At 36.3% G+C, this 72089-nt stretch overlaps 4 protein-coding genes and 1 pseudogene across 4 annotated transcripts; 3 read left to right on the top strand and 2 right to left on the bottom strand.

The window, feature by feature from the left end:
* Positions 1-12782: 12782 nt before the first annotated feature.
* On the bottom strand, positions 12783-15362 carry LOC113356679 (protein DETOXIFICATION 16-like). Its single transcript, XM_026599885.1, has 8 exons — positions 15004-15362; positions 14333-14877; positions 14141-14227; positions 13897-13953; positions 13571-13809; positions 13355-13473; positions 13139-13225; positions 12783-13049 (listed from the first exon to the last, which is right to left on the bottom strand). Exons 1-8 carry the CDS (start codon positions 15304-15306, stop codon positions 12990-12992), a joined length of 1497 nt encoding a protein of 498 aa, XP_026455670.1. The 5' UTR covers positions 15307-15362; the 3' UTR covers positions 12783-12989.
* Positions 15363-43314: 27952 nt separating this feature from the next.
* On the bottom strand, positions 43315-44631 carry LOC113359681. The gene is made up of 3 exons (XM_026603274.1): positions 44624-44631; positions 43853-44215; positions 43315-43795 (listed from the first exon to the last, which is right to left on the bottom strand). The coding sequence occupies exons 1-3, from the start codon at positions 44629-44631 to the stop codon at positions 43315-43317; spliced, it is 852 nt and encodes a 283-aa protein (XP_026459059.1).
* A 78-nt stretch (positions 44632-44709) lies between these two features.
* LOC113361415 lies at positions 44710-49443 on the top strand (annotated as a pseudogene).
* A 1437-nt stretch (positions 49444-50880) lies between these two features.
* LOC113356680 (BTB/POZ domain-containing protein At3g49900-like) lies at positions 50881-53357 on the top strand. Its single transcript, XM_026599886.1, has 4 exons — positions 50881-51147; positions 51261-51330; positions 51794-52318; positions 52398-53357. The coding sequence occupies exons 1-4, from the start codon at positions 50975-50977 to the stop codon at positions 53304-53306; spliced, it is 1677 nt and encodes a 558-aa protein (XP_026455671.1). The 5' UTR covers positions 50881-50974; the 3' UTR covers positions 53307-53357.
* Positions 53358-53623: 266 nt separating this feature from the next.
* Positions 53624-54669, top strand: LOC113361416 (ras-related protein RABB1c-like). Its single transcript, XM_026604667.1, has one exon. The coding sequence runs from the start codon at positions 53720-53722 to the stop codon at positions 54362-54364; it is 645 nt and encodes a 214-aa protein (XP_026460452.1). The 5' UTR covers positions 53624-53719; the 3' UTR covers positions 54365-54669.
* The last annotated feature ends 17420 nt before the right edge of the window (positions 54670-72089 follow it).

A 72089-nucleotide genomic window follows, 5' to 3' on the forward strand; every position in this document is an offset into this window, starting at 1 on the left:
TTAACCTAAACCTAAACATAATTAGGTGTTAATTTAACGAAAACATGATTAGAATGGGTTTTACTATTACAAACTCCAATAAGCAGCTAAGGGGTAACTGTTTTTCTAATTAGAGGTCCGGCCGACGGTCAAGGTTCGTCGGTCGACGGTCGTTGACTCGAGTCAAAGTTTGACGCCCAAACTTCCGAGTGTGATATCTTCTTCGTCCAGTATCTTATTTGTGCACTCTTGTAGTCCATTTCGCATAACTTTTCGAGATCTATCCAATGGTACTAATTTCATTTCAAAATTATTATTAGATTATTTTTATTAATTATAGTTCACATTTAATTAATCAAGTTATTAACGGCTAAATCGTCTTTGGACTAGTCTAATAGCGTTGACGTGCTTGAGGGTCGTTATATTCTCCCTACCTTATAACGAAAATCGGTTCATCCTTCTAGTCTTCAAAAATCCCCACCTTATAAAGAAACATTATCTCTCAATTAAATTCAAGTATTGTTCATACTTACTAACGCGCGAAAAGAAAACAACTCATTTTAAATGAGTCAAAACAACAAGGAAATAAGCACAAGTCTATTTGGTTTTCTGTATCAAAAATATACAATTTGTAGCTCTAGGTTCAACTACAGTAATTTGTATTCTAACAGATAAGTATGTCTAAGTTTTCTGCGCTATAATTTATAGTTTAATATTTAGTAATTTATTAATTTGATGTAGTTCTATATTTTTTATACATATAGCTAATCCAAATTTGATTTCACGAAAATCTATAATATCTGATATTTTAATTTACTGTTATACTATATATAAATTTTCTAGATATACAGGTTTGCTATCAACATAATTACTGAAATACAAATACTGGCTATGTTACTATTCTCACCATCTTTATTATAGTAGTTATCGGTTTGCTAATAGTCCCGTTGGTACACTAAGTCTTAATTTTCTAAGTATGACTATAATTGATTTTACCTAATCATCTCGAGTCTGTACACCATATATATCTTATTAAATACTAGCGTCGGTGACTTAGTATTATTCCATTTTGAGTCTGCATAAAATTATAATGTATTCTAATTGTCTTTACTGTAAAGTATCTTATGAATATACAAATTATTTTCTTTCAAGTCTACTAAGCATTCAAATACTATTATTGTTTCTTCATGTATACTTGTTTAATTTCTAATGGTCTATTAAATAAGTTATTGAACTAAAGAAAATTTGGTTTTAAGATTATTAAGAATTTTAGTCTTTTTATTTTATGTCGTATAACCGCACGTTCTTAGGTCTAATCTAACAAGTCTGATATTATCTATCTGGTTTCAATGCACAAGAATGTATTTCTCATTTTATTTAATTTACAAAATCTAACCGTAGATAATTACTAACAATTTTTCGTATCTACTTGATCCTAATTATTGCTTTTATCGTTATATATTACTAATAAGGTCTTAACTAGGTAAAGTTCAATACAATATTATAAGATAAGTGTCCATATTACTTTTGTTATGATTATTAGTAATCCTATTATCATTTATTATTATCAACACTAATGGTCGAACAATTATCTTAATTACCTTTACAATTTAACTTCTTTTCTAATTTAATAGATTAATGGTTCTTATAACGAGAAAAGGTACTCTATCATTTTCTAAGTAAAATTTGGGATCTATCAGTTCACTAATAGAAGCAAGTCTTCCTAATATGAATGGTAATCCAAGCTTGTAGTTGGTCTGTCCAGGTTAGCAAGACCCGACGATGGTTTCCTACGAACAAAGACAACACAAACACACCAGAATTACAAACCTCACTATTCTCCAGTGCTAGATTATTTAAGTGTTAAATCAATTGGAACTAACTAATCTCTAGTTCTCTATTGAAATTTATAAATTATACTGCAATTGGTTTCAACCTACAATTTTTACTTCATAAATATATACACACAAAACAAGAAGTAAGTGTTGATGGTGGATTTTCATTAAAGTCTCAAATTGTAAAGGCCGAAATTATGCGCTAACATCCTGCAAAGGATAAAGCCACTGATAAAATGGTGAATACTTCCTCACTATAAACTTATAGCATTATCAATTAATGCATGACCAGCCTGATATTTTTTGTATTGCTCCACTCTCATTATTGGTGTGGCATGACGACTGAGTGTTGATCTCAGTAGAGCAACACGAGTCTCCAAGCGTTACTAATGAAGCATATACGAAATACCCGTACAGGCTGCAATTCTCAGAGTGTTATACTAATCCGATCGAGCATCTGGACTGTCTACGTCAGTCTTGGAAATAATCACGACCATGCAAGTCGGCCACATAGGTGCAAAGTCACGCCTGAAAAAATAATCACCAAACGCTAGCCCAGAATGAGATATCCAGACTGGCGTGGAGCAGCTTGGAAAAGCTCGTGTGCACAAGACCGCCTACGGCAGTCTCAGATTCATCACGACTGTCCAACTTCACCAGCATGGTTGGACGGCGTGGAGCAGCTGTACACCGGCGGACCTTCTTCCTACCTGGATGACCGACTCTTCCCTAACCTGACCAGATTGCAATATACGATTGTCCGAAGTTGGGTCAGCGTGGAGAATTGAGGGTCGCAGAAAAGTCCACTAAAAACCTAAAATTGATCATGACCATCCAACTTTACCACCATGGTTGGATGGCTTAGATCAAGCCTAAGGTGGTCGGACATATACCACCATGCTCACCACCGACCCATCAAGGGTCCCACACGGTCGGCCTCTCCGGTTGAGGTATGTAGCACATGTTTTTGGTTAGCCAAACATGCATGCACACGACCGGCCAAGAAACCCTAATTAGGGTTTGTGTCGCAAATCGATCACGAGCGTCCATTTTCTCCTGCTCGAATGAAGGGTCCAGGAATAGACTAAGCAGGTCAAGTGAGTATCAACACGATTACTGTGGTCCCACCTATCTCCACACCCGATCGGCCAAGGCATACCATGGTTGGTTTCCTCGATTCGCACGCCCAAACTAGACGTGGTCACACTTCCCAATTATAAACCAATCTCGACCACTCAACTTCGCCGGACAAATTGATTGGATTAGATCACGTTTCTATGGGAAAATAAGGTACAGACGTGTACACCAGACCGCCGTCTGCACGCCTGACTAATCGGCCAAGACCGACCAGACTTGGTCGTCTCGAAACGCGCGCCCTAAGTAGGCACGACGTGCGGCCTTTGCGGCATGAGATTTCTGTCGCAAATCAATCTCAGCCATTCCTCTTTGCCTGACAAATTCAGTGGTCTAGATTGCACCTTCATGAGACAGTAAGGTATAGGCGCCTACACCAGCATGCCGTTTACATGCATGCCCGATCGGCCCTGCCAAATATGTCTCCCATGCTTGGATTCAACCAAGCTAAAGGTTGGTGTTTGAGCACCTCTTAAACCTTAATCTAACGGTAGCAGATGTGGGTCGCAATCCATCTTGTCCTTCCAACTTCACCAGCTTGGACGGACAACCTAAGACAAGAGTTAGACGACCAGTGAGGCATCACCACGATCACCATCCACCACTCTTCCACACAAAGTGATCGGACAAGTCAGGACTTACCTGTACAGCCTCCAAACGATCACTCGAAGATGGCTAGATATGCATCTATTTTAGGACGCTTAATCGTGACTTACTCCGTTAAGCCTTAAAACAGTGATGCTTCACACATGCTGATTATATTCGATGCATTCCCTGCATAGAATACACACGATATTTCACAAATATCGATTTCCTAAATAACTTAGTTATTTAATCTAGTATCACATGATACCTTTTGTGGGTCCCACGATCCGCACACTCGAGACATTAATCATGTCACAAACTGGGGGATACATACTGGGGTATTGGTCTGGCAGTTTACAGCATGCAGCGCACAACGAGCCATCACAAAAATGTGTCAGGAAGACATGGTCGGTTAGTGATGATGGTCGGTTAGTGATGATGGGAGAAGTGGGCAAGACTAAATCGTGTGACACTAACACACGCAACTCCACTACTCCATCATTCCACTTTATCCACTTCCCATGAGAGACGTGGGTAAGGCTCAATGACTTGTATAAATAGGTTTTCCTCCCTATTTCAAAATAACACAAGACAGAAACCAAGTGTTGATACAATGTATCCAAACACCAGAACTGATAGCTTACATTCTGCAAGCCAGTTCAGCTTTCTGATACAAGTCATAAACAGTCAACACCTCCACATTCTCAACACCTTCTTCGCTTCCCTCCCTAAGATCAACCCCATCTCCTACATTTTTAACCGAAGCAAGTCTATAACGGACATTTCTAAGTTTAGGCAAGAGTTGTACAGATTGATTTCTCGAATCAAAAGCACTCCCGTGCAGTGCATTTGTTTAGGGTTTAGATTCATTTCTCATATGCACACCCCAAATTACCATAACCAGCAGAAATAGTTTTCACCCATAAACAATTGGCGACCACAGTGGGAGATTAATCTCTCGATTGCAAAATTAGATTCTCAATATTCATTCCAACCTTCTCAATCTTGGGATAGATCTTGGGTCCGATTCAATCATTAACCTATCCATTTTCGGTTTTTATCTTGGTCTTCATCTCACGATGTATCCTCGCACGCTAGATTCTCCGGAAATCATAGATGATTCAGGTATCATGGGAAGTGTGGCTAGAATGCTGGAGGATGTCCTGGCAAATCAAGCTGGTATCGCTAGAAGGCAGAGCGAAACATTCCGCCTTTTGAATGATATATCATCTCAATTACAAGAAGGTTCAGCAAGAATTTACCCAGACGGTGCAAGAAACGCTAAATCCTTATCTAGAAGTCATGCCTTTACAAGCGGAGATGCAGAGAGAGAGTGTAGCCACAGGGGACCCAAGAGAGACGAACAACATGGTCCAGCTGGCGACAGAGACTCGAGACAACTTCGTAGAAGAAAAGACTTGTCTGGGATGCCACATCTGTCGGATAAAGAAAGGGAGCCTGCAGCTTACGGAGCCTTGCTGGAAGATTTTACCTCAAGACTCTTGTCGAAGCTCAGAAGACTGCCCAATCCACAACGATCTTTCAGCCAAGTGAAGAAATACTCGAGGAGGGAGAAATCAATCAAGGAACACGTGAGTGCAGAGGATGGGAGCGTTCAACTCATTCACCCAGCAATGATATTATGACGCCTTCCGCATTCCGTCATCCAGTCAAGCGAGCCGCGGATATGATGACACACACTGGTTTTCCAACTCCGTCTCCAAAGCGTGCTCCACATCAAAGCCACAAAGAGACGTCACAACGTCCACTAACGCAAGAAAGGATGGACTCAAAGTATCCTCATTTCCCGTTCCCAATAAAGAAGATCCTAGAGTTGTTGGAGGCATGGGTGCGAGACGGAGAGGTACAACTGCCTCCTATATGGCGTCAACCGACTGATCAAGAACTGATAGATCCGAGATATTTCCATTATCATCGATTCCTTCATCACCCTACCAGTGAATCCAACGCCCTGAAGCGCATTGTTCAGGAGAAGCTTAATTCAGAAGAGTAGCTTTCCCTCTCTGAAAATTAGTGCGGACGATTTCCTTGGAGAGGTTGCTCGGGAAGATTCTGTTTCATGCAAATGAGGTTTCAAAGAGCAAGTAAGTTCTATTAAACGATTCTTCAAGAAAGATAGTTTTAGAATTTACTGGGGACTTGACATCCCACACGTGGAGAAAGAAATTCAATGATCAAACAACATACTTGTTTCCCTTCATGTTTCTTTTTTCATACGATATTTGCAATTTCATATGACATATGCAATCATCCATAACCAAGATGAAAACTCCATTTTAGAATAAACTCTTTCGGAAAAACCATTCACAAAACTATCTCAAAAAATAAACCAGTTCAAAATTCAACCACCTATTAGTTCAAAACCTGAAATCAAGTTGTGAAAGGAAATCCTCACAATCACTCAAAAGAATCTAAAGAAAGAACACAAGTAGGTGGCATGAATCCTTCAAGGAAAGTCCTTCAGCAGCAACCCATCCTTCTGAGCAAGAGCAGCTTTCATCCTTTGGAGTGCGGCCTGTTTCAGCTTTAACTCCTTTGACAACTTTTCAACCTCTTCTTCCTGGCGAGCAATACAGTCTGCAAAAGGAACTTCGTCTTGCAATTTCTGAAGCTCCTGGATTTCAGAGAACCCTTTGAAGAACCAAGAAGCGTTGAAGTCATACTGCACAAACACATCCCGATGGCACTTCCAGTCTTCAATGACCTCCTCAAAAACACTGCGACCGGTCGTGACGTTCATCCCGTGAATGGAGAATAAAGCTTCTTGGACGCGATTGACCAATGCAAGGAAACTTTTGAGCTTCGCAGTGGTAGCAATTTGGTCGTTCTTCTTCCACATCACCGTTTATATCTCCTCGAACTAAGCCGGCACACTGAATCCCCAAACCAACACATGACCTGCATGAGGGGTATCAAAGGGAGGATCGAAGATAGCCCCAGGAATAACAGGTTGCCTTTCCAATACTTCATCAGGAACCTTGTCAGCTGCAAGAGGCCTTTCAGAAGAAGTTACCATGACTGCCTTATCAATGGGAACCTGCTCAAGGAGATCTTTAAGGGGAGCATTAGCAGATGTTGCCTCTCCTGCATTCCCCCGGATATCCATCACTCTGAATGCTGATTTCCGTCACGACCTCGTCTACAAGCTCACTAAGGTTACCACTTACGGAGGAACTCCGTTCAGTCGAGCATGCACTATCTTTGTCGTTATCTTGACGAGGATCAGTGTCACCAGACCTCTCCTTAAAAACATCGCCAGACTTCTCATGAAGACCAACATCGCCAGACTTCTCATGAAGACCAGTATCGCCAGACCTCTCGTTATGACTACGAGCCAGTCTTGCGAAAGCATTTTCTTTCGAGATTCCCTGATCTCCAACAAATGATTACCTTTAGTGAAAGTTGCACAGGAAGAACGAAACCAAGGGATCAAACAGAAATAAATTTAAATACCTGCATATTGGAAGAATTGAGGATCACCGAACCACATGCCTGCTTCTTATACTGCACTCCTGCTTGGGGACTGCAGTTGTCAGCTCTGGTTCGTTTACCTGGGAGTGGTTTCAACCGAGGATGCTCCTTCAAGACGTCAGAAGATAGCTCGCCGTGGGAATATGTCACAACCTCCTCCGAGAATTTCTGAAAGGTTAACAATTGCTCCCTCCAAAATTCCTTATACCTGCTAGTTACCGTCGTGTTTCTTCCGATAGGGAGGAAAGGAAGGCTCTGCACTGACGAAAATGTGTCAGCATTAAGAATGTCCGGGAAAATTTCTTTTGGAGCCTTCAACGGATGAAGAAATGGGCCGGACGCGCGGCTTTTGCGGCATGAGATTTCTGTCGCAAATCAATCTCAGCCATTCCGCTTTTCCTGACAAATTCAGTGGTCTAGATTGCACCTTCATGAGACAGTAAGGTATAGGCGCCTACACCAGCATGCCGTCTACACGCATGCCCGATCGGCCCTGCCAAATATGTCTCCCATGCTTGGATTCGACCAAGCTAAAGGTTGGTGTTTGAGAAGCTCCTAAACCCTAATCTAACGGTCGCAGATGTGGGTCGCAATCCATCTTGTCCGTCCAACTTCACCAGCTTGGACGGACAACCTAAGACAGGAGTTAGGCGACCAGTGAGGCATCACCACGATCACCATCCACCACTCTTCCACACAAAGTGATCGGCCAAGTCAGGACTTACCTGTACAGCCTCCAAACGATCACTCGAAGATGGCTAGACATGCATCTATTTTAAGACGCTTAATCGTGACTTACTCCGTTAAGCCTTAAAACAACGATGCTTCACACATGTTGATTATATCGATGCATTACTTGCATAGAATACACACGATATTTCATAAATATCGACTTCCTAAATAACTTAGTTATTTAATCTAGCATCACATGCTATCTTTTGTGGGTCCCACGATCCGCACACTCGAGACATTAATCATGTCACAAACTGGGGGATACATACTGTGGTATTGGTCTGGCGGTTTACAGCGTGCAGCGCACAACGCGCTATCACAAGAACGTGTCAGGAAGACATGGGCGGTTAGTGATGATGGGAGAAGTGGGCAAGACTAAATCGTGTGACACTAACACACGCAACTCCACTACTCCATCACTCCACTTTCTCCACTTCCCATGAGGGACGTGGGTAAGGATCAATGACTTGTATAAATAGGTTCTCCTCCCTATTTCAAAACAACACAAGACAGAAACCATGTGTTGATACAACGTATCCAAACACCAGAACTGATAGCTTATATTCTGCAAGCCAGTTCAGCTTTCTGATACAAGTCATAAACAGTCAACACCTCCACATTCTCAACACCTTCTTCTCTTCCCTCCCTAAGATCAACCCCATCTCCTTCACTTTGTGACCGAAACAAGTCTGTAACGGCCATTTCTTGGTTTAGGCCAGAGTTGTATAGATTGATTTCTCGAATCAAAAGCACTCCCGTGTAGTGCATTTGTTTAGGGTTTAGATTCATTTCTCATCCGCACACCCCAAATCACCAAAACCGGCAGAAATAGTTTTCACCCATAAACAGTAAGCAATCATCAAGCTGAACAAAACAATCAATCAATTCAAAAATATTTTAGTTCTTGATTTTTTTTAGTGATTAAGATTTATCTCACAAACCCAACCCAGTTCTAAACTAATCTCATTTACTAACTGGCACTGGCTATTCCTATTGTCTCCCATGTAAGATCTAATAGTGAGCTCTGATACCAACGTTGTATCACCAAATCATCTACAACTCATCAACTATATTATTCATCAAGAACTCTCAAACTCTCAAATAGAGGGTTAATCTTTGTTTAGAACTTCTTTCTTAGTGTTTTAAATAGAGGATTTAGATCGTTAGTGCCTCATTTTATAGCTAATCTCTTGGATTAGTCAGCTGCTAGCTTAGGGGGTGCTACACTTTTCTTTTTGATTTTTTGATTTCTTATAATTTTTCAATTGAATTTCACAGTTCCAGAAAATCTCTATTATGTTTCGGGTTATATTTCATCAAAGGATACAGGTATGACTCGGTTCAACCTCTTAGGGTTTTATATTCACAATTTATTTACTTCAACCAAAAATTATTGTATAAGTTTTGATTTTTTTATTCCCAAATACATTTACTTTTGCATTTCATGATGAATTAAGTTTATTGACTCCACGTTGCATAAAATATTTATTTTTTGATGAATAATTTTTATTTACTGACTGTTATATATACGAGTTTTGGGTTTTTGGTGTTTTGATGAATTAGGTTAGGACGATACAAAATCTGAATTTTAGCTTGAATCAAGTACCTAAAAGCTTATAACTTAGGAAAATCTGATGTAGTAATTGAGGTTAGTTTAGTTCACTAAATCACATATTTTAGAGAATCACCATTGTTATTTTGGTCAGTTTTCCAATCTCAAAAACTTTATTTTCTTATTTACTATATACAGTTATGGAGTTGAATATTACCTGAGATATTATATTTTGATGACCTTGAACTTGAGCCAAAAAAGCTGAGGGATATTATTGCATACAATGTGAAAAAGTGACCAATAACCATTTCATGTGTTCTATGGGATATAATTATTGATTTTATAACATTAACGGACTCAAAATCATTATTTGAATCAAGTGTATATTGTTACTATTGAAGATTCATAAGATTAAAAACTTGAAGTTCTTTTATGTTTTTGATCTTGACGTGATTATATATATGACTTAACTGTCTACGACATATAAGTTGTTTATATTTGATAAACGCATAGATTGTGGAGATCAACCATATGTTTTTTTTGTAAACTTAACTTGTATCATAAAGATTGATTATTTCGATAATTAACATCTTTATTGATCTTGATTAAGGATCTTCAGTTCTATCATATCTTAGTATCTTATATTTATACGGAAGATCCTTGACTGGGTATCATATAATATCTTTGGTATTTGTGATTGGATTTGAGTGGTTAGGAAATAATTTAAGTCTTTACTATTTTTGGGACTCTTAAAGGAATTGAAATGCATAAGTATTTACAAAGGTAAAACAACACTTTGCAGTAGATTATGTTAGGTGATTCACGTGCATTGACCAAATTAGTTGTAGTCATAGGGAAACTGACAAAACTGAGTAACTAGAGGGTAGTTATTCGATATTAACTACATGAAGTTGTTGGTAGTAAATTTTCATAGCGGTTGAATTCTGAGAGTATTAAAAATTGGACCAGGTCCTGGTATTTTTCGGTCATGTATTTTTCCTCTTTAATACAATCTTGTGTTTACGTTTTACTTATTCCGCATTATAATTGTAACACTCTAAGTTTTGAACCAAATTCACACTTTTTTATTTATCTTGGGTGATTATGGAAATACCTTGGTTTTGGAGCACTCAAAAACTGTCTCACTCGTATGGAATGGGACCCCTCCCAAAAAGCTAGCAACAAGCCCATTATGGGGTGGGTTGGTTCCACTAAGTGTGCCAACGGGTCTAATCGAGTTCGGGTGGTATACTACCCGGAGTTGAAACCGTTTATTTTTTCTCGGTTCCGGGTCTGTTCTTAAATTAGTGGACTAGGAACTGGGACCATTAAAAATATCAAATACTCGTCGGATCCGGGTATCTATTGGGTTTTATAAAATCAACTATTTTTTTTGGAAGCGTGTTTTTATTAATTAATTAGATAGCGATTACACGTGGCTATTTGGTAACCATAAAGTCACTTAAAATAATTTGATTAAGAAAGACTGGGATTGCCTAGTCCCAAATTTGTGTTGAGGGATTTACGGTTTGAACCTCTGCCCGGCGCGTGGTTGGTTAAGCCGTCCACCGCATGATTTCCGTTTTTATAGTTGTGATGGATGACAGAGTATGGAATTTAACGTATTTCTTTTTATTTTATTCATTATTTTTGATATATATCATGTCGGTATAACAGGGGGAGCTAACAAACTGAAGCATATTTTCAGAGTCAGTCTCAAAAAGGACTTTCGCCCATTGCCTTTTTGTTGCAGTTCAGGCCACCAGAAGTAGTGCCCACGTTTCAGCAACTGGCGGATCGTAATTCCTATTGGCTGAGCCATTGCGAGGATAATTCTCGATTCCGCATCCGTGCAAATGAAACCTTCACCTGCAAAATTCGGGTGGCCTATGGCTACTCCATCCGTGTTGGTCTTTATCCAATCCAGGATAGGGGTGGTCCAACCGACTGCGATGGTTGCCGAAGATTTGGTGCCACCGTACAGGTTGCTTGACGGATGATTGCCTGGTAATACTGGAGGAAGGTTTTCTTTTGACCGAGAAAATTCTTAAAGTTTCTTCATGGTCGATGATAAAATTTCTTCCGAAAGTGGTTTGCTTTTGGCGGTAGATCAGATCATTTCGGGCTATCAGTAAAGACCATAGCAGAAAGCAGATTGATGTCAAATCTGAGGTTAGGGTTGAACCTTGCAGGAGGCTAGAGAGGTTATTTGTTGATTTATAACATTTTAAAAGTTACGGTTGGGATCTGCCCTGGTTGAGATGTGTGTGTTCCATCCTGAGACTACTATTGGGAAGTGGAGGAGCAAGTGATCAGTTGTATCCGGATCGGAATTGCACCGTGACATAGATTGGAGTTGGTGATATAGATATGTTATATGATAACGAAGGTCGGGAGTCCTTTGTTAAATGATTTCTACAGGAAAAGCTGAATATTCGGCGGACATAGTGAGGTCCACAAGAATTTGGTCACTAGGAAGGGGTTCTGATGGAGTTGATTCACTTCTTGGGATAGATATTTGTATCATATTTTGGGGATTATCTTGGGAGAGGTGGATGTTTATGATTATTTGGGATGCATTAGGGGGAATGTCGATAAATTTATCATGTATCCAATTATGAGAAAGCGGATCAATGATACCTGTTATCCTTTGTATGGGTAACATTGAGTTGGGTCAAGGTTCGGGCAGTGTGGAATCCAGTTTGCCTGGAAGGAATTGTTAGACCATTTCCAATGCGGTGGACAATGAGATGTTGGAAGGTAGGAATGAGAGAAGTCAATTGTTTTCATTGAGATATGGATGATGATGGGATAGAAACACTGCTTTGTAGATAACTAAGATATTTCTCATTGCAGAGATCACCCCAAATGGTACTAGGTTGATCATGTAAACTCCAAATTCTTTTCATAAGCTGCCTTATTATGCTCGCTACTTTTTCTTATGCCTAACCCTCCTTCTTTTGTTTTGGTTAATTTATTCCATCATAAAGGATGAAGTTCTTAAGCTGAGGAATCATGTAGCCCAGAAAGAATTATTGATTGTGCGGAACTCATAATTTTATTATATTCGTCATATTAGCTTGAAACCGATAATTTTTTATATAAAGCTAATATTAAAAATATATAAACATTCTAATTAAGATTAAATCTAAGAAAATAAATGAAAAATATAAAAATCTAAAGAAAACTAGACACTTTTTGCATTTTAGATAAAATTAACAAACAAAAAAAAACGAACATTCAGGCACTTGATATTTGTGAGGAACCGACAGATCTATCGCTAGGACCCGAAATCTTATTGATCCCTAACGGTTCCACTGTCACGTAGATATATCACTAATGGATCCAATTTTACGATCCGGAACCGAATCGAACTTGTCAGAGTCCGATTCAGTTCGAGGTAATCGTGTACCCATTGGCAACCTTTGTCCCACCCCATGTGGCATACGCTTTTGGAGCAGTACTAGCCACGGTTCACTAAAAAAATTTGTTTTATCTTCTGATCCTTGGATCCCACTTTTCTTTGCACATTTGGTTTTTGCAGATAGAGAATTTATACTATTCTAAGAGTTGTTAGCAGCAAGGTCAAAATTATCCTAATTTTCCCAAAAATAAAATAAAATAGAATCAATCCAATTCTCAACCTAAACCCTTCCTTTGTATCCATAATTTATTTGTATTTATGCCACCAAATTTATGGGAACGGTGGCGCCATAAACTCTATTCGCTGCTTGTTTTGCCTGCAAATGCGAAGTTGAGAGAATAAAACGAAAGCGGTATATCTGACATAAAAACATTGGAAAACTAAAACCAGACAAATATCACTTACTTCATGCTCCCAGTCAGTACGCAAGGTTGCAGTAAGAAGAGATACAACTTGAACCGACAATGCGCATATGATCCCAAGCCAAAGTCCCTATTTTGATTCACAGTTTTATACAATCATATATATCTTCCAAATGTGACAGAATATAGAAAAGAATACAACAGTAAAAAATGATGCGGGTCAAAGAAAATGTTCAACAGAGAAAATTGATTGCCTCACCTTTCCCCCCATATGTAGAACAAAAGCTAGTAATATAGCTGAAGGGATGCCCACAAGGTAATAAGCTCCAAGATTAATAAAAGCACCTATCTTTTGTCGACCGCATCCTCTAATAGTTCCTGCATAATCATGTTAGTAAAAGAGCTCATGTTAAAGTGCTCACGTTTTGGTTCGTTAACAAGCGACCTGTTGTATAAAGCGTATAGAAATACAAACCTGAAAGAACGCCTTGAATTCCATCAAGAAGGCTCGAGAGTGAAATAAATGGCAACATGGTCGCCACATAACTTACCACCTCTTCTTCGTTGCTATAGGCATATCCCCAAAGACCACGTATTAAAATCAGGATTGAGCCTGTTATTATACCTTGTGTAATGGTTATGAGTAACACCAACTGAACTGCTAAGCGTGTTCCTTTCGGGTTACCCGCTCCTAATTCATTCGAAACCCTTGTGCTGTGAGGTTGGAAAATTCCATTAATGTAATTAAACATAGGTATATCAATAAATACTTGCAATAGTACTTAAATGTTATTAGCTGACCTTATAGTTCCACCGAGTCCGGATGCAATCATAAAAAGAACAGTGTTTGTGTTGAGACTGAAAATGATAGCTTATGTGGTTAGTAATATGTTAAACTTGACAACATGACGGAAGAAGCGAGTCATTAATGTGACCATCCCAAGTTTCTTTCACTCACTCCAGTAAATAAAGCAGATGGTTTTGCTAAAACTTTGAAAAGTATTATGAGTAATAAAGAAGCACCGTTATGTTCGAGAAACTTAACCTGATAGATAACACTGAAGTTTCTAGCTTTGGATTTGGAAGGAAACCTGATAGCAGGACCATCATATCGAAAGACCACACTTCTAAGCTGTTTAGGATGACGAAGTAATTCAATTACAAAAGAATCGATAAAATGGGCGCTAAGAATGAGAATTTAGTTAATAATAAGTTATTGTAGGAGAAGTGCAATTACCAGACCATGACAGCCGAAGGAATAGCAAGGCTCATGAAGTTATATATATCCTGAACCGCTTCCTTAGAGAAACCAGTCCAAGTTCTTTTGCAGGTGTCAGAGAACTTGATAAAAAGTGCTAACAGTATTGTATTGATCCAATAAGAAATAGCATTCGCCATTGCAGCACCTCTATAACCAAGATTCGTTTTGAAAACCAGAACCCAACATACAAGTATATGTGAAAAGGCTGTAACTGCAGAGCTTATCATCATTGGTAGGACTATACTTTGGGTTAGCAAGAACCTAACTTCACACTGAAGGAGTCCAAATGCAAAAAGGGAAGGGATCATGTAACGAGCATATACTCCCGCTTCAAATGATATGTCCTGACCTTGTCCTACGGCCGAGAGAATTAAACCTGTGTTGGCCCAAATAAAAGCAAGAGGAACACTAACAAGTAAAAGGACAATTATGGCTCTCTGCATATGTATCCCGAGCATATGATACTGCTTTGCTCCGTATGATTGACCGCATAATGTATCCAATGCACTTCCCATGCCCATCTAATCAACACATGGAGTTCAATAAAACAAAATCAAGAAACATTTTGTGGGTAAAATAACAAATCGCTTAGTTTTAAGTAACGAATTACTGGAAAAACTAATAAGAAATGAGAGGAAGCCACTTACTAACAAGCTGAAACCACTAACTGATGCAAAAGAAGTAGCAATCGAAGCGCTAGAAAGAGAAAGTTCACCAAGATGACCAACAAACATTACTGAAATTAACTGTAATCTAAACTGTAAGACGTTAACTGATATAAGAGGTCCAGCTAACCATAGCTGCTTCTTCATTTCTTCAACAATCTCTGAACTCTCCTTACTAACAAAACTATTTTTCTTTCCGAGCAGCAACCCAAACCCATGTTCCTGTTCTCTGTTTTCTGTTAATAGAGGAACATTGAGATTCGGTCTTTTTGGTTCTCTTGGCATTTTCAATCTGTTTCTGATTTTTTGGGGAAAAATAGGAAAGTGGTGAAGCTGGTATTAGCTAGTTGAAATCCGTCTAGCTTCTCTAGTCTTTGGTGAATTTAAAATGGTGATTACTGCTTGTCTTCCACGCAAATGTCCCACCTTATTCCCTTTTCTCGAATAGTAAACTTTAGTGGATTCAAGGTGATATATTTTATTGGCACTCTCAGAACCCTTTTGGCTGTTTAAAAAATGATAAAATTGTATTCTCAGTTGCCGGTCACGCCAACGACAACTAAGAATAAATTAATGTCGCATCCACTTGTTTGTTGCCGTTTGGTGGAAATATATCAATTAAATGGTTATTTCACTTTAATCTGGACAGTACTCGCCAAGGAATGCCTAATTAATTTTGTGATTAAAACAAAAATCATAGACATTGAAAAAGGTTTCACGTACTTGACAACCATACTTTTTTTATTTGTCACCCACATTAACCGGTGTAAATCGGTGTGTGCCACCACGAGCACAGCCCAATCCAGCACGCTAAAATCTGAGCCCAATCTAACATGTGGTTTAGCCCAGCACGGTCCAACATGTTAGTTTTGCGGGCTGTGCTGGGTTAGCCTAATCGGCACAGTAGCACAGCACAACATGCGGCACAGATAAGCACGTGGCCCAGCTCAGCACAACACGTCAATAAAGCACGTCATAGCACGCTCAAGTACACCATATAACAAGGCACAATACATCACATTTTGTATATATTTCACAAAAAAAAAATCTTTATTCTAGCTAGTTTTTGACATTTTATCATTGTTATGCTCGCTTATTTTTATAATAACACATATAATACCTAAATATTTGGAAAATATATTTCAATACGGTTGTTATAATATCGTTATCTATATTGGACTAGAACATTTACTTTACATGACAATGATCCAATTTTATATTTGATGGGCTATTTTTTTCTATGGAATAAACTTGATAATTTTACTTGAAATAATTTCAAATGATATGTTGCCTATACTCTCCTGATAATGTCTGACATAATGTATACCATTAAGTGATTTCAAATTGTTTATAGCACGTGTGCCGGCACGACATAGCATGACCCGACACGTTTATTTGTGTGTTGTGCCTAGCTTTTGACTAGTAAAGCATAGCACGACACAACACGTTTAAATCGTTGGCACAGCATAGCACGTCACATGGCACGTGAAGCACGCGACTCCGTGTGTCGGGTTGTGCCGAGCCGGCAAGTTTTACACCTATCTCCACTTATATATCATACTACTTATATAATGTTTTACAAATCATAAACACCATTTTTTGATTTTATGTATGTGCCCGGAAAAAAAAAACGCCAACAGCCAAATAATTAAAAAAAAACTATTTTACAAATCAATATTTCTTCACCATATGAGGCTTATGGTCAGGTGAAATTGACTTTTCTAGGGTTTAGTTTTTCATCGTCGTTATCTCGATTTGTTGAAGATTTCCTCTTTGATCTAGGTTTTCAGCAGAGATGATGTGAGATCCAATCAGTTTCTCCTTTTTCTGGTGGTGCTTTTTCCCTTTAAGGTCATTTTCGTAGGTTAATCCATGGCGTTTTCAGTTGATTGAATATACAGCTTCCAAAAAGATGGTTTCTTCTGTGGTATTGAATGCCCTTCCTTCTCCTTATCTAACAGGAGATTTGTCGGTTAACAATATGTATGAGAAGGGTCTAAACATCTGGAAATAGAGTCTCATTGGAAGACTTGATTTAAACAAGATAAAGGTAGAAGATGTTAAGGATCAACTGGTATCTCAATGGAACCCTACTGGGGAAGTGAAGATCATTCCAATTAGAAGGGGATTCTTGTTATTAAGCTAGAAAACAGAAAGGATAAGACTAAGATACGGTCAGGAGATTCATGGAGGGTGATTAATCAAGTTTTGCAAGTTAAAGAATGGGAGCCAAGATTCAACCCAGAAAATCAGCGGACATCGTTGGCTAAGGTTTGGATTAAATTTCCAGGTCTAAGTTTGGAGTATTGGACAGAGGAGAACTTGCTGATAATGGCTAAGGATTTCGGTAAACCTATTCAGCTAGACCACTCTTGTAATGGATTTAGTTGTTTTTTTTTTGCTAGTGTATTAGTAGAAGTTGATTTTTCCATGAAGATTCCAGATCGAGTATGGATAGGTGAAGGTGATGATAACATTGAAAAAAGATTTTGGCAACGCGCGGAGATTCCAAAAGTCCTTAAATTTTGCTCTCATTGAAAAATTTTGGGTCATTTGGTCTTTGAATGTAGAGCAAAGCTGAAAGAAGCTATTATAGTCTAGTCACTGAGGATACTGCTGCTCTAAGTGAGACTATTAAGAAGAAGAAAAAAAGTGGTCCAGAAAAACCAAGGAAACACTTTTTGTTGAGGAGATTCAAGAGGGTATGCATATGGATGTAGTTACGAATGTTCAACCAGTAGTAGAAGGTGCAAGCTCATCATCTAGTGATCCCTCCGCTCCCCCCGGCTTTGAAATCCATAACAGATTTCGTGGAATCCAATAAGAAGAAGAAGAGGAGGAGGAGATAACGACGTCTCAATTAGTCTTGAAAGATCCAAAGATAAGCATTACAAAGCCATCATCTTCCGAGCCAATTTTCGGTTCTAGGAAGCAAGTTCAAAAACCAAAGCAACAGGTATGTTTCAAATGGTTCTCTAACTACAAAAAATAAAAAATAAAATCCAAAATCTGAAGCTCCTGACAAAATCTCAACAGATAAACTAATAGGATTTCGGATCTTCATGGGGGTTAGACTTTCCCTCTTTTAAGAGTCGTCGTGAGGAAATGTTTACAAATCTCGTGAAAAATCACAATGGTTTAGTTGCAATGGATGTTGGCGAGTTAAATGATAATGGGTAATGGTCTCCTTTCTTTTTCGAAAATTACGGTTTGATTTTAAAGTACATCGAGTTGTGTTTGTTTCTGTCGATACTCATTGTGTACTTTGAATTTCTCGTCTTAGCTTTACCATTTTTTTGTTGCTTTTTCTAGAGCTTTTTGCTCTCTTCTAGCTGTATGCATCTACACATGGTTTATGTGCTTTCGAATCTATTCTCTTGATCAATCAAAAATATATATATAAGGTATCTTTTGGTACATGATTATAGAAGGAAAAAAAATCTAAATAAATCATGAGTGAAGGAAGGTGGTGGTCGCTAGGTAGATATGCGGAGCAGGAAAATGACAGGAATTTGATGTGCTTGTCCGGTTTAGGTAAATTTAGAGGGTTCCTAATCGTTCACTTAGGAATGAGTACGAAGTTTCAGAAAACAAAGACATACATAACCGTTTTTTTTTTTGTAGTCATCGGTGACTGAACGGTTGTAGCTTAATGTAGTTATTCGGTTTTAAAGATTTAGTGCATTCCTAATCGTCCAATTGTGACTACAAAGTTTCAAAAACAAAGTTGTTCATTAACTTGTGTGTTGGCGATCGTCGGTGACTGAACAATCCCGTTTTGAATGATTAAGGGCATCCATAATCGTCTGGTAAGGGTCGACTACAAACTTTGAGCTTCAAAACGTATCCCGAAAAGAAAAAAAAATCTTCCATCACCATTCTTATGAAACATAAAATAAAATATTAGCTCAATAAATTCAGGACTTTCGAATATTTTCAGTACTTTGATAAATTCAAAACAGATAACACGAATCGTTAAATTACATCAAACTGTAATAAATGATAAATGGTTTTTCAAGATCTGACTATAATTCAAGGTTAATAGTATTTAATGGGTTTCTAATGAAAATAGAGATTCATGAAAAATAAGAAGATAAATAGAAATGGTGATAGTGAGTTAAATTTAATTTGACTTCAATACGTGGTAAATATGAAAATGTGGAATTAAAAAGTAGAGTTGCTTCCGAAAATTTGAAGGTGGTGGAAAATAGGGAAAGTGTAGGTGGAAAATAGATAAAATCTTGAAAAATGATATCTTTTTTGATTGGTAAACTTTAATTTGGTACTAACGAGTTTCGAAATCGGGTATATCATCACCGAGTAACTGTATCACTGTCACACAGACACAAAAAATGATTTAATTCCCTTTATAATTGGTTAACTTTTAGGGTATATATAATGCTTGGTTAATTCATACCGTGTCTCTAGACTCTCTCACATAGGTGTGCCTCTGGTCTCTCGTGCATAGGAACCAGCTCTGCCCTAAAAAAAAATAGATAGCAACAATTCTATCCGAACAACAAAAAAAACCGGCAGCCACATGGACCCATCACCAAGGATTGGTTGGGGTGGGGTTTTGGGGCCCACCTTGTATCCGTCGGTTTTAAACGTCAATTTTTTTCTTTGTTTATCTATCTATCATTTTGATATAGAATCAACGACCCTATCCAAACAACAACAGAAATCGACTAAATAATCCGATAGACACATGTTCCTGGGACCCACCACCAAGAATTGGTAAGCATTACTAAAAAAACCAAGCAGTGAGGTGATCTTGAAAAAGTACTTACGGTACTAACAAACCAAGCAGGGCTCATGATATGGTTGCTAGCGCTAGCAGACAACCTTCGAGAATCACCAATACAAAACACAAACGCATGCAACTAGGTAAACTAGGTTTGTGCCCATGTTACGCATTGGGAAAGAGCAAAAAGTCCCATTGTATGGGAAATCATTGTATGACCTAAAAAGTCCCAATCCCGTCTCGAAGTGAACACCACGTGGAACTAAAAATCTAGATTTACTCCATCTATAACCCAAAAATTGAAATCTTTTGGTTAGGTGGGCAATAGAGCTGGCTTTACTTTGGTTCAAATATCATGATCTAGAAATTATGTTCTGACACCCTTTCTAGTGTAGTCATAGGAGCATATTCGATGCAAGGGGTGGAGGTCATAAAAAATCATGTCATCTAAAATTTAAGATTTTTTCTATCAAAATTCCATCTCCAATGTAAGGGTTAAGGTCCTTGGAAATTGTGATATAATTATGTGGGGTGGAAGAGAAAGTCTAAATAAGACATTTTCCATGACCTTGGGTCAAAGTCCACATCATCAATTTGTCTCTATGTTAATTTGAAAATTGTTAGATAAAACCTTAAGGATTGGAGATGATTTTTTGGGTTGAAAGGTGTTAACTTTATTTGCTTTGTCCATATGTGAATGACCTTCATAGAAAATGTGATATTTAGACCTCCACATAGGATCACCTCCACCCCTAGCATTGGAGATGCTCTAATGGCGCAAACTCATTCTCTTCTACATAACTAGTTCATTTGTATTTCCTGTGAAAGACAATGATTGAGCTCATGTCTTAATTCCATATGAAAAAAAGATATAATCACAGAAAGGAATTAGAAAATTGAAAATAAACAAGAGACACACACCAGAAAATCCATGCTAAAACTATTGAAAATGCATTCCGTCGGAAGGCCTAGATGGTGTTATGGGTTGTAGAGTTTATGTGGGTCTTGGTGACGCTAGCTTATAACCCATGACTTAACCTTGTATAATTGGTCTGGAGTAACCGTGTGGAAGTATTTAGTATTTCTCACCCCATGTTCGATAGTATTATCTCAAGAGTGTTGCTTAGCTATAGCTTCTTGGGTATTCTAAGAAATGTGTTCTAACTTTCTTATATGACAGTCCCTATCTTTTTTTTTATCGGTAAAAGGCAGTCTCTATCCAGCGGATAGGAATATAACCTGGTATTTCTTAGAAGAAATAAGCAAACAAGTTAAAAATAGGAATATGCTTGGTTAGTGATAGGTGATTTTAGCATGATCTTTGATCAATCTGAAAAGTTAGGAGAACTTTCATAGAACAAAAATGATAGTGAATACTACCATCCTAGAAAAGGCATAACTTTATGATTTTGGTTTCTTAGGTACGAATTTACATGGAATAACCATATAAAAAGAAACTGTAACATTCAGGAAAGACTTAACAGAGCAATGCAAATTGCTGAGTGGAACTTGCGACTTCCTAATCCCTCTCTTACTCATCTAGTGTTATAGGTTCTGACTATTGTCCTATAATGTCTTCTAAACAACCAGAACACTACTACTCTTAATAGAAAAAAGAATAGTAATACGCTAACTGATTTTTCCCACACCCTGAATAGCCACTTCTCTTCATGATTCAATCTATAAGAATATTCCTCCTAGTATTTCTGAAATGGATAATTCTAATATATTAGTCTAATAAATTTCCGGATCATGATGGTTTCCAAGTAATTTTTTCAAGAGCAACTGGAAACAGTTGGAACTCAATTCACTCTCACAGCACTTCTTTATTTTATGCCTTGGCCACTGGCTGTAAAAAAAAAAAAAAAAAACTATTGGACAAAATGCAAGGAGGGGTAAGCCAATCAAAAGGTAAAGTGGTACCGACAGATGGGAGTGACCCTCTCTATAAGAAAATAACCTTTTTTTTTTGCTAAGAAAAATGGATAACATTAAACCAGATAAGTTACAAATGTTGCATCAGGAAAGTTGGGATAATACCTCACAATTCTCCCTGAACTCTAAATTTATTACAGTGCTTAGCTGCTGTATCAGCCATGCTGTTGAGATTTCTTTTAAGAAACTCAAAATGAAAAATAGGATTGAATTAACTTGCAATCATCTAAAATAGTGTTATTGTACCAGAACAACTGGTTATTCTTTGAATTGAAAGAACCTACTACTAATTGAGCATCACTGATGAAGCATATTTTCCTCTTGTTCCTTTCTTTCGCCCACATACAAGCCTCTAGTAAGGCCAAGCATTCAGCTTCTTCAGCATTCCTATCTACTCCTGGAATGGTTTTGCAACCAATGTAGTTCCCTGTTATATCATTCATAATCAAACCAGATCCCGATATATTGATGTGGTACATCTTTCTCTGTATCAACAATGATTGCTGATCCTTTTCTTCTGTATCAACTTTAACAGTTGATCCCATGCTTATGGATCAACTATGACAGTTGATCCCTTACGTCAATTTAAGTTTGTTTTCTTTTCAAGTATTTCCTTTTCTAGTTTACGTTAAATTCTTTCCTTTTATCAGCTCATGTAAGCCTATATAAAGGCTAGGTCTCTTGTTTACAAGAACACATCTCTTTTATTAATATTATTATCTACTTTGATTATCAATATTTTACCTTAAAATCTTGATCCTAGAATCAGGTTTTAATTAAGTTTCTGACAAAACTTAAACTATCCTTTTAAACCCTTATTTGTGCTACACTAGTTGGTATCAGATACATCGTTTTTAGATTTTTATCTAGAAACAGATCCTTTACACAGCTTCCGCAACAACTCAAAACCCTAAATTTTCAAACAACCTACCTTTTCCTTTCATTGGGAGAAAAGTTTACACAAACTGATATTGATGCCCTTGTCAAAGCACTGTTGAAAGCATTATCAACAACCCTCATCATAGAGCTTAAACCAGAAATTGAAGCAAGTATTTCTTCTACCGTAGAAAAGAAACTTGAATCACATGAACATTATCTTATTAAGTTATTGAAACACACGGGTCTAGATGAGGAAGGTATGCCAGGTTTAACTGATGATAAGGATGTCAATACTGAAGAAAAGAAATCAGGAGAAACAAAAGACGATGACGCAACTAAAAGTAAGAAGAATCCTTTTGTTCAAAATAATTGTGTTCCAGAAGAAATTTCCAAGTTTCTTACGTTCACAAAACAATTTGAGAGCTTTCTTAATAGTCCTTATAAGAAACCTGCAATTGTGATAATAAACAGTAATGAAGATGAAGACAAGGCTGAAGCAGAATTAGAAAAAAACTGGGAAGATAAAAGAAGATTGAAATCTAATTCTTATGGGTCTTTACCAGAATATAAATTGAAAGTTGATATACCCAACTTCCATGGTGGTTTAAATATAATTGTTAGATTGGTTTTATGAAGTAGAGTCGTTTTTCAACTTCATGGAGGTACCTGATTCTTCTAAAGTTAAATTGGTTGCATACAAACTGAAAGTTGGCGCTGCAGCTTGGTGGGACAAACTTTGTGATGTTGTACAAAATATCTCAAACCTCCTATACGTACTTGGAAAAGAATGAGAGATCTGTTAAGAGATAAATTTTTACCTAAAGATTATACGCAACAATTGTTTCTCAAACTGCAAAACTGTCGACAAGGAGCTAGGTTGGTTGAAGAATATGTGGCCGAATTTTATAGTTTAGTTACACGTAACCAACTGAATGAGACTGAAGAGCAGTTAGTTGCGCGTTTTATAGATGGTTTGAACAACTTAATTCAACAGGGGATGACACAATTCGTGTATACGATGGTTGAAGCCATACAACAAGCCATTAAAATTGAAAGGCGTGTCCTCAGTACTTCTAGACAAGCAAATCCATGACAAGCTCGTTATCAACATTTTTATAAAGTTGCAAGACCATATACATCTTATGGTTACCAGGGTGATAAGGGATCAACAGTCGTTGTTGATCCATATTCACAAGGATAAACTGTCTTTGTTGATCCACATAACAGAGGCGCCCGCCAACCGCATCAGCAACAACAAACAACATATGTTTCTTCAGAAGCTGCTCCAACGATGAATATCTTATCTGCTAAACTACCTCCAGCTAATCCTCAAAGAGATATTACTCGCAATACTAGAGTAAATCAATATCAACAACAATTTCCACCTTTATATAAACCCTCTAATCCTTATTCAATGTTTCGAGGAGATTGATGTAACAAGTGCAACCAAACTGGCCATACTTCTAGTGATTGTCGCAAGTTTCATGCATACATTAATGAAATTCAAGAAGAAACACAAGCAGAAGAAGAATTAGGAGATGATGAGTTTAATTATTTACAAGAACATGAGACTTATGATGCAGATTTTCTTGGAGTAATTCACGCAGTTTTAATCACTGAACCATGTCCTACTCAAAGACATAGTATTTTCAAATGTCATTGTCTCATTGAAGAGAAGCTTTGCAACATGATCATTGACAGTGGAAGTACAGAAAATTACGTTTCTGCAAAATTGGTTGAAAAACTTGGTTTACCTGTTACTACTCATCCAAATCCGTACTCAGTTGGTTGGATAAACATTTCTTCAACTCAGCAGATCACTCATCAGTGCTTGGTCAAGTTTTCTTTTCCTGGATATGAGGATTATGTCTTATGTAATGTTACTAATATGACTGCAGCAAGCTTACTGTTGGGAAGACCATGGTAATATGATATTCATGTTGTTCATAATTGTTATGACAACACTTACAATTTTGTTCATGAAGGTTTTACTAAAGTTTTATGGCCTTTACAAACTTCTACTTCAGTTAAGGAACCAACAGACAAGAAGATCACTGCCTTGGTTGCTACTATTGTTCATTCTTTACATTACACTCATTCTTTGAGCTCACATGAAGTTGTTAAGCCTATGGTGGAGATTCCATACAAGGTACAACCTTTATTGTCTTCTTTTAGTGACTTATTTCCTGCTGAGTTACCAAATGTTTTACCTCCCCTTAGAGATTTACAACATCAAATAGACTTCATTCTTGGAACTTCTATTCCTAATCAACCTCATTATAGGTTAAGTCCTAAAGAGCATGAGATATTACAAGGTCAGGTTGATGATTTGTTACAAAAAGGGTTGATAAGACTTAGCAAAAGTCCTTGTGCTAGTCCAGCCTTTTTAGTAAACAAAAAGGATGGTGGACATCGTATGTGTATAGACTATAGAGCATTAAATAGAGTTGATATACCTTATAGGTTTCCCATACCAAGAATTGATGACATGATAGATATGCTTTCGGATGCTAAAGTGTTTACAAAGCTTGATTTACGTAGTGGATATCATCAAATACGTATTCGAGAAGGTGATGAATGGAAAACAACTTTCAAGACAAAGGAAGGTTTATATGATTGGTTAGTCATGCGTTTTGGATTATCTAATTCACCTAGTATGTTTATGCGCCTCATGAATCAAGTTCTGCAACCTTTTCTTGGAAAGTTTGTCATAGTACATTTTGATGACATACTAATTTTTAGCAACAATGAAGAAGAGAATATTTCACATTTATCTCAAGTCTTTAAGGCATTGCAGGACAATGTTTTGCATGTGAATCTAAAGAAGTGCACTTTCTTTACAAACAAAGTCACTTTCTTGGGATATATTGTGTCAGATACTGGTATTTATGTGGATGATTCTAAGGTGAAAGCAATTGTAGAATGGTCTACTCCAACATCTATACGAGAAGTACGAAGTTTTCATGGGTTAGCTTCCTTCTATAGAATATTTATGAGAAATTTCAGCACAATTGCAGCTGGTTTGACAGATTGTTTGAAGCATGATACTTTTGCATGGACTGAAGAAGCAGATAAGAGCTTTAATCTTCTCAAAGAAAAGTTGTGTAGCGCACCTGTTCTTTCCATGCCAAATTTTGATAAACCTTTTGAGATTCATTGTGATGCTTCAGTAGTTGGTATTGGTGTTGTGTTATCTCAAGAAGGACATCCAATTGCATCCTATAGTGAAAAGATTTCAGATACAAGGAATAAGTGGTCTACTTATGAGTTTGAATTAATTTCTCTAGTTCAAGCTCTTAAGAATTGGCATCATTATTTGATTCACAGTGAGTTCGTTGTCAACACTGATAATCAAGCTCTCAAGTTTCTGAAAGCTTCAGGAAAGGTCAATAGGATGCATGATATGTGGTTATCTACTATCAATAAATATACCTTTTCCATTAAACATCAGAGTGGAAAAATTAATCAAGTTGCTGGTGCTTTGAGTAGGAGAGCTCATCTTCTAGTTACTCTTAAACATCAGAGTTTAGCCTTTGATTTCCTGAAAGATTTGTATCATGAAGACAAAGAATTTCAGATACTCTGGGAAAAGTATGGTTCTTCAACAGGCAGTGTTGATAATTTTCTCATTCAAGATGGTTTTATTTTTAAGGGGAATCGTTTATGTATACCGCAATGTTCTTTACGTCTTCATTTAATCCAAGAATTACATGGAAGTGGCCTGGGAGGACATTTTGGACGTGATAATAGCTTTGGTTGAAGAACGTTATTTCTGGCCATCTCTTAAAAGGGACGTTCAAAGGTACGTACAAAAATGTATGGTTTGCCAACAGTCCAAAGGGAATATTCAAAACACAGGTTTATATACTCCATTTCTAATTCCAGATGCTCCTTTGGTGGATATTAGCATGGATTCTGTACTTGGATTGCCACATACTGCCATGGGGAATGATTCTATTTTAGTAGTTGTTGATCGTTATTCAAAAATGGCTCACTTCATAGCCTGCAAGAAAACTACAGATGCCTCCAACGTTGCTTACTTATTTTTCAAATAAGTGGTACGTCTGCATGGAATTCCCAAGAAAATTACTTCTGATAGAGACACTAAATTTTTGAGTTATTTTTGGAAGTCTTTATGGATGCGTTTGGGAACTAAACTTCAGTATAGTACAATTTTTGATAATGTGTATCTTCCTCTCTCCAGGAACTAGTGATCCTCAAGAAGGATTGAGGATATAATTGTAATTTAATGAACGAATACTGATTTTTAGGCAGTATTCTTAGATAAGGAATATTCCTAGACAAGGTAATATTCCTAGATAAGAAAATATACCTAGAAACGGAATATTTCCTAGACAAGGTAATATTTCTAGATAAGGAAATATATACTTAGAAAATGAATTATTCCTAGATAAGGAAGAATCCTAGAACAAGGTAATATTCCTAAAAGGAAATATACCTAGAAAAGGAATTACTCCTAGATAAGGAAATAAATTCCTAGAAGGTTTGGAAAACCGTTAAATCTATAGATAGAGATGTTTAGCTCATAGCTAAGACATCTAGAGTGTGGTTTGTGATACAGACACACCTAGATCAGAGAGAGAAGTTTGTGAGGCAATTAATCATTGTAAAAGCAAACTTAAAAAACAGTTTAAGGTTATCCGTTGTTTAGAGAGATTTTGAGCGTAACTATTAGAGCATAGCTCGGTCAACCTCGCATGCATTGTTATCTCAAGCATGTTTGTCAATGTTAGTGATCAAAACTATAAGTCTTGATTTCTACCCTACATAGTTAAGTCTCAGACTATGATAGAAAAGTGTACTTCAGCTCAAGGACTTCATGGCGATTCAACATACAACGACGAAGATCTATACAAGGAACCGTGGAACTTTATTAACAAAAAGGTATCTGGAGACTTGAACTTATCTATCACTCAAAAGTCTATCTCTTCTATCTCATACTTCTTATGAGACAAAAGTAGTATGCTATATAGACTTGATCATACACATTTGACATTTCGAGATGAGCATTCATTGCTTATCTTTTATCTCAAAATCGTGTGTTGGTAAAGCGTTTCGCTTTGATCAAGTTTATCTTCACCTAGTGACGAAAGTCATGAAAAGTTTCAATCACTTTGAGAATTGCTCTGACGTGAATCGGTCTGTGAATAACGGCTACATAGCGTCCTCTGAGAATGTCTCAATGATTGAAATGAGAGTTTAGATTACATAACCATGTATTCCTTGAACCGAAGTTTTCGAACTTTTTTGATCAAGATAAAGCGGGAGGATTGTGGAATTGGCTTGCCAAGTCCGCGAACTGTCGGAAGTTCTCGACTGAGAATTTATGCTGGGATTTTCCAAATACTCGTTTGTGTGCTTAGTCCGGGAACTCAGTCCGCGAACCCAGTCCGCGAACTGGCGGAAGTTCTCATTCCGAGACTTTCTGCTGAGTTTGGAAAACTCAACCGATTAACTTAAGTCTGCGAACTTGTTTGTGAACTTAAGAGGTTATGATCTAAAGATGTGCTCTGGACATGGAACATTAAATTACTAAGGAATGCTTTATGCAAACCGTGGCTATAATGTTCATGAGTCGATTCAATCGAATCGAATCATCTTTGCTTCAATTGTATCCTGTGTAGTTACATAAGATCTCATAACAATTGAACAACTCTGTAACTAGTTCATTTGAGTCAATTGAACTACTTATGGTGAAGAAGAACAAGGTTAATATGAAATGCTCATATGTTTAACCTTTTGGGTTACTATGTTGAACCAACATACACGTACACGTTTGGGCATGGTTTTCACGAACCCAGTAAACGTCTACCCAAGTGTATGTGACAAGCTAAATTTTCAATCTAACGGTTGAGAAATATTAGCTTGAATCTAAATTAGGTTTTCATCTAACGGTGAATATGAATTGCTTTGTAACTAAGGAAAAACCCTGATTTGAAGGCTATATAAAGGAGACATCTAGCATTGTGCAAAACTAATCCCCACACGTCTGCGTGCTACTAGTGGGCCCGCTAGAGTCGATCTCCATTAACCTTTGATTTTCTTCACAAAAATCAAGTTAACGACTTAAAGACTTCATTGGGATTGTGAAGCCAGGCCTGTAGGATCAGAATTTCACGACAACGATACGCTCGCGAGATTCTTAACAACGCATTACAAAAATGTCGCAGAGCACTTTGAGAAATGACATAACAGATGACATCAGCTTAAACGTGAGAAAAGTATGATGATCGTGCGAAATTTAGGATGTTTGCGAAGTTAATATTTGTAAGTTTGTGAAAATACCGCAAGACAGATCCGAAATTAGGGGAAATGTTAGCTGTACCCCACCATATATGAGCTGTCATCCATTATGTAAATACCTATATAAAGAGAAAGGCAAGAGAGAGAAAGGAGAATAATCAAAAAATAAAAAGGGAGACACACTTTGTAGAGAGACACGTTTTGTAGAGAGAGAAAGGGAGGTCAACCTTCTCTTTTGTATTCATCTTCTTCCCCAAAAACTAGATCTAGAGAGCTCCAAATACTCATTAATGGAGTCTCAATTGTAATCCATATGTAATTACGAACAATCATAGTGAAGATCCCTAACCCCGTGGGTGTAGATCATATTGATCGAACCACGTAAATCTTGTGTCTTATTTTCTGTTTTCATTATTTTTATCTTTATTTTCATATCAAATAAGTTTAGATCTAGAAATTATAGTCATGATAATACAAGGGGTGTGTTGTGGGATTTCCTACAACTACATTTTGGCGCTAGAAACATGAAGGAGTAAAGGATTTATCCCTCCTGTAGCTTGTTGGTTCAAGAAATTTCCAAGAAGATTAGCTATTGTTCATATTTTTCTAGATCTACAAAGTTTAGGTTCAAAAATGGAAATTTTATGGAAGAAATCACACTTTCAGGGAGTAAACATCATCAGTAATTCAAAGACATGAAAAGAGTGAGAGAAAAAATTAGTTGTTGTGGTGAAATTTAAGGAAAAATGGAAGTTTCAGTGGAAGATTTTCATGTTGAAGAGAAGACGGCAAATGTGAAAGAAGTTAAGGAAGGACGAAGAAAAGATAAGAGGCAGATGCTGCAATTTCTATCACAAACATAAATTCGCACAGATGGTTCAAGGTTGAGCGAACAATAAATAGGTCACAGGTTCGAATTCACAGAGACATATATTTTTCATTTTATTCTCATTTGCATGGGAGAATAAAAGAATAAGGAAAAACGTTATGCGTTAATTTCGCAGAGAGGTTCTTGCACAATTGGTCCAGAGAGCAGTATGTGCATTCGTGGTCGCAAGTTCGAATTCTCCTGCGAACATAGTTTTCTTCTTTTTTACAGGGAGCGAAAAAATGTATAATTTCGCAATATTGTTTCATTATTTCGCAACCAAGAGGCAACACAATTGGTCATCTGCGAAGTTAATGAGTTCATGGTCGTGCGATCAAGTCCCAACATATGCGTATTTTTTCGCTCAGATATTTCTTTGATTATTTCGCACAGAAGAGAGTTGATGGTAATTTCGCAGAGATATTTTGCAAATAAGAAGCTTGCACAGTTGGTCAGGAGGCATGAATGCAAGCAGCAGGTCGCGGGATAAATTCTTGCTTCTCGCATGTTTATTTTTGTTATGCGAAATTTATACAGAAGTGCCTCTCACACGGTTGGAATTTGATTACTTCGCAAGAAATTTGATTATTTCCCAAGAGAGGCTTAGCACAGTTGGTATGGTGCGAGAAAATCCAAGAAGCAGGTCAAGGGTTCAAGTCTCACTTCTCACACTTCTTTTTGCTGCGCGAAATTCATACATTTCAAGGCATTTATTCACTTCTTTGACAACAACAGCGACTCACATGAAAGATAAGTACCACTTCCTTGAACATTTTACTTTATACTAAGAACGAATAAAAAGATTTTTGATTTGATTTACAAAAAGCGATTCAATCGCACGATTACAAAGATTTCAAGATCTCAAAGATTATAAAGATTACTAAGATTTCAAGATTACAAAGACTTCAAAATTACAAAGATTTCGAGATTTCAAAATTACATAAAACTGAGAAAACTCAATTTATATGTTTCTCTAGAATATTCTTTTGCAGAGAATAAAAAGATTTTTGATTTGATTTACAAAACGCGATACAATCGCAGAATTACAAAGATTTCATAACTACAAAGATTTCAGAATTACAATGTATTAGAATTTCTCTTGAATATTTATTTTGCTTCAAATGATATGATATTATGAGAATGAAAGAATGGATGAAAGAAATGACAGAAATGAAAAGACGAATGAGAGAATAGAGAAACGCGAAAAATTCGCAGAAACAAAAAGAGAAAGGGGCGAACCTTTATGGCGTACACCCTAGTTCGCGAATACAATTTCGCAAGAGGCAAATGTAAGACCTAAAGTACGTCATATAAGGGGGTACCTGTTGCATGGCTCAGGGAAAGGTTACACCGCCCTCGGAACCTGAGTCATGGAGATTTGGGGTCAATAAAACCCATCTGGGAGAGGCACCTTGGATTCTCATCTTAAGCATATGACTTAGGTTGGGCGACTAAGGTAATAAGGACTCTCCCAAGGAGTGCATAATCTGACCAAGGCGCCGAGGTACACGGTTGAGTCAAGAGTGTCAGGGGCGTCTGGAGCGTACCTTGCCATTCTTGACAAGTTTTGGCTTATACTGCACTCGGCCCGAAGAAAACCCCACTTAGGGTGCAGTCTCGTAACCATAAGCCCTATAGGCAAAAGGGATAAGAGGCTGCGAAAACAACTGTTTTTGTTAAGACTGGATGGGATGAGCTAACCTTGTATGGTAGAAGTACGCCTCCTTGAAGGGGCAACCAGGGGGGAGATAAGGACGGCACCCTCCATTAGGGAGATGATAAGTGTCTTAAGACGCAAATGTCATGAGGCTTTTTACTCGCAAGGGTATTAAGGCTTGTCATATTTGTGCAACAATCCTGAAGAGGCAATAATACTAGAGAAAAAGATAAGACGAGATCAATGGGTCATTACATGAAAGTGTAAAGACGTCCTGCGATTTCGTCGCAAGACGGCAATGTCATGGGGCTTTATTTTCGCAAGAATATTTAGGCCTGTCATATTGTCGCAACAATCCTGAAGAGGAAATAATACAAAAGAAAAAGTTAAGGCAAGATCAATGGGTTTTTGCATGAAAGTGCAAAGACGTCCTGCGATTTTGTCGCAATGACAAGAGGTGGCAAAATAAGACCTTTAACTAGGAAGGCAAAATAAGACCACATAAGAAAATGAGTAAGCAAGTAAGATTGCGAGAACGATTATATGTAAGCAAACAAGCTTGCGAATATGTACATGGAAATGAAACTGAGGCAGTGAAAATGCCGCAGACTTGATATTATGATCATACTGTTATGAGATACTAATAGTGCAGGAAAGAGGGAAGGTGAAACACAAGTAAGAACTTGTGAGGAAAAATAACTACACGAAGAGGAATGCATACACTAAAGAAAAAGGCAGAGAAATGAAGAATGGAAGCAATTTAAAGCTACATCAATTTTAGACGACAAAATGAGCTAAGTAACACAAACATTAACTATACATTGCAATAGATAAGCATTCTCATCATACAAGCATCATACTCGCATCATAAAAGCATTGCATAAGCATTTCATGGCATAAACATCGCATACACATTTCATAACATAATCATCACATAAGCATTATATTCGCATAAATACTTTACAAAACTGTACGGAATGATATTGCAGAATTTCGCAATAATATCGCAGAATTTAGCAGAATTATTCAGGATTATTCAGAATTTCACAGGATTATTCAAGAATTTCGCAAGATTATTCAGAACTTCACAGAATGATTCAGAATTTCGCAGAATGATTCAAAATTTCGTAGAATGTGTCAGAATTTCGCAGAATATGATTCTTCCGAATGATGTGATTATCTCGCTCAATTATTTCGCATAATTATAAGCAACTTGAAGAGATTATACTATTGCATGAACACAAAACATGAGACAGAGGCAAAGATAAGAATAAGGAAACAATTCGCACATTCAACATTTTCTCAAGGATTCAACCCTCATAGATAAAGAACAGAGGCAACTATGGATTACCAAGAAAACATTTTATGTTCTTTATCTCCTCGGCAAGAATCATTCCCAAAGTGGACGTTCGCTAATGAACAATAAGAATCCTCACCAAAAATGGAGTAATAATTTCGCTCTAATAGAGGCAATACTTATTATTCAAGGACAAATACTTCTTATACTTCTCAAAGGATACTTCATACTTCTTATATATTTCGAGGATTGAGTACTTCTTATACTTCTTCAAGGATACTTCATACTTCGCATACTTCAAGAGATGATACTTCTTATTTACTTCGCAACGTTCCGGAACTTCACAAAAGAATAGAGGCAAGTACGTACTTTTCAAGTTCAGTATTCTTTCGCTCGTTCCTTCATCAACAAAGATCAAAGACTACTCCAACAACACGTATATCTCTCCAACAACTACAACAATGGATTTTTTCCTGAAGATCGCTCTTCAAGCAATATTCAACAAAAAAGAGGCAGGATGTAGGATCAGAATTTCGCGACAACGATACGCTCGCGAAATTCTTAACAACGCATTACAAAAATGTCGCAGAGCACTTTGAGAAACGACATAATAGGTGATATTAGCTTAAACATAAGAAAAATGTAATAACTTTGCGAAGATTAGAAGATCTGCGAAATTAACATTTGTAAGCTTGCGATCCATATCCGAAATTAGGGGAAATCTTAGCTGTATATGAGCTGTCATCCACTAGGTAGCATCCTATATAAAGAGAAAGGTAGGAGAGAGAAAAGTAACTTGTATTATTATTATCTTCTTATTCTTACCCAAAAACCAGAGAGAGGGAGAGAGCTCCAAATACTCATTAATGGAGTCTCAATGTAATTCATATGTAATTCAATGATCATAGTGAAACCTAACCCCGTGGATGTAGATCAAATTGATCGAACCACGTAAATCTTGTGTCTTATTTTCTATTTTCATTATCTTTATCTTTATTTTCATATCAAATAAGTTTAGATCTAGAAATCATAGTCATGATAATACAAGGGGTGTGTTGTAGGATTTCCTGCAACTACATTTTGGAGTCTCAATGTAATTCATATGTAATTCAATGATCATAGTGAAACCTAACCCCGTGGATGTAGATCAAATTGATCGAACCACGTAAATCTTGTGTCTTATTTTCTATTTTCATTATTTTTATCTTTATTTTCATATCAAATAAGTTTAGATCTAGAAATTATAGTCATGATAATACAAGGGGTGTGTTGTGGGATTTCCTGCAAATACAAGACCGGTACTACTTTATCGTAGTTGTGTGATCTGATCTTGCATCTTCTATCGTACGAGTACAATCGATTGATTGGCTTGAGATCGTGAGAGTTCTCCGATAGGCAAGATAAAGAAGTCACAAACATCTTCGTCTTACTGTTTGTGATTCCTCGACAATGCGCTTGTGTAGTCAGGAAGGATTGTAGAGAGGTGATTGATTAATCTAGGATGTTCTTCGGGAATATAAGTCTGGATTATCAGTTGGTTCATGCTACCTTGATTTTATATATAAAGACGGAACAAAACCTAGGGTTTATCTGTGGGATACAGATTTATCCTTTTATAGACTTTTCTGTGTGAGACATATCTGTTTATTATCAAGTCTGTGATTTTGGGTTACATCAACTCTTGGTTGTGGGTGAGATCAGCTAAGGGAATCAAGTGCGCAGTATCCTGCTGGGATCAGAGGCGTAGGAGTACAACTGTACCTTGTATCAATGGGAGATTGATAGGGGTTCAACTATAGTCCAGTCTGAAGTTAGTTTGCAGTAGGCTAGTGTCTGTAGCGGCTTAATACAGTGTGTATTCAATCTGGACTAGGTCCCGGGGTTTTTCTGCATTTGCGGTTTCCTCGTTAACAAAACTTCTGGTGTCTGTGTTATTTCTTTTCCGCATTATATTTTATATAATTGAAATAATACAGGTTGTGCGTTCGTGATTATTAATTGGAAATCCAACCTTTGGTTGTGGATTGATATTGATTGATCCTTGAACATTGGTCTTTGGTACCGTCCAAGTTATCTCTCTTTGATAAAGACTCGCAGATTTCTATTTGCTTGAGTAAAGATCAAATCAAGAGATTGAGATAATAACTCCTTGAGATAATTTCTATCTAGATTGAGTCTGACTGTCTAGTTAATTATCTAGCAAAGTGTTTCGGAGTTAGTCCATACAAATTGCTAATCGAAATATTGGGTGTTGTTGTTAGGCCCCCACTTTTTGAATTGGTATCAGAGCAGGCAAACACGTTTAAGACCTAACAAGTCCGTGTTTGTAGCGATATGACTCTATGGGAAAGAGTACTATCTCTGATAAACGCGTCACCAGTAATAAAGATTCTCTCTCTTCTAATTCTATTAAAGAGAAAATCTATTCTATCTCGAACATAGAAAAACCTTGTGGTTCGACGAAACAGACAAACAATGGAAGGTGTGTTGTTGATCTCCCTTCGAAAGAGACCTTCTCTTCTAATGAGTGGGATACAACTGAAGAGAGTAATTTGATTCTAAATCTTGTTAGAATTCAAGCTGTCAGATTGGATCAGCTAAAACACCATGTCAATGTTTTTCTTGGTGTTGTAAGAGATTGCAAAGTCCATGGTAATGCTGAAGATCATTTTTCGTGCTTAACTCTTGAGGCCAGCCTCGAAAAGGATGCCTTGGATATTGAACGTCGTTTGAATAAACTCTCCGTTCAAGGTTGTTAAAAGCAATCTAATATACCAAGAACTTCTGATGCTTTACGTTCAGAAGTAAAAACAGGTGTTCCTAATATTTTCACCAAACTTAGGACATTCGGTAAAAAGCACAAATCTTCTGATGATGATATTAACACGACTTCCTCCAATCATTCTTATGATCAAAAGGTATGTCTCGTCTGTGAGACCAAGAGTTCTGTTAGACAAAAGATAAACCCTAAGTTGAATAAAGACTCCTTAGTTCAACTTCAACACACCCTAGATTTGATTCTTGAAGGTGTGACTGGCATACGTATGATTGAGCTAATTGGTTTTCGTACCTATCCTATGAATGCTACCAGGAATGTCAGTACAGTGAGTCCCTTCAATGTTCAAAGGCAGAATGGACGTCTTAATAAACATCATCCTAAGGAAGTTAACTGTTGTGCTTCTGAAAGCAACGTTGATCCTGTTGAGAGAGTCATCCCAGAAGAAAGGAAAATCAATGAGATGAGAAAAGATATTAAAAAGAGAGTTGGAATATATAAAGAGCTTGTCGACAGATTATCATATTCCTCATGTCAAGACACTTCTGGTAAGAACTTTAACTATGTCTCTTATTTTGATGACAGTAATTTTTATGATAATTTCTCATGTCAAACAAGATCCCTCTCTAAATCTAAGAGGAAAAACAAACTTAACCAAAGATATAAACCTCGTAATGATCCTGTGGCTCGTACTTGTGCTAATTAATCACAAGGTTCGAGAACTTACTCATATAAAATCCTGTTGAGTAAGTAGTGTTAAAAACAGGTATACTTGTTGCTTGCATCTGTTAAGTTAAGCTATTTTCTTATCGTCCATAGCTAAACTTGTGTTGACATATTCGCTAAGATCAAGTATTGGTTAAGTTAAAAGAAGTTGTTGCATACTGTCTTAAATTTTGTTATTAGGTCTTGTTTTCAAAATATTTGAAGGACTTTATTTCTTGGGTATTTGTTGTACTCGAACGGATTCCGTTCTGGCCCGAGTCAACAGTTTTTTTTAAAACCCTAAATTGTTGTCCCCAAAGATAAAATATCCAACTTATTAGGGTTACAAGTCATGTACGTATATTCCTGGTGGTTTTTGGATTTTCAAGAATGTCTTCCTCCTCTTCTTGCTATGGTGGTTTTGCAAAAGGATTTCTTGACAAAGGTGTTGAGGTTGAATCTAAGAGGAAGAGAACACTTGTAGATGAAGATCATCCCAATGCCTCATTCTTCTTTGCTTATACTCATGAATATGCTGAAAAGGATGATATGATCTCTGCTGAAGTTGTTCATGACTTTCTTAAGTACTTTGGGGAAGCAAAACAACAGCTTGTTGATACTCTTAAAGGTCTTGATATGGCGAAAACTGAGTTGGAAAAGGTTGTGTCTGACCTTGGTCTCATAAAATCTCAAATCAAGGATCTTCGAAAAGAGAATCATCTCTCCGTTGATGCTGAGAAGGCTGTCGATCACAAGCTCATAGACTCCATGTCTTATATGTATTTTGTACCTCATGTGTCCCTGTTCGCTGTTGAGGATACACAGGGATCCATTTCCCTTTAAGCTTGTCATATGTTTTTGTTGAGTTTATATGCCTAGTATGTCTTCTTTTTGGATTAGTTGGAAGAATAACTAGTGCTTTGAATAGCGATGATTGTGACTACACAAGCTATTTTTGTTTTCATCTTCTTATGTAATTTTTTAGGTTTTGGTTATTAAATTCTAAAAATATTTGGAGGATGATGTTTATTGCAGTATTTTAATGGTTTGTGATATTGCAATATTTTTATGGGATATGTATTGTTTTCGTCCGTGAACTTGAAGGTCGCATATTTTGTCAAAAGTAAAGTCGTTCATGAATCAGTATTCCTATTGATGAAAGGACGAATGAACTTTTGACATATACAAAATTTAAGCCTATGTAATCATGTATTTGATGGAAAATAGGATAAAATCTTTTGTTCTACAAGGATAAAGTCTATTATGTTGTTATGATGGAAAATAGAATAGATCCTTGTATGTTATCCACGGTATTGATCCATTTTATTATGTTTTACCGTGAAGGCTCCATTGTGTGTCTTATGTTGATCACCTTACAACTAAGTCGATTTACCTTGGCTTTGTTGGTTGTTCCATAAGATGCTATATGTCGAGCATTAGGAACTAAATTAATCAACTAGTTTGGTTATTTAGTTAGTACTCCATAAGTCTTCTTTCTTATGTCGAGTACATGTACGGTTAAGGTTGTCATATTCTATGATGAACTTAGTCGGGGTTCCATAAGTTCTCTTATGTTGAGCCCAAAATAATTAAATTGATTACTTCGGTGATCAGTTTGGTTGTTTGTATTCCAATTATATTAATTATAGGTTCTCTTGTAATTAATCTAGTTGAGTTTTCATATATTCCACAAGTTCTTGTGTTGAGTATATGAAAGGCTACACTATCATGTTCTTTGGTTAATGTATTCATATATTCCGTAAGGTTTTCCTTATGTTGAGTATTTGAACGGTTAAGTTAGTCATCTCCGTGTGATTGACTTAGTCGTAGCTCCGTGAGTTTACTTATGTTGAGCACTTTCAATTAAATTGATCACTTTTGTGATTTGCTTTAGTTGCGCATTCCAATTGAATTAATCATGGGTTTACTTGTGATTAATTTGGTTGAGCTTTGGATATAGAAAATCATTCCTATGGTTTTTGGTGTCCAATAAAAAAATCATTTTTTTCTTTCTAAATTAAGGTCGCTCTTGTTGTTCTCTCGGGAATGACATCAAATGGGGGAGACTTTTGAACTTATGATTAATGGTAATATCTTGTGGGGAGTGCGGCTGTGGAATTTTATAGGGGTTATCTTGTATCTTAAAACTCCTTGATGAATGTTGTTAGCTTCGGCTATTAGATTGCATCTAAATTAAGTTGGTATGTATTTTTTCTTTTGGTCATGAAATGTCTCTTGTGGAAATTTCATTATGATCCCATTCTTGTACCTTTGCCAATTTTATTGACAAAAAGGGGGAGAAATATTGTAGTTCACACTACAAATACATATGGTTTTCGGATCATTGTGTAAGGGGGAGTGGTTTCCATGATCGAGATGGGGTATTGACTAAGGGGGAGTGATACATATCACCGTAGTATTATTGTTAAAGTCGTGATACAATTGGACTTTGATGTTATATAATAATACTATGACACTGTATAATAATGATCGAGAATCTCAATTTCTATCATTGTTATAGCTACGGATCTTCAACAACGATGGTTCTAAACTTACAACCTTTGGGATCATTGGAGTACTTGGAAGGACGAAGATTTCAAGGAACGTTGAAGATTAGACTATGGAATAGGAGCCACTAAAGTTTATCTTTTTTGTATTCCATATGTATTAATAGTTTTCTCACTAAAATTGACAAAGGGGGAGATTGTTAGAGCATAGCTCGGTCAACCTCGCATGTGTTGCTATCTCAAGCATGTTTGTCAATGTTAGTGATCAAAACTATAAGTCTTGATTTCTAGCCTACATAGCTAAGTCTCGGACTAGGACAGAAAAGTGTACTTCAGCTCAAGGACTTCATGGCGGTTCAACATACAACGACGAAGATATATACAAGGAACCGTGGAACTTCATCAACAAAAAGGTATGTGGAGACTTGAACTTATCTATCACTCAAAAGTCCATCTCTTATATCTCCTACTTCTTATGAGACAAAAGTCGTATGCTATATAGACTAGATCATACACATTTGATATTTCGAGTCGGGTATATCTCGCATATCTATATCTCGAAATCATGTGTTGGTAAAGCGTTTCGCTTTGATCAAGTTTATCTTCACCTAGTGACGAAAGTCATGAAAAGTTTCAATCACTTTGAGAATTGATCTGACGTGAATCGGTCTGTGAATAACGGCTACATAGCGTCCTCTGAGAATGTCTCAATGATTGAAATGAGAGTTTAGATTACATAACCATGTATTCCTTGAACCGAAGTTTTCGAACTTTGCTGATTAAGAGAAATCGGGAGGATTGTGGAATTGGCTTGCCAAGTCCGCGAACTGTCGGAAGTTCTCGACCGAGAGTTTTTGCTAGGATTTTCCAAATACTCGTTTGTGTGCTTAGTCCGCGAACTGGTGGAAGTTCTCATCCCGAGAATTTTTGCTGAGTTTGGAAAACTCAACCGATTAACTTAAATCCGCAAACTTGTTTGTGAACTTAAGAGGTTATGATCTAAAGATGTGCTCTGAACATGAAACATTAAATTACTAAGGAATGCTTTATGCAAACCGTGGCTATAATGTTCATGAGCCGATTCAATCGAATCGAATCATCTTTGCTTCAATTGTGTCTTGTGTAGTTACATAAGATCTCATAGCAATTGAACAACTCTGTAACTAGTTCATTTGAATTAATTGAACTAGTTATGGTGAAGAAGAACAAGGTTAATATGAAATGCTCATATGGTTAACCTTTTGGGTTACTATGTTGAACCAACATACACGTACACATTTGGGCATGGTTTTCACGAACCCAGTAAACGTCTACCCAAGTGTGTGTGACAAGCTAAGTTTTCAATCTAACGGTTGAGAAATATTAGCTTGAATCTAAATCAGGTTTTCATCTAACGATGAATATGGATTGTTTTTTTACTAAGGAAAAACCCTGATTTGAAGGTTATATAAAGGAGACATCTAGCATTGTGCAAAACTAATCCACACATGTCTGTGTGCTACTAGTGCTCCCGCTAGAGTCGATCTCCATTTACCTTTGATTTTCTTCTCTAAAATCAGGTTAACGACTTAAAGACTTCATTTGGATTGTGAAGCCATACCGATACTACTTTATCGTAGTTGTGTGATCTGATCTTGCATCATCTATCGTACGAGTACAATCGATTGATTGGCTTGAGATCGTGAGAGTTCTCCGATAGGCAAGATAAAGAAGTCACAAACATCTTCGTCTTACTGTTTGTAATTCCTCGACAATCCGCTTGTGTAGTCAGGAAGGATTGTAGAGAGGTGATTGATTAATCTAGGCTGTTCTTCGGGAATATAAGACCGGATTATCAGTTGGTTAATGTTACCTTGATTTTATATCTAAAGACAGAACAAAACCTAGGGTTTATTTGTGGGAGACAGATTTATCCTTTTATAGACTTTTCTGTGTGAGACAGATCTGTTTATCAAGTCTGTGATTTTAGGTTACAACAACTTTTGGTTGTGGGTGAGATCAGCTAAGGGAATCAAGTGCGCAGTATCCTGCTGGGATCAGAGGCGTAGGAGTACAACTGTACCTTGTATCAGTGGGAGATTGATAGGGGTTCAACTATAGTCCAGTCCGAAGTTAGTTTGCAGTAGGCTAGTGTCTGTAGCGGCTTAATACAGTGTGTATTCAATCTGGACTAGGTCCCGGGGTTCTTCTGCATTTACGGTTTCCTCGTTAACAAAACTTCTGGTGTTTGTGTTATTTCTTTTTCGCATTATATTTTATATAATTGAAATAATACAGGTTGTGCGTTCGTGATCATCAATTGGAAATCCAACCTTTGGTTGTTGATTGATATTGATTGATCCTTGGACATTGGTCTTTGGTACCGTCCAAGTTATCTCTGTTTGATAAAGACTCGCAGATTTCTATTTGCTTGAGTAAAGATCAAATCGAGAGATTGAGAGGTCTATTATTATTCTGAATTCCGCCTCTACAATAATAGTCACCAAGGTACAAAGATCAATACGTATCAAGTTGGTATCAGAGCAAAGTTCGTTTCTTTAGGGAAGATTTTTGTGGTATATGGTCTTCACTAGATCTCTCTACAAACAACTTGGTGAGTTACTCGAAAATTGGAATACATTCGAAGAACAAGATGACCATGGTATGGTTGAAGTTAGATAAAGAACGATCAAATGGAAAAAGAATGTTCTTGGTTGTTAATGTCGACCACTTGAAGTTGTTTGATCCACCGCTACAAGATGATGGTGAGGATGACAAGATGATTTTTCCACGTGTAGGAGACTTGTGGTTTGATCGAGAAGAACCAATCGATGAAGATTGAATTACAGAGCGAAGAGTGACTAACACAAGAGGAGGGGATATGGACGCTTTCCAAATTAGACGTCGAGGTCAAGTTTCCAGCAAAGAGAGATGGTTCAGCAGGGTGAAAGGAACTCTCGGGTTCCCTAACTACCAAATCTAACTTTCACAGGAGTTCAAATTCTTGAGTGGGGGCGCATGATACATGTATATCTTCCTCTCTCCAGGAACTAGTGATCCTCAAGAAGGATTGAGGATATAATTGTAATTTAAGGAACGAATACTGATTTTCAGGCAGTATTCTTAGATAAGGAATATTCCTAGACAAGGTAATATTCCTAGATAAGGAAATATACCTAGAAACGGAATATTTCCTAGACAAGGTAATATTTCTAGATAAGGAAATATATACTTAGAAAAGAAATTATTCCTAGATAAGGAAGATTCTTAGAACAAGGTAATATTCCTAGAAAAGGAAATATACCTAGAAAAGGAATTACTTCTAGATAAGGAAATAAATTCCTAGAAGGTTTGGGAAACCGTTAAATCTATAGATAGAGATGTTTAGCTCATAGCTAAGACATCTAGAGTGTGGTTTGTGATACAGACACACCTAGATCAGAGAGAGAAGTTTGTGAGGCAATTAATTATTGTAAAAGCAAACTTAGCAAACAGTTTAAGGTTATCCACTGTTTAGAGAGATTGTGAGCGTAACAAAGAGAGAATTGTAATAGTTTTCTTGTTCATATTTAGAGAAGATATATTTCTTCAGATCTGGTTCCTAGTGTGTTCTGTTTTCTAGTTTTCATCTATTATTATTCTGAATTCCGCATCTATAATAATAGTCACCAAGGTACAGAGATCAATACGTATCAACTGCTCACCCTCAAACAGATGGACAAACTGAAATAGTCAATCGATCTTTAGGAAATTTGATTAGAGCCAAAGTTATTGGAGGAAAACAGAAGCAATAGGATAATTTTCTCCCAAACATGGAATTTGCTAATGATACTTCAGTCAATCGATCCACAGGTAAGACACCTTTTGAAATTGTTTATTCTAAGGTTCCTAATCATAGTTTAGATTTGGTGGTGCTTCCCAAGCTACGTAAATGAAATGATAAGGCAGATAACTTTGTTGAGAAAGCTTCACTCATACATCAAGAAGTTAAGTCCAAGCTTGCAGAATCTAATAACAAATACAAGGAAGATGCAAATCAACACAGAAGACTTAAGACTTTTGATGAAGGAGAATTAGTTTTGATTCATCTCAGAAAGGAAAGGTTTCCTACTGATACTTACAACAAGACCAAGATGAAGAAATATGGACCATTCAAGATTTTGAAGAAAATCAGTGATAATGCATATGTTATTGATCTTCCATCAAATTGGAACATCTCTAATATATTCAATGTGCAGGAAATTTTTACTTTTCATGGAGAGAATGACGTTCTTTCTATTCATTAACTCGAGGAAGAGTTTCTTTCAAGAAGGGGGGACTGATGTAGTACATCTTTCTCTGTATCAACAATGATTGTTAATCATTTTCTTCTGTATCAACTTTAACAGTTGATCCCATGCTTATGGATCAACTATGACAGTTGATCCCTTTCGTCAGTTTAAGTTTGTTTGCTTTGCAAGTATTTCCTTTTCTAGTTTATGTTCAACTCTTTCCTTTTATCAGCTCATGTAATCCTATATAAAGGCTAGGTCTCTTGTTTACAAGAACACCTCTCTTTTATTAATATTATTATCTACTTTGATTATCAATCTTTTACCTTAAAATCTTGATCCTAGAATCAGATTTTAATTAAGTTTCTGACGAAACTTAAACTATCATTTTAAACCCTTATCTGTGGTACACTACATATTAGTATTAATGTCAAAAGATGCATCACTATAAATAATAATACAATCATCTGGCAAGGAAGAAACTAAGGAAATCAGGTCATTTCCAGCTGAAGGTTCATTGGCAGTTATGCGAACAACAGGTTCAGTTCTAAGATAGGATTCTGAGTCAGTCACAAGCTTAAGAGCTAATCTCGCCGTAGTGCTAGGATGTAAGTTTTTGCCCTGGAAAATTAAGGAACACCTATCCTTCCATATACTCCAACCAATTGAGAACACAACAACAACTTTATTTTTAAGGGCATTGGAGGATAGCCAATGTCCAACCCAATCTTTTAGATTCAAAGTTGAATCTCTAACCTGTGCAACTTCATTATAAAAATGGGTTAAAGACCAAACTGCCTGATCAAAAGGACAATGTAAAATGAGATGCTCAAGAGTTTCAGGCACCACAGTACCACACAAATTACAGTTCACATCATGAGAGTTATTGTACCTACAAATAGTAGTCTTAGCATGCAAAATATTCTCATAGCATTTCCAAGCAAATTACTGAACTTTGGGAAGAGCTGGAAGCTTCCAAAGAGACTTGTATAAAGGGTTTTGGTTTTGAGGATTATGAATAAACTCATATTGTCCAGACAGAAGCTTGTAAGCTGTTTTGACAATGAATTGGCCATTTTTAGAAAATGGCCAGATTAATCTGTCATTATCCGAAAGAGGGACTCTAATACCTTGAATGATCTGCGCATTCTGAGGAGTGAAATAAGCCTTAACCAAATCCAAATTCCAGCTGTTAGTGTCCTTATCAATCAAATCAGAAACTAGAAAATTAGGATTTGGGTAAGCCGAGCATAATGGTTGAGCACTATTGGGAATCCAATTGTCTCTAAAAGCCAAAATGCTATTACCATCCCTTAGATCCCAGAAAGCATAACAATTAATAAAATCCAGCCAATTACAAATACTTCTCCATTGCTCTTAGAGGAATGAAGGGGGAACAATTTTTGAAATAGTTACATTTCAAGATTTTAAATTCTGGGAATGAACTAAATTCCAAGCAGTTCAGCGAGTAGCGCTAAATTAACATGATTGAGGTTTTTAAAACCAAGACCCCCTTCAAATTTGTGGGTACAAATATTGCCCCAATTTTTCAAGTAGAGTCCACCAGGCCTGTTTTTGCGCCACCAGAAATCCCTTTGGGATTATTCCATTTGGTGTATAACACTGTCTGGAAGTGAAAAAGTGTTCATATGATAGACCGGAGAGGCCTTGAGAACATGTTCAACTAGAACAGACCTACCAGCTTGGTTTATGTTCTTACCTGACCATTTTGCTACACACTTATCAAAATGACTAACTAAGTGAATGAAAGAGTCAGTTTTGGGTTTAGTGATGGAAAGAGGAATACCCGGATACTTTTCATTTAGGGCAATCTTCTTCGCATTCAGAGTCATGATAAACGAAACAACAAAACTAGGATCAACGACTCAACATTATGACTGAAAAAGCAACCTGATTTATCAAAGTTTATGACTTGACTAGATATAACACTGAAATCTCTATAAGCAAATAACCTAATATGGCCATTCGAGCCGCGCACCCTCTACAAAAGGATACCAATGGTAAAACGGATTCTTGTCGCGTTGAAATGTCAGGCGGCATAAACAAAAGGCAGTTGGAAGTTTAGAAGATCTCTTGTTGCGAGCTTAGAGAAGTGGAGCCGATAACAGAAATCAAGGTAGAAGGTATAAAGTCGGGGGAAATTAATGGCGTTTAAATCGATTTTCGATTCAGCTGCCCTCAGAACTGAATTAGAAAAGGCCGGAATCAATACCAGCTTCATCCCTCAAATATGGAAGTAAGAAAAACACCACAACTCTCTCCTTTAGAATCTCTCTTTTATTCTTTATATATCTAGCTAATTATCTGTGTAATGTGAATGTGCAGGTATGTAATTAAAAACCCTAATTGTAAGTTTGATGAAATACCTTCATTACCATCAGCTCTATACCCTCTACTTCAATCTAAGTTTAAAACCTCTACTTCAACTGTTGATACCGTTCTTGAATCACTCGACAACGTCACTACCAAGCTTCTTGTAAAGCTGCAGGTTATATATCCCTCTCTCTCTCAAACTGGTTTAAAAAATTTCAATCAGGGTTTTGTGAGGTGTCATATAAAACCCTGAATCTGAATTTCAAATGACTTTTTAGTTAATTGGTTATTTAACTAATTGTAAGTAAATTGGATGTAATTGTAAGATAGTTATGAGTTGGTTATTTTTAAGTTCCGCCCTTTGTTGTCAGATAATCTCAGGACGAATATTCTAGGATTAGACAATGCTCAAAATCATGTGTGTAGCCTTCGATTATTGACAACTAATTGCTCTGGAACTACTAAAGAGACATGTCAATGGCATTCTCACACAAATAAAGATGCATATGTTTCACCACCAATATTGTGTTCATCTTTGTGTCTGTTCATGAATTTCACTAATCTGACATAACTTATTCTTTCTTGTAGAATGGAGCTTTTGTAGAAGCTGTGATAATGAGATATGATTCTCGTTTGGGGATGTGTGGAGGAAAGCCACGCCCAGGTGGTGTAAGGGCAACCCTGTGTGTGTCATCTCAGGTTAGTGTCTGTTTATTCATGGACCCCTAATCGAGTTTGTCGGTTCACTCTAAAGAAAACGAAGTGACTCAAATGTTTGAATAAAACTCCATTCCTCTCTATTTGTTAAAAAGAAGTAAAGTATAGAGTGGAAAATTTAGAACTTTGTCTAAACGCTAGAACACATAGAGATAAATCTCACAAAGTCAAAATTCAAATTATATGAATAAAGACGTATGATTCTGCTATACCTTACATCCCCTTATATAGCTATAGCGCCTCCTAGGAGTTATTTATCTAGCTAATGCTCTAACAAATTCTGATGTTTATGCTTTCCTCTTCTTGGGCTTAGATCTAGCCCCTTTTCAGCAGTTTCCTCTACATCAGTAAGCTAACTATGGCCAGTAGCCTGGTTCATGATGATAGTCTTCTAAGTCCTAAGTCAATTTTTCTCTCTATCACAGGTGGGATGCAAAATGGCTTGCACATTTTGTGCAACCGGAAGCATGGGGTTTAAAAATCATTTATCATCAGGAGAAATAGTGGAACAATTGGTTCACGCTTCTCGTTTGTGTGAAATAAGGAACATTGTTTTCATGGTATGTAACTTTCTTTACTTGGCTCTTTCTTTTTTTAAATTACAACATATTGTTCTATAGTCTTTTTCTTAGGGATTTGGAGCTCTTTATCCTAATTTTTCAGTAGACTTTACTAGTAAAAGAATCGCAAGACATAGCGCAGACAGTGGTTAAAAGGCATATCTGTACAACATGGACTCGCTATCTGGGAACGGCTGGCACCAACTTTATATCAACATGAAAATATTTTCATTTTAATCTCAGTCTATGTCAGCCTTATATCAACCTGGAGTAAGGGCTTAGGGCCAGGGCTCATAAAATCAGTTATCAAGCTCAGACTTAGATAATATGATAATCAGTTCTCACTGGATCGACTCAATATTTACTCGGACTAGTGAGTTTTAATATCATGGGAACAAGACACGGATTATCTTTTTTTCCTTGGTCAAATGTTTAAACTGGTAACACTGTGAAACTAGTTGAAAATGAGATTTGGGAGCTTGTTAAAGACAAGGCAAGTTGTTACTTGTTATTATGAATGACTGCCTTTCCCAAAAAAATTAGTAGGGTGTAAGATCCTTGAACCTAAACTCAGTTTCATATTTTTGGTTGGTTTCTAGAGTGAGTTGAAACCTCTGCCCTTCCTTTACAATATTAATATAGTTTCTTTGGCAAAATTGTTTTCTTATTCATTTGCGTTACTTTATAAAATATAAAATTCCTATTATGGACAACATCCCCCGATTACTTATCAAGGCCTGATATATCTGTTGTGTATGTGCTTGGTAACGTTGGTTTTGGCTTGTGGCCATGTGCTTCGTTCAGCTTTTTGTTTTGCTTGATTTCACCTTGTTGGTTATGGTGATTTAGAAAATTATGGGTAATTCATAACTGTTGGAGAGGTTTTGGTTGATCACTTGATCCTCTTGCTTTCAAGGCATGTAACCTTTTTGTCCACAAAAACTAATGGCTTTTGTTGATATGAAATGTTAACAGGGAATGGGTGAACCATTGAACAACTATACTAACGTGGTGGAAGCGGTTAGGAGCATGATTGGATACCCATTTTCAGATATCACCAAGGAAAATTACTGTATCAACTGTAGGTACTACGGACTTAACTTAGTTTCATTCATTTTCCACTCTGATGTTACTATTATTCCATGTTACTGGCTGGTGTGTCCTCCGCATTCATAATTTTAGCTCATAATTCCTTTTTATTTTTCGAAAAAGTTCTGTTCATGTTGGGTAGACTGCAACTAGTTGCTAACGTTTAAATCCTATTCGTGCCATGTATAGGGTTTTGTTATGATAATTTTGAGAGTTGAAGTATCTTTTGTCAGCGGAAGGCCTGATATGAATTTGTGTAGCCTCCAAAACGCTTGTTTAGCTGAGTAAAAGTCTTAAGTTTCTCACATTTTTATTTGGTACTTACCTAGAATAAGCAACCCAACAGTTCTTTTTTCTCTTGTTATTTTCTGCACACGAGTTATTTGAACTGCAGTTATCACACATGTTTCTTAGAATAACCACATTTTTTCTCCCATATCCATAGAACGAGTGAACACTTTAGTGAAAGGAAAAGTGAAACACTTCAAAGAGGGACTTCTTAATAAATATTAAATACTGTATTTGTGTTTTAATGCCAATTCTTCTGAAGTTTTTCGTTGCAAAATGTATAAAGTAATATCCCAATCTCAAACGAATCATTGTAAAACATACTGATACTTCATACAATATTGCTTGAGCATCTGAATCATTGTCAAACATACTGATACTTGATACTATATTGCTTGAGGCTTGAGCATCTGAAAGTTGTAGGTAGTGTGACGATAGGCCTAATAGAAAGAATACTAATACCATAACTTCCAAAATGGAGCCTCCATCTTTCTGGATATAATCTTGGATAATGAGAGGTGCCATTTATTTCAGTGGTCAAGTTCTGCTGCTGAAGTATTTAAAGGATGTTGCTAGTCAAAAACGTATAGACTTGAGATTCTTAATTCAATAACTAGTTAAACCAGAGTTTATGTGTAATCATTGTGATTAATATTGTAGGTTGGGATTATTCCTGCTATCAAAAAGCTCCACGATGATCTACCGAGTGTAAACTTGGCGGTTTCACTACATGCACCGGATCAAAAACTTCGTTGTCAGATAATGCCCACAGCCGCAAGTTTTTCTTTAGATAAACTCATGGATTCTCTACATGTCTTTCAACAGAAAAGGTATGGATCTGATACTCCAATTGTGAGTTGTGGAACATAATCTGATTCATTTTCTTTGATTATCAGTCAACAGAAAATATTCATCGAGTATATCATGCTTGAAGGGGTCAATGATGGCGAGCAGCAGGCCCATGATCTTTCAAAATTGCTTGAGAAGTTCCAAGTGGTGAGGACATCTCTATCTCAAGTTTAGATTAAGATGGAAAAATTGCTGATTCCTTCTCTACTCTTGAATGCTAGAAAAACCTTTTTGGATTTTGATTCACGAGTCTTTCAAGTGATAATACTTCTTTGAGAAAGACCTGTTTTTTCAATATTTGATGTAATAATTTGTGTTTTCTTTGGGAACAGGTTATAAATCTCATACCTTTCAATCCAATTGGAAGCTTGAGCAAGTTCAGTACCAGTACTGATGAAGGAGTTGTAAAATTCCAACAGATTCTTAGAGGTACTTGTAATATTCGGACGACAATCAGAAAGCAAATGGGTCAGGATATAATGGGTGCTTGTGGTCAGCTGGTTGTGAGCCTTCCCGCTATAGGCTCAAGTAGCATAACTGACATTGAAGACCTCCTCATACGTGTCTGAGACTCCCCACACAGGGCAATTTTGTTACTTAGTAAACAACTTCAGACTTGGATTCAACCAAGCATGTACAATACGAGTATAATTGTATGTTGAGTTTCCAAATCAAAATTTACTTGAGAGAATTATTCTTACAACTCTCAGAAATATTTTCATTCCTGTAGACAAAAAGGCTCATGCCCTACTGAACAGTACGGTTTTGACCTGTACCAGTATACCCAAACCATGAGGAATGGTTTCCAGGAGTCTGAAACCGTACCGAACCATTTTACAACCGGTTGGGTGCAAAACCAAACTAACTTGGTTCGGTTGAAAACTTCAAAACCGTTAAATTTTGTCGATTCTAAATTTCGAACAGTTTAATTTTTTTAGGATCACGATCCTAAGAGGCGTCAAGCGATTTCCTCTGTTCCCGCACAGGCTTGATTACTAGAGATGCAACATTACTAAGTCATAACTCATACCGGTAAAACCATCTGTGACCCAGAACCCAAATAATCTCGGTACAGCATAATTTGATCTCAAACTTTATGTATGCATTACAAAAATCTCAAGTGTGGACAACTATATGATTACTGTCAACAGTCTCCCATATAAGGGTAGAAAAAATATAGAACTGTGGGTCGGAGTGTAGATTGCATCTGAAAAGTACCCTAAATACGGTTTTTTGACCAACAGTTGCTTTGTTTTGAACTGAATAATCTCTAGGTTGATAACCAATTTCCGATTTTTTGTCAAAATCACTTCTCCACTGCAATTAAACAATTAAAAAGGCGCCAATATTTTAACAAAAAGATCAGATAAGATGAACGCAATGCACTTAAAGCCATTTAATCGGCCAATTATTCTTTTGTAGAAGCTAGCCTTTGGCACTAAAAGCTTTCAAATCATATTTATGGTATAGTTGTATGTACAGTTGGTCCATTCAAAGAGATACCAAATATCTACCCATGATATAAACATATATCCACCTATGGTCCAAGGAAACGAGAGCAACACATCATAAAACAAATCCTAACTATACCATTTTTGAAGATGGCGCCATAAATACTCTCGCACTTCTCTTTTCCTGGAGATTACTTGGCATGCAGTGCATAGTTGAAAATTATGGGTCACCAAGAACACCGAATCAGCAATAAAATATCAGCAAAAAGAAATAAAAATAATTCTATGTCTTCTTTTCTGAAGCAAAACTAGACTTGTTAGGACATGACATTTTCATCACCTAGGCAGCAAAAAGGAATTCCCTCCAAAACATTAGAGCTTTCAAAAAAGGAAAAAATGAAGCATATCCGGATGTCATAGACCAAGTTGGAATGGTCCATAAAAAAGCTCAAATTTGGAAAAACCAGATTTAGACACTGTTTCAATGTGAGTGTACCCAACACAAACCAGTTAACCCGAAATCCAAAAGGATTCAAAATTCTGAAATAGTAAAAAAAATTGGAATGGAAGTGAATGTTAGCAATAGCATTTATGATTCTTCACATGCCCACATTCAATACACCAACCTAAACCCTCTCATTAACAACCCAACCCCTATTAACCTACATACACCTCTTGTACATGAACATCTGTATGAATTAGACAACCTAACTTATATATTGCAAAAATCTCTGGTAAACTCAAATACTTTAGAATATCCTCTTCTCTAGAGAGACAGAGAAAATGAGGGGTTGGAAAGATTTAGAGGTTGTGGAAACCATTTACGAAGAAGAAGATCATGAAGAAATAGAAGAATGTTATTCTTCTTCTCCTTCTTCTACTTCAACATCTTCTTCTCTTTTACTCACTCCTTCTACTCATCTACCATCAAGCCTCGGTAACACAGTTCAAGCTTGGTAAGATTATTCTACTTTTGGTTATTTTAGATTTTTGTTTCTTGTTGTTTAAATTAATACTACAAAATTACTGATTCTTCTTTTTCTTTTCTTGTTCCAATTTGTTTAATTAGGTCATTAGCTACAGGATTCCAATCTGATGTGTTGATCAAAGTTCAAGATCAATCCTTTCGTCTTCACAAGGTAGAATTTATTTTTATTTTTATTTTTACAAGCATAAATGCATTTTTCCTGACGTTTTTTTAACCTTAAAATTTTACGCTAATTCAACTGAAACGTTTTGCATGTTCATAAACTCATCATAAATCACCACTTACCACCCAAATAACTCCTTTTGGTGGAATTTGAAGGCATTTTCAGAGAATTTGTTTTGATATTTGTGAGTAGTAATGGTACTGGTATATAATTTATGAATCATGATTATATGATATTACTAAGTTCATTTTAATGATTTTAGCCGTTAAATTATTAATTCCCACGGATATCGAACCAAATCTTTGTCATCCGACGGCTACTATTAAACATTTCTTAACATAATTTATTTTATTTTATTTTATTTTGTTGGAAATGACTGAATGAGTAGTACATTTCAGTAGTTAATAACCAGACAGGGTGTATTAAATATTTCTGCATTTTGTTTCCATAGGATCCTCTGGTATCGAAAAGTGGATATCTAAAACGAGAATTGAAGGACTCTTCCGTTATTAATCTTACTCCACCGTTGAACATAACGGCAGAAACATTCTCTACAGTGGCGGATTTCTGTTACAGTTCGTATGTCGTTATAACTCCGTCTAATGTAGCTGCCCTTAGAATTGCAGCTGAGTTGTTAGATATGAACGAGGATAACAACAACAATCACAGCGAAGAGAACTTGAAATATATAACGGAATCGTATTTTTCTAAAGCTGTCACCGTTAACAAGGATTACGCCGTTATCATTCTCCGTTCTTGTTTGGGCTTACTCCCTGAAGCTGAGGAAACGGCGTTACTAGCTAGCAGATGTATTGAATCATTGGATTTGATGGATGGGAATGAAGGCATTTGCAGTTGGATGGACGAAGTCGGGTCCTTGAATGTTGAAGACTTTGAACTAATCGCCGATTCTATGCATTATTTGCTTACGCGAAGTCATGATCTTCTCTACGGAATCGTTAACTCTTATCTGAAGGTAAAAATTCGTTTGACTTTTTTTGACCATTTCATTTTTCCTACTACCCTCTGCTGCTTACACTTCTCCTCTTGTACAGGAAAACCGTGACAGACTGAAGGAAGAAGAGAAGAACAAAATATGCAGTTCAATAGATTGTAACAAGTTATCATCAAATATAATTGTGAATGCAGTACAGAATCCCAGAATGCCACTGAGGTTCATAATTCGAGCAATGCTAGTTGAACAGTTTAATACCCGCGACTCGATTGTCACTACTCTGTCAATGAAGAATAACAACAAGAAACAACCAAAGAAAGTTAATGAAAACAAAGAGATAATCGAAGAAGAGTCTGCAGTTCTTAGTCTTGGCATGATTCTCCAGAGAGACGCAGCACTTCGACAATCCGCTCAGCTCAAAGCATCTGTTGAATCAACGAGTTCTAAGATTGAACGTTTAGAAAGAGAAATACTGAGCATGAAGAAAGTATTGCATGATCATGATATGGAGAAGAAGAAGAGCGAAATCGGTAATGACATTGCTTCGGGTAGGTCTGTAAGTCTCCGGTTTAATACGCCATCATCAGAAAATAAGATTGAAAGAGGAGAAAGAGGGTCAACTTCATTGGTCAATTTTCGTTTTAGTAATATCGGAATGTCATCAGGAGGTGAAAGAAATGGTGGTGGTGGCGGTTCTTCGTCAACTTCATCCTCCGTCTCCACTCCTTCTCTAGAAAGATTATCTTCTCTTAACGACAATCCAAAAAAAAGGACAACATTCGGTTGGAAGTTGATGAACGGATTAAAATCTGCATTCAGGATGTCGTCGTCATCTTCGACAACATCGACAAAAGGAGTAACACATGATATTAATGAGATTGGTACTACTGTTGAGGTTTCTAACGACATTGTTTTGAATGGAAGAGACCATGATCATGAACAAGAACATGAAGACCACATGGAAGAAGAAGGATCACATCGACACCGCCGTGGTCGTTCCCTCGTGTAAACCCTATAACAATCTGTTTATGGCCAGATGTTTTTTTTCTAATTTACTGTACCAAATTCAACCGCTACCAAAAAAAAACAACTATATCTTTTTGTGCATTTAGATTAAAGCTTGGTCACTTTTATCTCCAGAGGTTCACTATTTTATGGTATTGATGTCGGTGTAACTTAGTTTAACAGTGGAGTCATATCCCATGACTACTAGATGAAAAGTATGATTGATTGATTTGGGAAACGTGTTTCGCTATAAATATATATGCGTAAACGAAATGTGATTAGAAAGGTTAAGAGGTTTATTTAATTAAGTGGTGGAGCCGTTGCTTCATCGAACAAACCTTCTTCCTCCTCTTTTTCTCTTGTTTTACTTGTGTACATATGATCATCACACATTTGGGATTCTGAAAAACTGTAGAGATGTCTTATGCTCATCTCTTCAAGTATATTATAATCGGAGATACCGGAGTTGGAAAATCATGCCTTCTTCTGCAGTTTACTGATAAGCGGTACCAGCCCGTGCATGACATAACCATAGGTGTTGATTTTGGGGCGAGAATGATCACAATCGACAACAAGCCAATAAAGCTCCAAATATGGGATACGGCTGGTCAGGAATCGTTTCGCTCGATTACGAGATTCTATTACAGAGGTGCTGCTGGTGCTTTGCTTGTCTATGATATCACGAGGAGGGAAACTTTTAATCACTTGGCTAGTTGGCTGAAATATTTAAGGCAGCATGCGAATGCAAACATCACAATTATGCTCATTGGCAACAAGGGTGATCTTGCTCATAGAAGAACAGTTAGCATCGAGGAAGGAGAACAATTTGCCAGGGAGAACGGATTGATATTCATGGAGGCATCAGCAAAGACTGCTCAAAATGTTGATGAGGCGTTCATAAGCACAGCTTCCATGATATACAAGAAGACTCAGGATGGTGTGATTGATGTATCAAATGACGAGTCATATGGAGTTATAAAAGTGGGATATGGAGGAGGAGTTCTAGGGGCGTCCGGGGCGAACAACGGGTCTCCTTCTCAAGGCGGGGGTTGTTGCAATTGAAGGCCTGTGTATCATTTACCACTATACAGCAAGTTTAGGTTTCTTCTTGTGCTTCTCTAGTGGTCATGCAATAATAGTTGGTCTATCTTTTGCTAGCTGGAACTTGATGTATCAGTTGCAAATTCCATTGTGCTTTAAAGATTTATTTTCTTGGTTCAGAAGTTGATGTATCTTTCAGGTTTCTCCGGCTGAATTAACTATGTGCAAAATGTTATCTCAGGATTCTTTAATATAAAAAATCGTGTATGAAATGAAATATTGTTGGAGAAAAAACAAGGAAGTGGTGGATCCGCTATCAACATGTATAAACTCTATTTTGAGGCTATCATCATTCAATACTGAAAAACTTGGGAGTTGGGACCAAAACCCGATCACATCTAAAATCTAAAGAATAAAATGTATAATAAAACGAGTGTGCAGCAGTGCGCACTATATCCATTGAGTCTTCACTTAAACAACTAGTATTTGTCACATGAGGGGGACTATCAGTCCAACTACCCTCTTAAAAAAAATTGCATCACTTTCTGCTAAAATATCAGCAGCGCTATTTGCCTCTATACTGATGGTTGAAAACCTGGAAGATAAAGAGTTAAACATGGATTTCCTTGCTCTAAGTACTCCAAGTTTAAAGTTCCAACCATTGATTTGTTTTCGATACTCTCTAAAACTGCAAGATGGGTCTTTTATTACTAATCTAAGGTTTTGTAATTCTCACAGTGAGTGTGTTTATGGTGAGCACATTAACTTGGACGTGAATCAATCCTCAAACTGGATGATGTCCAGGTGCATCAAATTCTAATGAATCACCCTGGTTATAAACTTGCAGTAATATTAGTAGACTATAAAATAAACCCATGAACGTAGAGTAGATTCTGCTGAATTCTAAATTGCAAGTTGCAACAGGTCATGGTCAGTCCTGAGAATCTCAGGATTCCAACTGTACGAGTACATCAAGTTTACTAGGAGAAGGCCTCTAAAAGTTGAGGTCAGATGTTTGAGTCCGCCTGCTCGCAAATAATTATACTCTGTGCGTCTTTTATTAACTGTCTTAATGGATAAAGTCAAAATATTAATGGAATCGTACAAAATGCCATGACCAATCTTATTTAATGTTATATTATTACTAAAATTAAAATTAATATATCAAAAAATATAAATCGGGTAATATTATTATTTTAGAAAATGCTTTAAGAAAATAAAAACGAAGATATTTTGTAACGCGCGATTGGGGATACTTATATTAATTGGAGGATATAGGAAAATGACAAAAACGGGATTTAAATAGTAAATCAAGATCACCCCATACCCATCTATTTTCATTAATTGCTAATCTACTCTTCATTAATCAGGTTTAGTGGTTAATAATAATTAGTTATATTAATTGATGAGTTTGAAAATGATTTAAAAAAATCTTTATCATTTTGGAGAGATTAGAAGTATGAATGTTGGGTTCAAAATTTTTGGTTGAGATGAGTTACAATAGTGACAAAAAAGAAGTCTCTGAGTCTTCACGTTGGCAACATCTATCTTTTATGCTAAATCTTCTCCAGGTGTAACTTTGGATTCACCATGGCTGCACCTGCAAAACATCCGGTCGGCGTTGATTGATGAACACGCGAGTGCGACGCATTTTCACCCATAATTACATGAGTTATGACTCATTTTATCACTAATAATATTGTTTTAAGTCTTTTCAAGGAAATAAGCACTTATGGAAAAGTTGCTCGAAAAGTGGTTTTTGGACCCCGGAGGACACTTGTTATTCGAACTCACAATTTTGGATAAGGGGTAACCTATTACTATGGGGCACTCCACTGGCTAAGGGGCTACCTGATTTGTTATATACACCCCACCGCTATGGGCACCCTTCAAATTGTTACGGGGCACCCTTCTTCATCTCCAAGAACACAAGGTTTTGGCGGGAAAAATGAATCTGTTTCTGCGAATATTTTTGGGATTGATTTGAGGAGATATTGTGGGGATTTACTCTCGGATATGGACAGATACCATCCTGTTTCGAGTAAACAGGGGTGGTAATTGCATTTGAATCGAGAAAGGAAGGAAATTATCACCGGTTAGAAGAAATTGAGGATGAAGATATTTCATAGATTCTGTTGAGTTATTGTGGAAGATTTTGTTGCAGATTTTTGGTAAGATTTTGTGTGATTTATTCGTGCAAATGGATTTGGATGAAGTTATAGCGACATGACAGGATTGGTAAGGTGCATAATTCCGAAGAAGGAAAGATATATACATGATTTTTATAAAAGAGGGAAGAAATATCTTCGGGTTTATGGTTGGGTTTCTGGTGAGTTTAATACAGAATTTAAGTGCAGTTAAGAGAGGATATTCTCCTAGGATCCATATATTTATCATATCAACAGAGTTTGGGAAGTTTTCAAGACAGTTAATGCATGAAGAGAAAGAAATAATCTTCGTGTAATGGTAGTGAGAATAATGGATTAAAGAGAAAATATTCTGCATTAAACTGAGGATATTTGGATGCTGTGGAGTATAAAAAGGTAGTTGGTAAACAGAGAAAGGATATCGAGAGTCTGGGGAAGAAAATAGAGAGTTGCATAGCAACTTCTCTGCTGCTGCAGAGAGAAGAAGAAGAAGAAGAGCTTTGACGCCTACGGACAGTCGCAAGAAACTGTCGTTTATTGACAATACTTGTAACAGTCTGTCTGGCACGCTTAATTTGTATTTGCAACATCTATTGTAACAGTGATTTCTGTAACGCCGGCACAACGTTGCAGATTCATTGTATTATTAGTTTTCTTTAATAAAAACACCATTTGAGCTATAAATTATATTTTTGAGTTTGTATTTATCATGAGAAGCTAAACCCCAACACTAGGTCGACGGAAGAAGACGAATTTCATACATGGGTAAAATTATTTAATTCTTTATAAGACTTTTGCATTAATTTTAATTGAAATATGATTTGAAAAAATTAGTTATCATTTTATTAGATGGGTCATGCTTGCTTAGATGTTTGATGTCTCATGCTTACGATTTATAACTAATGTTTGGAGAATCTACCTTGGCAAAAATAAGAGTCAATATTGTCTTATTTATTGAGCGATAATTGTTTGAGAATGAATAATTGAACCTCTTGATATGAGTTTGGCCGAATCCTAGACCCAGTAACTCTCTATTTTATTCCTTTAAAATTAATCTTAACAAGTCTTAGAGTTCGAATCCCTATTTACTATAATTACAACGACAATCAAAAAAAATCTTAATCAATTTTGGCGCCGCCGACGCGGATTTGTTTTTAGATTAATTTTTATTTTATTTTTAGTTTTTATAGTATTTTCTTTATATTTTCTTTTTCCTTTTTATGCGTTTCTTTTTGTATTTCTTTTCAGGGACTTTTTGAGGATGATGCCTTCTTCTGAGGAGACGTCACCTACGATGACGCTGGCGGAGTATAAGCGTAGAAAGTCAAATTATCAGGAAACCTCATCTGAGATGACGCTTGCTGAATATAAGCGTAGGCAACGGTATGGAGTTTTTGATCCACATGTGGTAAGTGAAGAATCCCCTCTAGAGATATATGAGAAGTATTATAAACACACACCACTTAGCTTGGAACTAAGATTGAGAATTCTGGAATGCCAAAAATTATTTAATGATGATGATGACTGTAGTGACTCTCTGATTGAGACATATTTTTTAGATGACCCTGTGAATGATTGTGTAGATGATTTGTCTAATTTATTAGAAGAATCAATCTCGCAAGATCTTTCACCCACCTTAGAGGTTGTTTCTAGTCCCCTATACTTCCAAAAGTTACCTAATTTAGGGTTAGAATTATGTGCTTCAAAAATTTTGTTGGATTACTTTGCATCTAAATACCCAGAGGACTTGCCTATTCCTGATACAGTGCATGAGCCGATTGATAATTCCCCAGTCTCAATGGAATCCTCATATTTTGTTCTTTACGCACTTCCTTGTGCAGTAAAAACTTGGTTTAGGGGTAAATCTTGGTTTTTGATAGTTTCAGCATCTCCGCGTTTTCATGACATAAGTGTGAAGCTGTCGTTTGTAAATATTATATTTTTGGTTGATCCCCAAGTTTTCAGTTTATTAGTGTATGGGGATCCTTTTTGTACATTCCAGTAGGTGTATTTTTATTTTTATTTTTATATTTTCGTTTACTTTTTTGCATTTTATGGATTTCCCATCTTAAGTTTTGCATTGGATGACTGAATTACATTGAGGACAATGTAACGTTTAAGTGTGGGGGAGTGGTTAACGTTTTATTTTTCTGTTTCAGGAATTTCTTGCATATTATGACCATCTGTGTAGCAGGTCTACAACAAAAAAAAAATAAAAAATTATGACCAGCTGTGGAGCGGGTCTTTTCTTTTGTTCTCTTATCATTTTATGACCAACTGTGTAAGCGGGTCTCTCTCTTTATATCTCTCTCTTATTCTATGATCAGCTGTGTAGCGGGTCTTTTCTTTTTCCTTGCATTATATACCCAGCTGCGTAGCGGGTCTAAAAAAAAAAGAAAAAAATTATAATCAGTTGTCTAGCGGGTCTTCTCTCTCTTATTTTATGACCAGCTGTGTAGCGGGTCAATTCTTCTGTTTTGCTCGAGGACTAGCAAAATGTAAGTGTGGGGGAATTTGATGAACACGCGAGTGAGACGCATTTTCACCCATAATTACATGAGCTAGGACTCATTTTATCACTAATAATATTGTTTTAAGTCTTTTCAAGGAAATAAGCTCTTATGGAAAAGTTGCTCGAAAAGTGGTTTTTGGACCCCAGAGGACACTTGTTATTCGAACTCACAATTTTGGATAAGGGGTAACCTATTACTATGGGGCACTCCATTGGCTAAGGGGATACCTTATTTGTTATATACACCCCACCGCTATGGGCACCCTTCAAATTGTTACGGGGCACCCTTCTTCATCTCCAAGAACACAAGGTTTTGGCGGGAAAAATGAATCTGTTTCTGCGAATATTTTTGGGATTGATTTGAGGAGATATTGTGGGGATTTACTCTCGGATAGGGATAGATACCATCCTGTTTCGAGTAAACAGGGGTGGTAATTGCATTTGAATCGAGAAAGGAAGGAAATTATCACCGGTTAGAATAAATTGAGGATGAAGATATTTCATAGATTTTGTTGAGTTATTGTGGAAGATTTTGTTGCAGATTTTTGGTAAGATTTTGTGTGATTTATTCATGCAAATGGATTTGGATGAAGTTATAGCGGCATGACAGGATTGGTAAGGTGCATAATTCCGAAGAAGGAAAGATATATACACGATTTTTATAAAAGAGGGAAGAAATATCTTGGGGTTTATGGTTGGGTTTCTGGTGAGTTTTTAATACAGAAATTAAGTGCAGTTAAGAGAGGATATTCTCCTAGGATCCATATATTTATCATATCAACAGAGTTTGGGAAGTTTTCAAGATAGTTAACGCATGAAGAGAAAGAAATAATCTTCGTGTAATGGCAGTGAGAATAATGAATTAAAGAGAAAATATTCTGCATTAAACTGAGGATATTTGGATGCTGTGGAGTATAAAAAGGTAGTTGGTAAACATAGAAAGGATGGAGAGTTTGGGAGAAGTATAGAGCATTAACAGAGCGAGAAAATAAAGTTACAGGAAAGTTTTTGCTGTTGTTGCTGCCATTGAAGAACACGAAGAACGGATAGACCAGGGAAGTCGTTCTTCAACAGTGATAACGACTAACACGTGAGGGTCTTAGAATTACCGTCAGCAGCAGTTTATTTCTATCGTTTCTATAACAGTGTTCTGCAACAATTATAAGTGTTGCAAACACCCGATTTACTCAATTATTTTCCTTTTCATCATTTGTAAAACACTTGTGAGCATCAATGAAATATTTTGAGAGGTTTTCCAACATGATGATGAGCTAATTCTCCCACAACCAATGCAGTGAGGAAGCTATTTACGCATGAATAATTGGTAATCATTTATTTCCTCTAATTTATAATCTATAATTCACTGAATCACTGCTTTTGCAGAGTTTTTAATTGTTTGCAAAAAATTTCTTCATTAGTTGTGATTCAATTAGATAGGTTATGCTTTGTTTAGATAATCTATGCTTAGGGATACAGTTAATTTTCGAGAATTTTCCAGATTATTTGTGAATTAAGAAATAAGAGTCTTAAAATATAATTAGAGTTTTGGATTGTTTACCATAATTTATTCATGTGTAATAGTGAAATCAGTGTCTTGGTTGTTTTCTAATATCTTGAAGTCAATTTTGTAATAAGTTTTCTTTGTTTTTAAATTTTTATTAAGTCTAAAATTCACTGCCTTCACAAGTCTTAAAACAACCCTTTTATCACTATCTACAACAACTTTGAAAACACATCATTGATATAACTATGAATACCATGCCGGAACAACTTAAACCGGAATGGTATTCATAGTTATATCAATGACAGCGCACCAAATTTTCAAGTACCAGGGAATATTCAACCAACACAGTATGTCGGCGTTGTTGTCGGTCGTCCATCCATGCCGGCATTTGTTGGAAATTTTCATAAATGTTTGCCGCCGGGTCCTGTCTGCTAACGGCATTTAGTTACGGCATTAAATGTTAGTTAACGACATAGTATGTTGGTTAAATTTCTTTGCCGACACATGATGTAAAGTATCCAGAAAATTGATTTGTTTTTCACTTGACTATCGGCATTAATAGATTTCTATCGAGCATGTCGGCATTTAGTTACGGCATTGAATGTTAGTTACCAAGCATGCCGACACCATTTTTCGACATGGTCTTTATCAATTCCTACATGGTCTTCATCACTTCCGGCGATGTAAAAAAAATATTATTTCTGACATGGTCTTCATCACTACCGGCATGGTCTTCATCACTTTCGGCATGGTCTTCATCACTGCCGGCATAGTCTTCATCATTACCGTCATGGTCTTCATCACTTCCGGCATGGTCTTAATCACTGTCGCCATGGTCTTCATCACTACCAGCATGGTCTTCATCACTCCAGCATGGTCTTCATCACTTCCGACATGGTCTTCATCACTGTCGCCATGGTCTTCATCACTTCCGAATGTAAAAAAAAAAATCGTTTTCAAAGTGGGGAATATTTAGGTTTCAAAGCCCTAACCCTAACGAGAATGCCGACAATGAAGATGGAAACGGGATATGATTTTGTTTTTTGATTTTAAGTTTTTAGATTTTTAATTTAAGGGAAGGGTATTTTAGTATTTTTGCCCCCAAAAACACCCCTTAGCAAACACTATTGATTGAGGAAAGTAATTTATATCCCCCAATTAATATAAATATCCCCCAATCACGCATTCATATTTTGGTTTTATTATGGAATCCATACGAATAGGTTGAAGCTTTATTAGAAATTTTATAATTGTCCATAAATATTTTTTATTTAAAAAGGAAGTGACAATCAACATGAAAGATATTGAATATATTTTTTTCCTTATATATGGTTATATTATTTAAGATTTTGGATTGAGTTTGTATTAAAAATGAATTTATAATTATAAAAAATAAGGGGTATATTTGATAGTTTAAGTGAAAAGTATGTCTAAAGCGGACATATAAAAAAAAGACATATCAAAATAGAATATAGGACAAATAAAATAAGACAGGGGGTGGCGTTGTATGTCATATCCCTGGGACATCCCCTAGCTAAGTAAATATGCCAATAATAAGAGTTAATTGAGTTTAATTAGTGGGTTTGTTAGTCGTTAAGAGAGTTTAAATAGATGTCTGTGGCTAACGGTTGGGATTGAGTTATGAGCATCTCGAGGTAGGTCATCGTAAGAGAATGCATATAAGGATGGTTGTATTCCCTGTTTTGGCTTATGAAATGAAAAGATAAATCTAAGGTTGTCTTCTTTATGATAGAGGTAGAGTTTGTTCTTTAGTGATTCTAGGGTTCATCTAATCTCTTGTTATTACCACAACAGTTGGTATTAGCAGCATGCTACGATTCCACCATGACAGGTTCTTCAGTCAATGATGTAGAAAGTCACGTGAAGAACTTAAAGATGATTATGGAGGATCCGGCAGCTTATATTTCACGAGAAGTTGAAGCTCATATGCCTTCATCAAAAAAGACAGAAGAGACTCTTGAAACCATATGCAACCTTGTAATTCAAAATACTACCATTAAAAAAAACTCAAATGCACAAGATATGTTAAGAGATTTTATTACCCAAAACACAAAAATACTATCCTCTATGGCAGGAAAACACATACCAAATGATGCAACAGAAAACTCAGGAGATCATAGTTTTTCAACATCACCAATAGGAGAAATGAGTTTATGGTTTTCTAATAATCTAAACTGTCAATCTCACAGACCTCAACGGTTAGGGAAGTTTGATGGGGAACCCAATATTTCGACCCATAAGTGTGAAAGGTTTTACTCTATGAAGAACATGGATGAATCTGAAAAAATATGGTACAACTTCTCTCAATCTAGCAGAATTTAAACTATCATACTAGTAAAGATTATGTCATTTGGTCTCATTTTTATATCACAGATTGTACTCGTTTTAAGGATTTAGAAAATGATAACTATGTAGGAGTATTTAATCAACTGATACTAATCTCCAATGTAGAGGATTATTATGAAAGATTTGAAACCCTCAAGGATATCATGCTTAGTAAAAAAACCTCATCTTACTGAAACTTACTTTGTGTTAAGTTTTTTTAGTGGGTTGAAAGATGAACTCAGAAATACTATACATATGTTCAAACCCACTACTCTTTCAGAAGTTTTTAGCTAGCAAAACTACAAGAACTTATAGTGGATGGCCAACAAAATAAATACATATCAACTTTTAAACCACAAGCCACCACAATTAACTTTCCATCATCATCTATCAACACATCAAAAATCATTTCATTATACTTATCATTAAAACCCACTTTCAACAAAATAAATTTTCAAGCCAAAAATTCGAACCCAAGACCCAACTATAATTACCTTTCGATCAAAATACTAACTCATGCATGAGAAAATGAATGAGAAAAGAGATAGGGGTATTTGCTATAACCGTGATGAAAAATTTAAGTTGGGTCATAAATGCAAGCAGCGATATCTTTACATGCTAGTGGTAGATGAACCAGAAGAGGAGAAAACCAAGAGATAATTCACAATGTAGAAAGAGATGAGGATGTTTCTCCGATAGAGTCAGACATGGAAAGTTTTTTTCATGCTTTGACTGGAAGAACTAACAGTGAGACCATCAGGATTCCCAGTTATCACAAGAAAATTTTATAACCATTTTGATATATATTGGGCGCACACAGAGCTTCATGACTCAACAACTAAAATGTGTAGTAGAACCCATATCTCATCGTCCAGTCACAGTGGAAAATGAAGACAAGAGAGTCCGTTCTGGTATGTGCAATCAACTACAGTGGTCAATGCAATGTAGAAAATTCCCCGGTAATCTGAGACTATTACCACTTAGTGGATGTGATATATTTTTGGGAGTTGATTGGCGCTAAGGACATTTAGAAATGTTTTGTTTAGCTTTGAGACTCTTTGCATCAGTTTTGTGCATCAAGAAAACAAAATAACACTATCGGGTGCTAGGGATGTACCTTCTTTGAAGATGATTAGTGCAAGTGTAGTTCTTCAAATAAACACATGGATATGAAATGGTAGGACACTTCTTTGGAATTTCTATATCAACTATTACTCATTTAATACCCCCACCTATTCAGAACCTACTTCATGAATATGAAGATATCTTCAAGGAACCAATATTGTTACTACCCAAGAAAACCCTTAACCATAACATTCCAATATTAAATCAAATTTTATTCCTACAAACCAAAGACGTAAAAGATAACATCCTGCAACTTTTTAGTCCTTTGGCTTAACTAATGCTCTTATAACTTTTCAAGCTCTCATGAATGAAGTTTTCAACCCATTTCTCAGAAAATTTGTGTTGGTATTCTTTGATAACATCCTGATCTATAACTAATTTCATTCGAAGCATGTTCAATATTTGAGGCAAGTTCTGAATCTATCGAGACAACATAAACTGTTTGATAAGAATTTCAGGTGTTGTTTTTCCCTAGAGAAGTTGAAGTATCATGGACACCTAATTACTTAACAAAGAGTAGTTATTGATCCTTCTAATATATCTAACATGATATTGGCCCAAACCAAAAACACGAGTTGAGAGGGTTCTTGGGATTAACTAGTTACTATAGGAAGTTTGTAAAGGGTTATGGAGCGACCTGAAAACTACTCAGTAATCTTTTGAAGGAAAATATTTTTGCATGGTGAATTCAAGATAATCGGGCTTTTAAGGAATTGAAGCAAGCAATGAGTAGTACCCCTTTCCTAGTTCTACTTGACTTCTCTACGTCATTCACACTAGAATTTGATGCTTGTTCAAAAGGTATAAGAGTTGTCCTTGTATAAGTAGGGAGGCTAATTGTTAGAGCATTTCTCAGTCGAACTCACAAGTGTTGATATCTCAAGCTTGTTATCAAATTTAGTTGTCAAAACTATATCTTGATTTCTAGTCTACAATTAGTTAAGTCTCGGACTAGGATAGAAATGTAGTTGAGAAAAAATGGATCACGACAGTCATCATTACGTTCTATCGTTTGAAGGCGAAGATCAATCGAACCTTTTGGATAACTTTATCAACAAAAGGTAAGTGAAGGCTGAACCACCTATTTCTCAAGTTATATTCACTTTTTTATCATTGAGACGATGTCGCATAACTAATTAGACTATTATGCATATACACGAATTTTGCGTCGAGAACTAATTATCAAATTAAGAGACTTCTCGAAATATATTGACTAAGCTTAATGAACATTTTTTCATACTTGATGAATTTCGGTTAATGACAATTTATTGTTCGGAATCAAAATCATGATTCAAGTTTTATCATTCGAAAATAGCCTGGAACAATGATATGTGTCATTAATGTTATTCGGGAATGTTTCGAATCGATTTAGAAAGAAATATAGAACTACTATAGATTCGGATATAAGACAGTGTTATCAGTCTTACAAACTGGGAAAACTATTACAAGTGTAAAGTCGCATTACATGTACTCGTACACGTAGCGGAGTAGATATATATATCGACTTGTAGATTTGTAGTATGCATATTCTTATGCACATTATGTAAAAATATGTTCAACTCGTGAACCGGATCGGTACGCTTGTATGCAAACCATTTAGGAACTGTGGCTACGGAACCGGGTTAGTATCTAAACTGGTACACGTATCAAAATAGTTATGTGTTACCGTACTCGGTTGTGTATCCAAACTGATACACGTACCAAAATAGTTATGTCGACTCCGGAGCCGATCATAGTCTTAAGGTATCCATATTGGTACGCATACCTAAATAGTTTTTTTAACTCCGGAACTTGGTTTTGATCGTTAGCTTACAAACCGGTGCACGTACTGTGACTGAACCGACTCACGAACGACAATGGTATTTGTACTTTGCACACATACTAACCATGTCGATTAGAGTCATCCTCTTCCTAACCCTTTTAGGGTTTAGCGACTACAAAGACTTCATAGGGATTCGTGAAGCCAGGTCCAGTTATCTTTCCTTAATAACTCGAGTATCCTGATCTTAATCAATTGTTGAGCTACTCACTCGATCAGGATAGATAGAAATCATCAGAGTTCTCTTTGTCTCAAACTTTGTTGGTTCCACAAGTTTTATACTTGTGAGGTGAATAATAATCTAGGCTGCATTTCGGGTTGCGTAAGTCCGGATTTTGGGTTTAGCTAGACTTCGTCTACTGCTATCGATTTTCATATCACCTTGATCAAAATCTTTTTGATCGTAAATAAAATCATATATATATGATTAATCTATGGGAGGCGGATTGGTTCAAAGTCTGCAATTAAGTGGAAGCAACTCTTAATTGGTGTGACGTCAGCTAAGGGAATCACTTGCGCGGAGTCCTACTGGGATTCAAGGGGCGTAAGGAGCACGACTGTACCTTAATCGGTGGGATACCTTTCAGGGATCAAGTACATTCTAATCCGAAGTTAATTGGTAGTAGGCTAGTGTCTATAGCGGTTTAATACAGTTTGGTGTTCAAGCTGAACTAGGTCCCGGGTTTTTCTGCATTTTCGGTTTCCTCGTTAACAAAATTTCTGGTGTCTGTGTTATTTCTTTTCCGCATTATGTTGTTTATTTTTATAATTGAAATATCACATTTAAAAATACGAGGGTACCTAAATACATCACAATCTTTTATTTTATCCACTTATAAGTCCTCTACCGAAGGTGATCGTCTATGGACAGAATCGAGACAATATAACAATTCGGTTCACACTTCGTGTGATCGTATATGGATACGAGATCGAGACAATACAATAACAAGATCACTTGTGTGATTGACTATGGATACAAGATCGAGACGATACGACAACAAAATATGTACTTGATAATAGGTTCAGAAATAACCAAAACTCTATAGGATCAACATCAAGTATTACGGAGTCAACGTACTAGTGTATTTTACTTAATTATAATAACAATTATAATGCGGAAAACAAAGTAAAAGACAAAGCCAGATTTTGTTAACGAGGAAACCGTAAATGCAGAAAAACCCCGGACCTAGTCCAGTTTTGAATACTCTTAGAATTAAGCCGTTATACAAAATCTAATACCAAATTCGTATAGTTGAGACCAAGCAGACTACCCCTAGCAACTTAGTTCCCTCAGTATCCCTGCGCCTTCGATTTATAGAGTCATGCACGTGTATAGCAAGTCCTTTGGATCGTATTCCAAACAGCAAAGGAAGAATATGTTTGGTAGGCACTCTGATCAATCTTGCTAGAAGATATGTGAGTTTTTGGCAAAGGCTATTATGTTTAATCTAATAATCTCCTTTGTCTGGTTAGATTAATCTATCTAATGACTACCGAAATAATCAAGTTTAGATTCTCAATCAATCAGTATAGATCTCAAAGAGAAACTATAAAGTGATGTCGATATCACGCAACTAATCAATCAAGTCTATCGAAGATAAACCGATTCTAGTTGGATCCCATCCGATCAAGGTTTGTGCACTAAATCCAAAAGATACGAAAACTAACAAGAATTATTCTTCTTCTTCAAATCTTCTATTGCCTTCAAAACCTGCACAACAACACTTGAAACCTCTTGTGATCAATCACATACTGAACGATGTTTGTTAAAAATGGATTATCACAAGATCTATTTAGATATAACAACAGTTCTAATGATCCTGTCGATATTTTGATCTAGTCTGGATGAATTTTATATCAGAAGAGAAGATTCTCAAGAATAAACAAACTAGGTGCAATCAAAGTTTCAACAACCATTAGTCAATCAAATCAATAATCAAAAACTAATAACACTAAAATTATATAGTTTCTCACCAATGGTACTCGTAGAGCTTCTTGATCCCACATAAGCCTTTAAACGAGCGTTCGTAAGAGATTTCACCTAATTAGGATACTTTCCTCTCCGAATAGACGGTTCCACCAGAAACAACAAAAAATGAAGTTTGCCTGGATCTTAGGGTAGTTTGCTAGAAATGCAAACTTAGGTATTTATAGAACAAGGTTGTTTGGACACAAGGGAATTTCTAAAACCGAAATTATTCTTAAGATATGCAATGAATACCCAAATTCGGTTTTCCGAATTCCAATAAATGTAGTCCAATATTTCCTAAATCTCTCATAGAAAATTTCCAATTAGTAAATGCACTCTAGAGTTATGCATTAATTGCTGGTAATTTAAGCACATAAAACCAAAAACCTTAATTAAAAGATTCTCAATTTATTTAAGTACAGGATCACCTTGAGCATCATGGAATATCTTTGAACAATAAATGATAAGAGTTATGTACATGTTCAAATATGTCGACATCATGAAGCTTCTCATCTTGGTAAACCCTTAAACGCTAATTCACACACAACATGAAGAAATATGTAAATCACGGTTTTAGATCATAAACCTACTATACCATCACTCCAAAAAAATTTGTGATCAGATATAATAAGATTCTCAAAATAGGTTATAATCGGTTATGAGACCGGTTACACCTTGCTTCCCGAAGCCATCATGTGACCGGTTACACTTGCTTCCTAAGGTAACTATGTAACCAGTTACACTTTGCTTCCCGAGGTTATCATGTGATCGATTACCACTAACCTCCAATACATTATGTGACCGGTTACACTTTGATCTCCAAAGTGTTTTTGTGATCGGTTACATATAGCATCTCAACATAGCATGTGATCGGTTACACTAAGTGACCGAATCTAACTAGCTACTCATTATAGGTCGTGACCGGTAGTCAAGATAAGTTCTACCACTGTCAACTTCATTGGTCATCCAAAAAATATATTCAAAGAATAACAAGACCAATCATGATTTACCTTTGATTATGAAAACAAGTTCATATATCTACTTCCTTAAACTAATGTAAAGATACATAGTTTTCTAGGATGAAATCATACTTACACGATGCACACATAATCAAATAAATATATACAATAGATTATGTCTATGTCATCTTTACGAAGTTCCAAAAGACAAGCGTTTATACTTCGTACTATGCTTCCTTGATATTTTGAGTCCTGTTATTAGGAGGGAAAGAATGGATTTGAGGAGGGAAAGAAATAGGCTAAATTTAGGTCAAGGTTTGGTCAATGAAAACTCCGTCCAAAAGAAATAAAGATTGGAATATACCAGCCTTACCCTTATTAACCGAACCATTGTTATCTTCTTCGCAATTAAAACCCTAGTTTAGCGATTGATTTATGGTTGGACAATACAACCTCATTTTCTTTGTCTGAGTTCTCCTAAGGAAAGGAAGATAGTATGCTCTTAGATGAAGATAAAAGGAATTATTATTCGTCCATGATTGACTCGTTTCTCACACCAGGGGATTGTATCCATTATCCACCCAATTCGAGAATGTTCTTGGTTTCTGTTCGTACCCTTATTGATTGATATTTTTGCACCCACAGTCTCCCAGGTACAAGAACAACAGGTAGATTATGAATCTCCATAAATGGATAGGTATATATTGTTATGTATTTTTTTTATTTTTTTATTGGCTATATATATTATTATGTATTGTGCTATACAATCTTCCACTTCTCTAATCATCTATTGAAGTTGGTTATGTAAACATAAAATCGTGAAATCACAATTCAAAGTAACATATTCCTTTTTCTGTAATTTTTTCCTAAAATGTATGTCCTTGCTTGACGTTATACTGGTATAAATGTATTGGTTGTTCTGGATAATAATCATGATAACTATGCCGATGTTCAACCGTTTCTGGTGACACATGAATGCCCGTACTTGATCGAATTTCTCAAAACCAAAGAGGTATGTTGCCGCGTTGGTGAACCTTCTTGTCATGGGGTTAAATTTCTGAACTTAGCTGAATATATGAATTCGATGCATGTCTTGTGTGAATAAGTTATATCTTCTTTATTTGCGTAAGTTTTTTATTCGAAAACAGAGGTTGTTATGTGGATTATGGTTTTTGGAACATCTTTGAAGTTTGGTGTTGGACAGTTTTATCGGAAAATCATTTGTTACATTGTTATTTCGACATTAGTTGGAGTTCTTAAACACGATGATCATGCATCGATTTAGACACACCATGTCCAAGTGCTTATGAAATGTTAATTTTAAGCAGGAGAAAATGAAATGCAAAGTGTAGTATGTGATGATCACAATGGATACTTCATACTTAATATAAACATTAATCGATTTTAGGAGCGAAATTGCCAAGAGATAGTTTTCTTATTTTTGTTTGATAAGCTTAACTGTAGTTGAGTTCAAGGACGTTATGGACATTTAAAAAGAAAATTCGAATGGTCAATCCATCCTCTGAAATTTTAGTTCCCTCCTCAAATCCATTCTTTCCCTCCTAATAACAGGACTCGATATTTTGATCATACTATTATGACCAAGTCTCATCACTAGAGTATTATATACAATATATACATCTTTGCATGTTATGTTTTCAATATAGCACGACTTGAAAGATAAGTTAGGAATTGAAACAAGATCAAGTCAATATTACTAACCTCAAGTGGAAGGATGATGCCGTCATTGTAGTCGTTACTTCTTTTCATTCTAGGTCTTCAGAGTAATACTTGTATGTCTCAACATTGCTAGACTTTCTAGTCTAACCTAAACGAAGTTTACTCTAGTATTTGATCAATCGACTCTAGATGAGTTTTGATACTAAAATATGACAACCAAACTTGACATACCAGCGCTTGGTGAGTTCAATCGATCAATGCTCTAACAATATCCCCCTTTGTTAATTTTAGTGATAAAAATCTTATTACATTTGGAGCTAAAAGACTTACAAAATAACTCATTCTTCAGACGCTTGATTCCATGTTTCAACAGCACAATAACCTGCATATATTCAATAAATAACTTGATTCCAAGTTTCAACAGCACAATAACCTGCATATATATTCAATAAATAAATGTTGGTGTTTACATTTGAATAACAAAAGCTTTTACTCCCCCTAAATGCAAGCTAGGTAAATATTCAATTTGAACATCTTTGTTATTCCCCTTTTGTAGTCTACACTACATAGCATTATGATATGTTTCTCCCCCTTAGTCTATGTTTTACTCTTTCGTTATATATGACGTTTAAGCACAATTGTCCTTTCCTAGTGATTAAAAATCACTTGTTTACTCCATATATTTTTCCTCCTTTTTGTCACAAAATGACAAAGGTTCGAGCAAATAAAGGACAACCTGAAAGGATATTACAAATCTATAAGACTTGTACAACCTATAAGAGTTAAGCATGAAGGTTTCACATACCATTTTAGATAACCAATATTAAAACCATAATTGTAAAAGTAATTTAGTTTCAATATGTTATCAAGGAAACAATTGCCCGAAGCAATTTTCCATATATTCCAACAAATTGACAAAGATACTTAATTTTATTGTTGTTAGAGCACTACTCGGTCGAACTCGCATGCGTTGTTATCTCAAGCATGTTTGTCAATGTTAGTGATCCAAACTCTAAGTCTTGATTTTTAGCCTATTTAATTATAGTTGTCTCGGACTAGGACATAGATAGTGTAATTGAGCTTAGATTTCACAAAGTTCATCATTTGAAGATGAAGAACTACTAAGGGGATCTTGTGGAACTTCTTCGACAAAAGGTATATGGAGACTTGAACTCATCTATCACTTGGAAAGTCTATTTCTACTATCTCCTATATTGAGACATAAGTCGTGTTAAGATATAGTTTTCTCTATACACATTTGAGATTTCGAGCTGATAATATCTCGCTTACATATTTCTCGAAATATGTGTTGGTAAGCTTTCGCTTCGACCAAGTTCATCTTATATCATGAGAAAATTGCCGAGTAACATCTTACATGGTTTGTGTGATACAATCATTTGATGAAGGCTTGGAATGTTTTGATAATGATTATTTAAATATCTTGAAAATTGCTTTGATGCTAATAGTGCGTGAAAATGGCTATTGTCATTATAGAAGAATGTTTCAATGATTGAAATAAAGAGTTGAGAATGTAACCATGTTTGGATATAAGCATATAGTGTATAAATCCATAAATCGGGAGCGAAGTGTATGCATATGTGTGTATACGAAATTGGTGAGGGAGACAAGATAAGTATGCGTACCCGTACGCATACTGGCGGAAGTTTTCGAACCGAAAAATTCTG

This window comes from Papaver somniferum, chromosome 3 (assembly GCF_003573695.1).
Source record: "Papaver somniferum cultivar HN1 chromosome 3, ASM357369v1, whole genome shotgun sequence".
NCBI classification, from domain to species: Eukaryota; Viridiplantae; Streptophyta; class Magnoliopsida; order Ranunculales; family Papaveraceae; genus Papaver; species Papaver somniferum.

Excerpts from the sequence above, each read along its gene's own strand:
- LOC113356679 (XM_026599885.1), bottom strand. The coding sequence starts at position 15,306 with ATGCCAAGAGAACCAAAAAGACCGAATCTCAATGTTCCTCTATTAACA. Across the intron at positions 14,878-15,003 it reads TTAGTGGTTTCAGCTTGTTA|ATGGGCATGGGAAGTGCATT; the intron begins GTAAGTGGCTTC and ends TGTGTTGATTAG. Across the intron at positions 13,226-13,354 it reads TTCTACATATGGGGGGAAAG|GGACTTTGGCTTGGGATCAT; the intron begins GTGAGGCAATCA and ends GAATCAAAATAG.
- LOC113359681 (XM_026603274.1), bottom strand. Across the intron at positions 43,796-43,852 it reads CCAGCTCTTCCCAAAGTTCA|GTACAATAACTCTCATGATG; the intron begins GTAATTTGCTTG and ends TACTATTTGTAG.
- LOC113356680 (XM_026599886.1), top strand. The coding sequence starts at position 50,975 with ATGAGGGGTTGGAAAGATTTAGAGGTTGTGGAAACCATTTACGAAGAA. Across the intron at positions 51,148-51,260 it reads GGTAACACAGTTCAAGCTTG|GTCATTAGCTACAGGATTCC; the intron begins GTAAGATTATTC and ends TTGTTTAATTAG. Across the intron at positions 52,319-52,397 it reads TCGTTAACTCTTATCTGAAG|GAAAACCGTGACAGACTGAA; the intron begins GTAAAAATTCGT and ends CCTCTTGTACAG.
- LOC113361416 (XM_026604667.1), top strand. The coding sequence starts at position 53,720 with ATGTCTTATGCTCATCTCTTCAAGTATATTATAATCGGAGATACCGGA.